Source organism: Cibotium barometz, chromosome 65 (assembly GCF_041138505.1).
Source record: "Cibotium barometz isolate CiBa-2024 chromosome 65, ASM4113850v1, whole genome shotgun sequence".
Classification (NCBI taxonomy): domain Eukaryota; kingdom Viridiplantae; phylum Streptophyta; class Polypodiopsida; order Cyatheales; family Cibotiaceae; genus Cibotium; species Cibotium barometz.
In genome coordinates this window covers 10,517,027-10,589,115 of record NC_141110.1, presented here as the reverse complement: position 1 = coordinate 10,589,115, position 72,089 = coordinate 10,517,027, and the positions used below count along the sequence as shown (strand labels likewise).

General features: G+C 40.9%; 2 protein-coding genes across 2 annotated transcripts; both read right to left on the bottom strand.

Moving 5' to 3' along the window:
- Positions 1–37,317: 37,317 nt before the first annotated feature.
- On the bottom strand, positions 37,318–38,532 carry LOC147602908 (brassinosteroid-responsive RING protein 1-like). The gene has a single exon (XM_086797327.1). The coding sequence runs from the start codon at positions 38,183–38,185 to the stop codon at positions 37,559–37,561; it is 627 nt and encodes a 208-aa protein (XP_086653453.1). The 5' UTR covers positions 38,186–38,532; the 3' UTR covers positions 37,318–37,558.
- Positions 38,533–41,809: 3,277 nt separating this feature from the next.
- Positions 41,810–42,968, bottom strand: LOC147602907 (brassinosteroid-responsive RING protein 1-like). Its single transcript, XM_086797213.1, has one exon. It carries the CDS (start codon positions 42,656–42,658, stop codon positions 42,080–42,082), a length of 579 nt encoding a protein of 192 aa, XP_086653339.1. The 5' UTR covers positions 42,659–42,968; the 3' UTR covers positions 41,810–42,079.
- Positions 42,969–72,089: the final 29,121 nt, after the last annotated feature.

The following is a 72,089-nucleotide window of genomic DNA, read 5'->3' as shown; positions in this document are numbered from 1 at the left end:
CTTTCTTTGTTTTTATCTACACTAACACTCTCTTTACTTCAGTATGATATAAACCTAGCGAAGATATAGGCCTAGGAGAATTAACATTAATCAAACAAAATACTGAAAAAGGTGCTGACCCATAGTCATGGGCATTTTGAGGGGTGACCTTGTATTAACTAACCCAACGGACATCTTCTTCTACTCCTTACATCCTATAGTGCTAAACCTTTGTAGTTGGTGTCGCGTGCTCCAAAATTCAAAAATACTGTGGACAACAATATCAAAAACCTTGACCTGTTTGTTCCAGATGGCATACGAGAGACGCCAGCCAACTATGAGGTGGTAGCAACAAATACTTACCAATGGGTTATCAGTCATGGGTGGTTGGAGGTGTATAACACTCACCAACATTTGGATCTATGTGAGTCTACATTATATCACCCTGTTGGCATACTTAAACTCTGTACTAATATCCACCAACATTTAGAAGCCATGCCAACCAATGTATGATATAATTTTGATGCCACTCAAATAAACTACCCTGTATATCAATGATGAAGAAATTCTCGAAATACAAACCTTTTTTAAAGCCCATAAGCCTAGCCACCCACCCCCTAGCACAGGTCAAGGTCAAGAAGAAAGTTCTTCTTCACGTTCAAAATCCACATACCCCCCGTATATTCTAATATAGCCAGTAAGCTTCTTAGCCCATATTCTAACAGCCACCTACTAACTCCTCCCAAGCTGATTGTATTTTCTCCTCTTTCTCTCCTCCCGAGATAGATTTTCCCACTAACACTCTCACCCCCGACGAGGAGGTACTGGTACCTCACTCATCCCCAGCATGGCAACCTGAGGAGGTACGCAATCTCTTTGACAGGCAGCTGCAGAGTACGATGAATTCATTCGAGCAGCCAACCCTCTTTTAAAGCCAAAGCTGATGTTCAAAGCTCTCATGCAAATTACTCCATTTGATCCCGCCCGCCAAATCATGCCAGAGGCATACTCAGTAGTCACACCAACAAGGTAGCACAATGAACCATACCCTCTGCGTGCCCCACAACCTGACTTAGAAGAATTACTTCCATTGGTTGGAGAGGGTACATTGTGGGCGAATGTCGCAAAACACACAAGGCTCGCAAATCCTCAGTTGGTTGACTTGCTCGAAATTCGCATTGTAACGTTCATGATCACCTACTATTTTAGGAGATGGAGAAGGACACATCCTGTACCTCGGGGGGGTCACTCGTATAAATATGTAAGTATCACGTGGGTTCAACAGAAGGACATTTTAAATATTTAAAACTTACAGAAATATATTTACAGAGGGGATTTATTTATTGTATTTAAAAAAAATTACAGATTTGAATAGGAAAGGATACATTATATTCACTAAAAAATTCACAGATAAGGGACTTTTTAAATAGGCCTTGAACGCACGTGATATAGAGGATTTACATATAGTGACCCCCCTGAGTCCTGTACACACTAGAGGTGGCTACGCCACTATCATCACTAATGAAGAAAACCCACAATTGACGGATTTTGGAATAATCTAACCCGACTGGAGGAAGGAGTACCTATCAGTTCCAGAATACAGCCAAGTATACATGAACACGCCACCAACAATGCGGGTAGATCCATTGTACATGCCCATCAAGAGAAGGTGGGGACACCGCTGGAATTCCAAGAGGCCAAAAACTGGGACTCACAGGTGTGTTACAACTTCCCTATCTTCACACCAGTAACTTTTGGCCACATTCAAGAACAAAGACATCAGATTCTGACATGGACCAGGGCATGGCAAAAAATACCAGATCTCGCCATTGTAGCAAGTGTCAAATTTATGAAATTGTAGGTGGTGCTGATGATAGATCAACCAAAAGAAGCCTACGATGGCTTTGAGGTAGAGAACCTGAAGTTTGACATGAATCAAGGGTCGTTTGCTGTACTACCACCGACTACTATGTCTTCCAACATACATGCATGTTACATTTAAAGACATGGTGGACACTGGATTTTGGAATCACACTTAGCATTCCACCACACTTAGCATTCCACCACACACTTCAGAAGCTCCAATCCATGAAAAATTTCTACCAACATGAGTTCGGTGACTAGGTCTTCCGACCTAGGTAACAGGTTCTGAGAGGACAGAACCTACATCAGGAAGGGGGGAAGATGTTAATCCCATTTTGGATTCACAACATGATCCTCAATTGAGGACATTGATAAGTGTCATGAAAAGGCACTATAAAGGTTCTACATTATGAGATATTGGCCACCCAAGGCCTAGTATGTAAGTTTGGGTGCCCAAGTATGAATAAGGGCCAAACGTATATAAGGCATTTTCTCATAATGTAAAGACACAATCCCCTTTGTGTTGTTGAGAGCTCTCCCCTTGTGACTTGTGTTGAAATTAGGGCATTGTGATGAGCTACGGTGGATCAAACACTAGAATCAACATCATTAACAAAGTGATTAGCAAATAATTAAGACGTAATTAGTAGGTAATTAACAAATAGATTAATGTAGGCATGGATACTAAAAAACCAGCAAATTCTCATTAGGGCAATGCCTCAATTTATAGAGCTTACATACAAGCATCAAATCCCACTGATTTCTCCATGATTCACTCCACCTCTTTTCCCTGATTCTCTCCACCTCTTCTCTTTTCCCAGAATATCTCCCAGAATATCTCCACACTTCCTAAATCTTCTCATGCTACCCTTTATTCTCTCCCAGTAGATTCTTCTCACCTTTTCACAGGTTCTTTCACATTTACTGTTAACCTATGACGGACATTGAGACGTACTATGTTTTACGTCATGTAATTAGTTTAATTATTCTGAGTCATGGGCCGGGCTTGTCGGCACCATATGCAAAGGATAAAGGGATTGGGTGATCGCCGATGAGAGGCGCACCTTGAATATCAGTAGGATAAGGGTTAGGATCGGCCGGCCATGTATGGGCGCCCAAGTGTGAACGGCCAAGTCACCTATAAGAGTCAAATGTAACCCTAAAATCCTCATTCTCATGTGTTGTGAATACAAGAGTGCTCTTGCCTTATCTCCTTGGTTTCCTTCTCCTGCGTGTGAGAGAGAGAGAGAGAGAGTGAGAGAGTGATCGAGCATTGTGTAGCGGCACGGTGGCGGAGAGGCGGTAGAGCGGCGACGGCGGTTCCTTCTTCACTGCGATGCGGGAATCCTTCAAGGCGGCGGTTGAGCGGTGAGTGACACACCCTTTGCATTCTATTTGAGCTTCCTTCCCTGGTTGTATGCTTGTAGCCATTCGTGGCTCGCATACGGTGTCTGGCAAGTCCCCAGCTACTACGACCTGTGCGACAAAAGCGCATATTTTTGGCGCCGCTGCCGGGGAGTTGCCTGCACCAAGCTCTAGTTTGCAGCTCAGGCTGCTGCGTGAAGTTTAATTTACACTGTAGGAAAGCGACTGTGTGTTTGTTGTTGAGGTGTTTCTGTGTTTTGCAATCTGTCTCTGTAATTTGTCTTCTGCATTTCTGTTATTTTTTCGCTCCGCGTGTGGGTGTGTGTACTGTTATCTGGTTTTCTGCGCGAGAGGGGGATTTCTGAATCCCCAGACCTGTGCTGTGTGCGAACGGCGTCGCGGCCAAGGCTGAACCCTAGAAAGAAACCCTAGAAAACTTTTCTCAAAAAAAAAGAAAAAAAAGAAAAAATAATTTCAAAAAATAAAAAAATAAAAATAAAAAATTAAATTTTATTTCTAAAGAAAAAACCAAACGTGTGGAGAGGAAAGATTTTTTAATTAAAGAAAAAAATTTTGAAAAGAAAAAACCCCAATTGACCCACGACCCCGGCCCCTCGGTCTCGGTCTTTTGATATATATATATAGGAGAGTGAGCCTCCATAGCTTTCTTTCAAGTGAGAGCTTATGGGAAGTTGTGCCCTATATGTAGCCCACTCCCCAAGGAGTAAAGTGAGCATGTGGGATAAAGCCCTCACCCTTTCCTCCACAAGCAAATAGGCTTTTGCCCCTTCCCCCATAGAGAAACGGACTGTTTTGAGGACCACAGGAGCTCTGCATAGGCGAACACGGTGCTGTAAAGCACGCTAGGACCCTTTAAACGATACGCTCGTTTCGAGCTATCACACGCTCTAGTCCAAGTTCGACTGTAAGTAAGGGGGTCAAAAACGAGTTAAAAACAATCTAAAAACAAGTAAAAACGGGGTGCGAAACACCTAAGAAACCACTTGTGTGAGTTTCAAGGGTAGTTACCAACGCACGTAGGGTACCCACGTCACATGCATCTACGTTCTGGTCGGGTGCTAGAGCCTGAGCCACTAGAAAGCGTTTCAGTTTACGCAGGCTCACACCATCCCTCCACGTTAGCATCTTGGCCTTCGGCTGGAACCCAAGGGAGTGCAACCCAAGATCCACGAATAGTGGATAGTGACTCGTCCTCTGACTCAGAAGCCATGGAAGGGCACCCTACCAAGAACCCTGAGGAGACAAGCCAAAACATGCCAGTGTGGGCCCCATAACCCGGATCTAGCATGTTTAGTCGTCTAATAGAGACCTTTAGTAGAGCTACACGCTCTGAACATGCGACAAGCGAAGTAAATGAAGAAGGAGGGGTAGTGGATTCGCCATTCACATCTCATGTAGACCCTACCCTCCCAAAGAGTGTCCATGTGGATATTCTACCCACTTCGTTTAATGAGGGCCCTACTGAGCTACCACATTCCGATGCTCTTCCTAAAGTAGAGGTCCCTAGAAGCCAATCCATAAGAAGTGACATTGCGTCCACTTCAAGAGAACCGTTTGGCACACCAAGTCTAGATGGGATATTTCTCAATGAAAATTGGGAATATGATCTACACACAGAGACTCTAACTGACCTATACATAGGTTACACATACCATGTAGGTTGGTTAGAAGTCCTACGATCTACATCTAGTGCCACTAATCTAGAGGAGCAACAACACATGATATGTGAGGTTATTCATAGAATTATCCAATTTGAGAGGCAAAATAGGGGAGTGAACCTAGTTTCCACTGGCCCTATGAGATTTTTGGATATGGGCAAGGCCAAACAACCAACCCTATCGCAATTGGAGACTCCCTCGGTGAGTCCCATAGACCCTTCGTATGTTGTTTCGCCTGGAGTCTCAATGCAGGTTGAGCCCACGAGCAGTAACTTTAGCTTTCCAACCTTGGCTCAACTTTCCATTAAGGAATCCACAATGCATACCCCAATGATGAGCATGACAGAAAGCGCACCTGTTACCACTGTAGTTAGTACGACACCGCTACCTAGTGGAACAATACCTACAACAGTGCGTGCCAGTACCTATCGACCCTATGTACCTATCGCTACTCATGCTCATGTAGCTTCTACGCCTCTTAGTATGCCAATGGCGTATGCTCCACGACCGCCTTATCACAACCCTTATCCAAGAGGAGCTAGGCCTACTCACATATCATATCCTACGTCATTTGCCAACATACTCAGACCAACGCCAACTCCTATCAGCCAGGCTATCCCAAAAGTGCCTCCACCAGCTATGCCTGCTCACCTAGGTGATCTCGCAGCGTTTGCTCAAACGATCGGACGATCTATTGCGGAAAACATGCAGGGTATGCCTGAGAGAGAACCTAGAAGCAAGGCAGTACAAGTAGCTAAGCTCACTCAAAACTTCAGTGGTAACGAGGATGTTAGAAAGCACATTGAAGTCTTTGAACACGTGTGTGATTCCTTGGAAGAGCACAATGAGCTGCATAAGTGTAAAGCCTTAGGCTTAACCTTGAGTGGGAAGGCCGGAGATTGGTATCGAACCTTAAGGGTTGAAGAGCGCACTCACTACCCCACTCTCAAGAGATTGTTCTTGAAAGAATACATACGTGAGGGTGTGCTTTGGGGGGTAGCATCTCAACTCCAAAAAGCTGAACGCGAGAAAGGGGAGTCAGTGAGAGACTTTATAAGTCGATTGAAGCATCTAAATTCTCGCTGCACTCCCGATGAACGCTTCAATAACAACCAACTCCTCGATAGATTCATCCGAGGATTGCGCCACAAAGACATTTACAATGGCCTAGTCATTAGAGGTCTTACAACGTGGGAAGCAGTCACTGCCAATGCAATCCAGTTAGAAGACAACTTGATGATTGCAGGTAAAAAGGTGTCTTCAGAAACAAAATCCGTTAGTTCGCAAGTATCTGGGCACGAGTGAATGACGGTAAAACCTATTGCCAAGGAGCCCAAGATATCCAAAATGTCTGTGACCGACCTTACTAAGGCTCTCCAAGAATACTTTAGGGGTAATCGAGCTCCTCAAAATAGCCATATGTACCCAAGAAGAGAGCAACAATGGTGTTCGGTTTGCTTAGGACCACATAGCACGAGTGAATGTCCTACATTCAGAGTCAAATTCAATGGGAATTGCAATGCATGTGGTAAGTATGGCCATCAATCTAAAGATTGCCTAGTACTTAAGCGAATGTTGGCAAATCAGGCACCACTGGCTTGGCCAAACACACCTCAAGTACCCGCGCTAATGCCTGCACAACCTGTCGAGCAACCGTCACAGCACATAGTTCCAAGGAATCCGAATGTAGTCCAGTCTGTGTCGTTACCACCGCCAGTGCTAGGACCACAACCTCCACATTCAAGGATTACCCCAATAAACCAGATGGATTGTGAGTCACATAGTGCGTGTGGGGATTATGAAGAGGAGATAGACCCCACTACTCCATATGGGATTGATACGTTTGAAATGATTCCCCAGTACTACATGGAGGATCATTTCGGGCAAGTCAAGCCTGTTTATCAAGCGGCTGCTCTCACCACAAGAGGGCAAAACCTTAATACTTTGGCGAGGAGACCACCTCTTCAATGCTACGAGTGTGGTGGACCGTATCGTGTAGCGGAGTGCCCTAATAGGCTACAGAAGATCGCTACTCAAATGCAACCAAATCAAGGGAGCACATCGGGAATGCCGGTACTTACATGTAATCGTTGTGGCATAGATCATTTGATCGCTCAATGTCCACATAATCCTAATGCACCCAAGATTATGCCATTGAATTTGGTTGAGGTCACCAACCAAGCACGAGGAACCACACCCATTATACCCGTGAATGTAGTTACACGGTCAATGCTTCAAAATCAAAACTACATTCTTGAAGAGAGGGATACTGCATCAATCGATCAGGCAAAGAAAAAGAAAACACGGCGGAAGAGATCGCTTAATGCCACGAGCTCCAAGCCCAGTTCAAAGACTAACATAGGGACAGGAGACGACCCCGTGTATATGAATGATCCTGAAGATGATTCTGATGCAATAGGAACCATGGGGACCAAAGCCACTACCTTAAGGGAGGAACCCACTCGGGAGCTCAATGAAGGAGAATCAAGCGAGTACATAAATAAGGGGAAACAGAAGGAAACTTCCTCGGCCCCACAACCAAGTCAGTTAATGCCCTCTCGACCACCCAAACTGACTGAGACTCCCCAAGACAAGCCACGTGGGCCAAAAACCCTCAAGAAAAAGATTGGAACTTACCCAAACCCAGTTGAGGAGATTGAACAAGTGCAACACTTAAGGGGTTTGGTGGAAGAAACACAAAGAGAACTGGAGCCAAACCCGAGAAAAATCAAAATTCCAGACACAGTGTTTCCTACGCAAGTTCAGCCTCACAGGAACCATAAACCGTTAGCTATACCTAGTATCATTCGAGAAGAAAGTGAGGATAGGACATCAAGAAGTGGGCAAACACCCTTTTTGCTTGAAAGAATGTTTAGTGAGGGAATGCCTGACCCCATCGAAGAGGAAGTGATTCCATCTTCACCAATCCCTAGTCAAGGGGCGATGTCTCGAAAAGTACCGTTGAATGTGTCTAAGCTAATGGATTTCATGTCCTCTGAAATCAGAACCACGATCATATCCAAATTATACGGAGATCCTGAGCTATTCTTAGCTCTTCGGGCATTTCTCAATGGAGAACTAAAGACGGGGCTACCACAATTTGCAAATATGGATAGACCTGACATGCTTCAAGATGAAGGGGAGCATTGGGATCTACAACCCAACTTAGATGAAGATTCGGTCGTTGAAATACCTGTTAAAACAAGTTGGGACAGTACTTTGAAGGTGACGAATCTAATGCAACCCTCCCCATTACTACCAAGGGATTAACTCTAAAGGGAATCCTTGATGGTGGTGCTGGAGTGAGCATTGTGACTAAAAACTGTTGGGAATCTATCGGGAGACCTCACCTTGAAGTCACAAACATAGTGGTTAAGATGGCAAACGGAACTATTTCTAAACCTATTGGAATGTTAAGGGACCTTAAGATCAAGGTTCTGGGATACAAGGTATGACATACCTTCATTGTAATGGATTTCTCCAAGCATCCTATGTCATATCAAATGATCTTAGGACGTCCTTTCATGAGGGAAGCACAAATGGTGCATGACTGGTCGAAAAACCATGTCTATCTACAATTCCAGGATTCTGTCATTCGAGTTGATCTCGAGAATGGTCGTGCACATCCTTTAGGAAGCAAGGTTATCATTGATAATCGATCAGATACCACTATTCACTCCGCCCCATTAAGGTATTGCTATACATGCAAAAAAGAGACTGATGATAGGAAAGATTCTCCTCATATGGATGTTCTACCGGGTATGACTGAGTCGGATAACGTGGATTGGGTACACCTAGCGGCAACCATAGACACGTGGGGAAATAGAGGCACAAGTTGGGTAACACCTGAGGGGCAAGATATGCCACCGTTAGTGCCAATAAACATGATAGGTGTTATGCACTTGACTCCTGATGGCAAGAAAGTGGCAAACTCAACTGACAGTAGCGAAGACTCTGACCAATGCAACTCTGAGTATGAATCTCAAGAAGAAACTGACCGTGAACCTAATGGGAGGGATGAATCAAATATTCACCCAAACGTGGAAGCAAGGTGCTCAAGGCCTAGGATAGTGACCTCCTGCAGTTCATCCGAAAGTGAGGGGGACACAAGTGAAGATCGACCAAATGAGTTCGAATCTGACAAAAACAAAAATCAAAAACTTGGTAAGAAGAAAACGAGACATAAGCGCCAACGCTATCGAGCTAATGTACGCACTGCAATAAACAAGGAAAGATCCACTGCAGAATGGCTTAGTTATGTAGGAGCCATTGATGCTCATCGGAAGTTAGCGGATAATTGGGGACAATACCTCCAAAGTGTCATGTGGTGTATTCCGCAACCTCATGACGTCGCCCAATTAGAAATCGAAGAGAAGTCGAAACTAAGTTGTACTGCAAGAAGGCGGCAAAACCAAGAGTTGGCTCAGCAACAAAAGGAAGCGGAATTGAAAGAAAAAAGCCTGGCACAACAAGAACCAGTAGACTTACACCCCGCACCCGAGCATTTCAAATCATTTACCACAGGGGAACGTAAAGTGGTCTACACAAAAGCCCAACGAATGCCTACCAATGGAAGTAGCGGTGTCTACGATGGCCCTGCGGTAGTTAAGGAGATAGACTTAGCAGATCCGGGTGAGGAGTCTAAACCAGTTTTTATTGCTCAAGACCTCACCAAGGCGGAAGAAGCTGCACTTACGAAGCTTCTTAAAGAATTCAAGGACATATTTGCTTGGACATATCATGATATGAAGGGTGTTCCACCCTCGGTGGTGCAACACACGATTCCAATGATTAGCACTGCTAAACCAGTCCAGCAACGTCCCTACCCAATGAATCCTAAGTATGCAAAGATTGTACAAGAGGAAATTGAAAAGCTTGTAAAATGTGGATTCATATACCCTATTGAGCACTCAGAATGGGTTTCTCCGATAGTCATCGTACCAAAGAAGAATGGGAAACTCAGAGTCTGCGTTGACCTCAAAAAGGTTAATGCAGCCACCAGAAGGGATCATTACCCCTTGCCATATTCTGAACATGTGCTTGAAAGAGTGGCAGGCAAGGAGGCATATAGCTTTTTAGATGGGTACTCGGGTTACAATCAGATCACAATTGCAGTCGAGGACCAAGCTAAAACAGCATTTATCACGGAGTTTGGAGTGTTTGCCTTTCGCGTCATGGCTTTTGGCTTGACCAATGCAACTGCAACATTCCAACGATTGATAAACACGGCCTTTAAGGAATATCTAAGGGACTTCTGTGAAGCTTTCTTAGATGATCTTTGTGTTCATTCCTCTTGGGATGAGCACTTGATGTGTTTACGAAAAATATTTGAAAGGTGTAGATTATATCGCATCTCCTTGAATCCTTTCAAATGCCAATTCTGGGTTAAACACGGAGTTATCTTAGGGCATATAGTGTCCAAAAATGGGATTTCCACTGACTTGCCGAGATAGTTCGACCATTGTATAAGCTTCTCATCGAGTTTATTTGGACCGAAGAATGTGACCGTGCCTATGAGCTATTAAAAAAGGCCTTAGCAAGTGCTCCAATCTTGCGAATGCCTAACTAGGATTTACTCTTCCATGTGCATATTGATGCATCAAACTTTGCTACTGGGTGTGTGTTAACTCAACCTGGAGAACACAAGCTAGACTACCCCATTAGCTTTGCCAGTCGCCAGTTGAACGATGCTGAGATGAACTACACCACTACGGAGCGAGAAGGGTTGGCAATGATATATGCAGTAAGGAAATTTCGTTATTACCTCCTTGCCACCAAGTTTGTTTTCTATGTGGATCATCAAGCATTGTTGTATCTGGTAAACAAACCATGCTCCACAGGAAGAATCACACGATGGCTATTGATTCTTCTTGAGTTTGATTTCACTGTTGTTGTGAGACCTGGCAAGAAACATGTTATGGCTGATCATTTGTCTCGCATACCTAATGGTGAGGCTCCTACAGGGGTTGATGATGACTTACCTGACACTTCCCTGTTCATGGTGGAGACAATGCCTGAATGGAGTGAGAAGATTGTTAACTTTTTTGGTTAATGGCTTTCCACCCAAGGAGCTTCGTAAAGATCTAGCTCGAAAGCTGATCAAAGAATGCGAACCCTATTGCCTGATAGCCGGGACTCTTTATAAAAGAGGAAAGGATGACGTTCTTAGGCGTTGTGCCCGAGATGATGAGTATCTATACATTTTGCAAGAGGCACATATGGGTGTAGCCGGTGGTCACTTCTCAGGAGACTTAACTGCGCGAAAGATCTTACAATCAGGGTATTGGTGGCCCACTATGTTCCAAGATGCATCACTCTTTGTGAAGGGTTGCGATGAATGCCAACGATACAAGAAACCCCAGAGGAAAGATCAGATGCCCCTACATCCAATCAAAGTAAACCAACCATTTGAAAAGTGGGGTTTAGACTTTGTAGGTCCAATTAGCCCAGCGGCCCGAAACACACAATCTCGCTATATTATTGTGGCCACTGACTATATGACCAAATGGACTGAAGCGAAAGCAACACGTAAGGCAGATGCAAGGACAACAGCCAAGTTCCTCTTTGAAAAAATAATCACACGCTTCGGTTGTCCTTTTGAACTTGTGAGCGACAATGGTACACATTTTATAAATGAAGTGATTAAGGAGCTCACAACAAATTTCATGATATCCCATCATAAATCTACTCCTTACTATCCGCAAGCGAATGGCCAAGCCGAGAGTACCAACAAGACTTTAATCTCTGTTTTGACAAAGACAGTTGAAGCTCATCGCACGGATTGGGATCTAAAGCTTACGACAGCTTTATGGGCCTATCGTACTGCGTACAAAGTGGCTATTAATTGCACACCATTCAAAATGGTATATGGCCAAGAAGCAGTCATGCCGTGGGAATTTGTCATTCCTAGTCTTCGTGTTGCTACTCAAGAGGGTTGGGATGGTAATCCCTTAGCAGAGCGTCTATATATCCTTGAGCGGCTAAACGAAGAAAGACAATTGGCTGTGTACAATGCCCTTGTGGAGAAGGATAGAAGGAAAAAATGGTTTGATCGCCACCTAAAGGACAAGGACATCAAGGTTGGGGATAAAGTCCTAATGTATGGAGTGCGAAACGAAAAGAAGAAGCTCAAATATGCTGGTAAGGGACCGTATAGAGTATGTGAAATTACCCCGCAAGGTACCATCAGAGTGGAGACTCTCGACGGAGTTGAAACCATTGGATTCCTTAATGGAAGTAAATTCAAAAGATACTATGAACCCCTAAGCCAAGAGGAGTTATATGCAATCCATCAAAAGAAGGCAGCTAAAGAACAAGCTGAGCTTAAGAAAATACAAGCGAGAGTCTAAGCCAAAGAACGTCAACAGCGTGCTAGGCGCCAACGAGAAGCCAACTTGGGAATTACGCAAGTATTTTTCGAGGAGACAGAGGAGGATTCACTGGAATCTGACCCGCCTCTAAGATACCCAATTGAGTTACAGAGTCCTTACGGGGAGGTGCTGTATAATGCATTATTGGATACAGGAGCTCAACACAATTTGTTATCATATGGCGTATGGTGTCAACTTGGAAAACCACCTTTATCCAAGAGTGCTATCCAAGTTCAAGGTATCAACAAGAAGAAAACCCCTGTCTCAGGAATTCTGCACACTCCGGTTGCCTATGACAAGGGGACCGTAATTCAAAGCTTTTTGGTTATGCCTGCTGGTACCATGGAAGGCACTATAAACTTAGGGCGCAAATGGATGTTGGCCACCAAGTGCAATATCAATTGGGCAACTAGACGAGTCACAATGCAAGAACCAACACTCAGTATGACCGCTCAAAATCCCGCTCCTAAGCCATCGACTGTGGAAAAAATGCTGGATAACGAAAAATCACAAAGTCTAGTGGCAAAACCATCTTTGATTGTTTGCCACCCCTCTAACGCTTCAACGCCAAGAGTGGAAACAGGCAAGGTGGTCTCTAAGGTTCCGCTTACTATGCCAAAGAGTATATACAAATGGGTCCCAAAAGCTTCGTTAACAGCTACTTCCCCTGCTCAATCTCGTTCAGACAAGAAGCCTCGTAGGAAGAAAGCAGCTACCCACTTGAGAAAGGGCAATGTAACATCGCGATGGATCCCTAAAAAATTATTAGTGGCCTAAGGGTACTACGAGGGGAATGACCAGATTTGGGTCCCTAAACATAAGCTGAATTCCTCTACATCACCTGTAAAACCTTGCAAACCAATTGTTGCCACCCCAACGACAATTCAAGACCGTGGTAAGGAAAAGGTAACAGAGTGCTCCGCACCACTTCTTCCAGAGCTAGTTTGGATTCCCAAACGATATCGATCAATACCACCTAGCTCAGGAAGGGGGGAGTCACATGAAGCTTCTAGCTCTTCATGCCAAACACACATTGATATAGAAGTTTCTTCATGCTCTACACCTACTCTTGTCAACACCCAACAAGAGACCAATGAGTCTATGTCTCCCTTTGTAAAAGTATCATCGGAAACCATTTCCTCCATTCGTCAATGGGAGCGTACACTACCATCTCTGCAATTGGATGTGGCTACAAGGGTCATAAAAAGCTATCTGCCCACATCACAACCTATGACCCGCTGGACAAATTGGTTCCAAGAAGCTGCAACATCATTGCAGAAATATGATCTACAAAGGAAAGAGGGAGCATGTACTCACGCTCAACATTCTATTGCTTCCTCCCTAACCTTCTCCCCTGACCATGTAATTGCCAAATTCAGGGGGATGTATATATATAGCTTCATACATTTTATTAAAAAAAAAACAAAACAAAGAAAAGAAAAACAAAAAATAGTAAAAAGAGCAAGAGCACAAAAAGAGGAGAAATATCCGTATACAATCAAGAACTAGATTGACCTGTCATAAACCTACTGACGCTATATCTGTGTTTGCAGATATGGCAAATGCAAGGGCATCACACACTTCATCCACCTTTGGTGAGAGGTATCATCTATACCTTTCTCAGATATTTCACATGTGCTATCCTGTAATTGAAACTGAATGGGATCATATAGATGTACTAGCCAGAGAGGAAAATGTTGAGGAATTAGAATGGCTAATTCGCCTATTGACCATGACTGACCCCTACTCCGTAGAGGACATATCCCCGATAGCCCAATGCTTTCCTTTTCCACAAGATGACTATCCTCGCATGGTTACATTCTTGATGAGTTTATGTGGATGGAAAAATGAAAAGGAAATATCTGACAATGATGAATGGACGGATGAAACTCATGGCACTACTGAGGTTGACTTTATTTGTTTGGATGATGCGGATAGAGGCTTAGCCTTAGGGCTAGAGCCAGGACTCTACAACATCCTCTTACTGTATCCTCAGTAGTAGTGTGGTGACTGGTAGGTAGGTTAGTGTTTTCAAGTTTTTTCTAGTTTAGATTCCTTAAACGAGTCTTGAAATTTTCACACTGATGTGCCTCTCGAGGTATAGTACTTGTTAGTTGATTGTACAGGTTAAAAAGTTTGAGGTGGGTTCGCTTCCAAGTCCTGAGACTGCCGCAACGTTCATCAAAATATATCTACATCAAATTGCAAGCTGTCTCGTCAAATCAAGGAGATCTCCAATTTCAGGTGTAATTCTTCCATGCCCACTCTCTTTAATTTTTTACTGTTCAATTAATTGCATGAACTATAATGCATGACCACATGGAAATTGTCAATGTACTACTTAGTTTTTGAAGTTGCCTGACGTGCTAGTGTGAATCATTAATGAGTTTAACCTTATTGGATATATTCTTGAAAATGCATGCAGTCTTTAGTTAACCTTGGAATACGATTGTCTTAGGTCTAGGATCAAACCATCTTAATGTTTGACACCTGGCTGTGTGTGTGTTGACCTCTAGGACATAGCTTTTACCCCTTGTCGAAAGGATGTAAGAACACATTTTAGTTCAGGAGCAAAGATCAAAAGAAATTTATTTATTTTTTAAAAAAAAGCCTACAATAAATGGCAATGCAAGTCTATGATGTGCTTCAATGTTGGCCTATCGCCTTATTGATACTTGGTAGGCGAGGAGTATTCTACTCCAGACCGATGCCTTGGTTGGTAGGGGGTAGCCTTGCCTAAGGTGAACTAATAGATTCCTGGATAATGCCTTGTGTTAAACATGGTACCAGGATCGATGTTAGTTTTGCCTTAGGAAGGTCGCCATTGTGTGTAAAAATTGTCACGTGCATTAAAAAAATAAATAAAAAATAAAGGCAAAAGGCTCCTGTAACTCTAATGTTTCTTGTGTCCCTAGACTCGTGGTATTAACTTGTTCTTAGAGTAGACACAGTGTGGTCATCTGTTTATTTATTAAGCTTGGTTATTTTCCTTGACTTAGGCCAGTTATAAACCTTGATTAACCTTTGACACCTTGCTAACTCTTGATTTACTTTCAATAATTTTAAACTCCTGTTAATTTGCTACACTAGCTCATTCATGTGACCCCTTAAACTAAGTTCTCATAGCAACATCCATTGTGGTCTAACATGCTTGAATTTATACACTTTATATCTTTTGAATTCCAGCATACTTTCACTCTACTTCCCTGTTTTGCAGATGGTCTACCACAACAACCCTATCGAGCTTACCATACCATAGCTTTCGAGGACGGAATCTACATCAGGAAGGGGGGCATGTTTGACGGACATTGAGACGTACTATGTTTTACGTCATGTAATTAGTTTAATTATTCTGAGTCGTCATGGGCCGAGCTTGTCGATACCATATGCAAAGGATAAAGGGATTGGGTGATCGCCGATGAGAGGCGCACCTTGAATATCATTAGGATAAGGGTTAGGATCGGCCGGCCATGTATGGGTGCCCAAGTGTGAACGGCCAAGTCACCTATAAGAGTCAAATGTAACCCTAAAATCCTCATTCTCATGTGTTGTGAATACAAGAGTGCTCTTGCCTTATCTCCTTGGTTTCCTTCTCCTGCGTGTGAGAGAGAGAGAGAGAGAGAGTGAGAGAGCGATCGAGCATTGTGTAGCGGCACGGTGGCGGAGAGGTGCTAGAGCGGCGAGACGGCGGTTCCTTCTTCACTACGACGCGGGAATCCTTCAAGGCGGTGGTTGAGCGGTGAGTGACACACCCTTTGCATTCTGTTTGAGCTTCCTTCCCTGGTTGTATGCTTGCAGCCATTCGTGGCTCGCATACGGTGTCTGGCAAGTCCCCAGCTACGACCTGTGCGGCAAAAGCGCACATTTACTCATTCTCTTTTACAGCCTCTAACCAAGGGCTTGTTCCCGCACACACCCTATTCACTTGTATTTTCAACACCTCCCCTCAAGTGAATACTCCTAGTACACCTAGACCCTATACCAAGTTTGCCTCCCCTTACTTGATAGTCCGCGACTAGTGTCTACACCTCCCCTCAAGTTAACTTAGCACACCTGGACCACCCTGTACCAAGTTTCTCTCTTACTTGATAGCCCGCGACCAGTGCCTCAAGTCCCTAAACTCCATAGTCCTTGACACTCTCTCTCTCTATGTGTCCAAGGCTACTATAAGTGCCCGCAACCTTGACTAAAGTGCTCACACATACATCTACCACGTGGCCTACATCATCGGTGGCTCAGAGGTGGTTTTACTTTGTTGGGGCAGGTTACATTGGGTTGTGGGGTCTCTCTCTCTCTCTCTCTCTCCCTCTCTCTCTCTCTCTCTCTCTCTCTCTCTCTCTCTCTCTCTCTCTCAGATTTTCACATGGCTCCTCACTCTTTGGAGCCTCACATCTCTTTTCTTCAGTCTTCTTGTCGTGGCAGTATCTCTCCACGCGTCTGTCTCTTCTTTCAGTCTTCTTGTGGCAGCTTCTCTTCTCGTGTCCATGTCTTCCTTCAATGCTTCCTCTAGATCTTCTTGGTGTGGATCTTCTTCTCGGAAAGAGATATTCTTCTTCTTTCATGGCTGGGGCCATGAGCTTGTCCGTTAGGTCTTTTTGCTCCATGTGTGAGCAACATGTTTAAACATTTTGTTGACAGTTCTTTTGGGCTTTTTCTATTTATCTTGTGTCATTATGCAATGCAAACCCAAATCTATGCGGGAGGTCTTACCTCTTGCCTTATTCTGGACAAGGGCAGTGTCTGATCCCATATTTACACTGATGCAATGTGCCCAATACATAATGCGTATAGCATTCATTCTTATGCACATTCCCAAATGCAACTCTGGCTATGAATAATCTTGATTTTGAGTGAGATTTACAGGCATTAACCAAGGGTTAAATGCAAAATGATGATTATCACAATTTTATCAGCACAATTTTACCAGAAATTACATTAAATCAAGGGTAACCAATTTGTACGGAATGGTTGGAGTATCAAACCAACTCGGAATTGCAATCTGAAGGTATAGGGTTTTGTATCAGATACCTAATGGTTAATTTGAACCCTCAATTGCATCAAAATACAGTGATTAGTATTGATTAATCACTGATTAGCATTGATTAATCATTGATTAGCAAATTAATCCACTATTTTGTGTGCAAAAAACAGAGTATGTGGGGAGTCCAGATCTAGTGCCTTAGACTTCAAAACGAGCTCAAATGCTTTCAAAGGCATCAATAGCAATGAGTCTAGTAGAGGATTAAGCCAATAAACACAAGATTAGCATTTTGTAGAGAATGGGTTCATAAATTCATAGGAGTAGAATAGGAAACCCCCTACTCATGTGGCTCAAGAAGCAGGGAGAAAGAGGATAGCTTCTGAGTGGAAAAGAGAGTGGAGAGGATGCCCAATGGGTAGCCGCTAACTTTGGCAGGCCACCATGGGATGCTTCATAATTTTATATAAATATTTTTCATAAATTCTTGTTGTAGAAAGTGTGTAGAATGTTTTGTTAGGACATCTAACATGTTTTGACAAAATTTTGTGTTGCAGGAATTTTTTTGTTTTGGTCATTTTCAAGTAGTTACCATAGAACAACTTTGCTCAAGTGAAATCTTTGTGATTCACATTATTTCACATCCGTTTGGTAACTCCAAAGTGGGTTTTGTGCTAAAAATGTGCCATAGTCAATCATGCATATGATGATGCATCGCTTACCTTATACCTTCTGTTATCACCACCATGAAAACCAAGGGTTCACTTGGGTACTTTTGGGCAATTGCTGATGCAGTCGTTCTAGCTCTATGTGGGAGCTCTTTATTGTTCCTTCTACCCAAGTGAACAATTTGGTTACTGTGTCTGGTTGTGGATGGCTTCCATTTGGAACTCCTTTGCTTATATCTTCATATTTCTTGTTCAATTCTGTAGGCAGAGTGGGTGTTGTTGTTGCCTTGGTCATTCTTAATTCAGTTGGCTGATTTCTCTTTCTCCTCCACACAAGAGTAGGTATGGTGCTGGCTTGATCTCGAGAAGTTGATGTTGTAAGCCATCACATCTCTTTGGTTGGTTATTCGTACCGTTTTTGGTTTTGGCCATGGAATTGGGTTTGGGTACCCATATTGCTGCATTGCCTTGATAGTAGCCTTGTGCTTGTAGTAGGTCCTTTCGGACCCATTGTTTACGAAATTCATGAGGCCCTTCGAATGCTTGGAGATCTGCCACTTGGTAGGTGTTGGCAATGTTAGACTTTTGAATTGTGTTTTCTCCTCAATCCTTACATTACTCATTGTGTCCTTCCGATCTGGTTGATCCTTAAGTTGATTCTTGAGCACCCATTTATGTGTACCCTTGTATGTTGGGTATTGTGTAGGCAAGCTCTGCAAAGTGGGTACGGGTTTTGTTTTTTGGGTGTTGTCTCTGCATTGATTTGCTTCCCTTGGTTTGCCGAGTCCCATAATAGTACAGAAATGACCTTCTCACCTATGCTCAACGATTCTGTTCTTTCTTCCCATTGGATATTGCATTTGTTGGCACAGATCCAGGATCGTCCTAAGATCATCTCTTCCTCCATTGTACCTACTGCAGGCATCACAAACACCTTTTTGACCAATGAATTATTACTGATGGAAATATTAACATTTGAATACCCCTCGACCTTTGTGGTTGTCAGGTGCACACTACAAACTTGCGCATCCGTGGGTTTAAGGTTTGGTTTTTCTAAGGCTACCCATGTATTATATGAGATCAAGTTATGACTTGACCCTGTATCTATTAATGCAATACTTGTTGCAATGCCCTTAGCTATTGTGAGTCTAAGGCTACCCATGTATCATATGAGATCAAGTTATGACTTGACCCTGTATCTATTAATGCAATACTTGTTGGAATGCCCTTAGCTATTGTGAGTCCCAACTTAACTCGTGCTAGCTCAATGTTTAGATCCCCTTCGTCCACAAGGGTTATGGAAGCCATGTTGACATGTATCAGGCCTTTTGCATTTTAGCTTTGACTTGCCTAGCCTTAGCTTCTTCTCACGCTTGCTGGATTTTTTCTTTTGTAAGTTGTTTCTGTTGTTTTAAGAGATGTTCTTGCAAGAGAATGTCTTGGGCCAATGGTCCAAAATATTTTTTTAGTTTACTCGCATTGACATAACCCTTCATTTGGATACCATCAATTGTTTCTATTTGTACAGACCCTTGTGGTGTGATTTCTGATTGGCTCTTTGCATACCAGTTGTAACAATAGTCGGGATCCCAAACTCGTCACTATTTCCATTAACAAAGAAGTGACCTATTGTAACACATGCATTATAAAAGACCAATCCACCTTTTCTTTTCCCTTGCGTGATACATGTGAACTTGTTAAATTTTGAGCACTTGTAATACTATCACATGACACATCACAAAGCCTAACATTCTTCCTCAACTTGCTTTACCAAGGTCTCTCAATAGACCCAATGTGCTCAAGGACTCTCTAGTAATGTATCTTTTATGATAAGTAGCATATCATACATGCTAGTTAGCATATTTTTCACTCTGAGTAACATATCTTTCATGCTAATTAGCATATCTTGCATGTTAGTTAGCATATCTTTCCTGCTTTCGGTCATGCTAAGTAACATATCTATCATGCTGTTAGCATATCTTTCAACCCAAGTAGCACATCTTTCATGCTAAGTAATGTCTCTTTTTGGTTTTTTTTTTTTTTCTAGGTTAAGTTGTTTCGTAGATTCAAAGCTTATCATCCATAATGCAAAATTCAATTGCATTCATTTAAGTATTTGAAGCCTTTCTTTGTTCATCGAGTGAAGGATAGATATACAAATATTGAAAGCTTAATCTCTGTTTTACCAAGGTCACCTGCAGATTTGATGAAGAGCTTGGATCTCATTGTAGACTTGATGAAATTGAATTCTGTCTTCACCAGCTTGTAGAGCATGCTTGAAAACCCCCGGGGCTAAGAGGAATTAGAGTAATTTGATTTGATGAAGTGGAAATTACTGATTTGTTTTGCAGAAAAACGTAGCTTGATAAAAACACGATTTCTCTTCATCCGATTTTGGCGGTTTGCGCTTCTGATTTGACTGGCTGGAGTAGCAAGGAGTTGGCTATCTATGGCTAGAAGGGTTTGGGCTAATTTTATGTGTGCAAGGAGAGGGAGCTCCTCCACTGGCTGGGGGTACAGAGGTGAGTTGAAAAAAGAGGGAAAATTATAATTTTCTACTAATCCTAATTAGCAAAATAATTAGCAAGATAATGGTCTCACAAATTATCATGGCTCTGATACCATGTTGAAATTAGGGCATTGTGATGAGCTATGGTGGATCAAACACTAGAATCAACATCATTAACAAAGTGATTAGTAAATAATTAAGACGTAATTAGTGGGTAATTAACAAATAGATTAATGTAGGCATGGATATTCAAAAACCAGCAAATTCTCATTAGGGCAATGCCTCAATTTATAGAGCTTACATCCAAGCATCAAATCCCACTGATTTCTCCATGATTCACTCCACCTCTTTTCCCTGATTCTCTCCACCTCTTCTCTTTTCCCAGAATATCTCCACACTTCCTAAATCTTCTCATGCTACCCTTTATTCTCTCCCAGTAGATTCTTCTCACCTTTTCACAGGTTCTTTCACATTTACTCATTCTCTTTTACAGCCTCTAACCAAGGGCTTGTTCCCGCACACACCCTATTCACTTGTATTTTCAACAACTTGAGAGAGGTTGGAGGAGTGAGAGCATTCTAGCATTGTGCCTCTTTCATACTTGTGTACTTATGCTTGTGTGAGAGAGTGAGAGAGAGAGTGATTGGCTTGTGTGATGGTATGAGCGACTCCACGGTGATAGTGTAGAGGTGGAGCTTGGAGTTTGGAGCTTGACAAGCGAGCTTGGAGGCCTTAGGGGACTCAAGATCGAAGCATTGGTAAGTACCCTACAACGGTTGTGATGTATTGCTCATCCATTAGGTGAATGTGTAGAGTTTCCTCTAGGAGGTGTGGTAGCCCATAATATTCACATATATGAAAAGTAATATATATTTAATTTATAAATAATCCATGCATATGTAGGTAAAATACCATTATGATATTTAATTAAATAAATATAATCACTAAGAAAATATATTATTTCAACTATATGAAATTTCAAAAATTAGCTATATTCATTAATTTATCAAAATTTTTTTGTACACTTTTTAAAAAATTTAAATAATAAATTTTAAATTTTTAAAAAAATAAATAGTACATGTAAATTAAATAATTAATATATTACATAGACTTCTTCTTTTCTAATACAACTCTAATATATGTATTATTTTATAGTTAAAAAAATAAATTTTGTGTCTTCTTATTAAAAGAGATTTTCTTTATTTTTAGAATTTTTTAATATTTAAAAAAAATATTATATAAAAATCCTCTCCATTTTAAATTCTAACCAAAGATATCATGTAGATTTAATTAAAAATATATATCTATTAATCCATAATCATCCAATTGAAAAAGGAAAATCTTATCTTACGAATTAGAATATCTAATACAATGCAAGATAATAGAGTGTTGTTTCCTACAAAATGCACACATTTATATACTCATTTTATTCAATCATATCTTGGTGTCTAGTCTTCACAAAGGAGTGCAAAGGTTTATGGGCCATGTGGGGTATTATCGACGCTTCATAATTTTTTATGCTGATATAGCCAGACCCTTGTACAAACTTCTCATTTGTCTTTAAGTGGACTAAGGAGTGTAAAGAAGCATATGATTGTCTGAAGCAAGCATTCGCAAGCGTGCCTATTCTGCGACCCCCCAATTGGGATCTCATATTTCACGTGCACGTCAATGCATCAAATTTTGCTATTGGTTGTGTGCTAGCCCACTAGCCTGGTGAGTTCAAATTGGACTATCCAGTTTGCTTTGCTAGTCGTCAGTTGAATGATGCAGAGGTGAACTACACCACCACAGAGAGAGAAGGATTAGCCATGGTCTATGCCGTCAAGAAATATCAACATTTCTCTTGGCCAACAAATTCATATTTTTTGTAGACCATCAAGCCTTACTATACCTAGTAAATAAACCTTGCACCATGGGGAGAATCACCCGATGGCTACTATTGTTGTTGGAATTCAACTTTACTATCACAGTAAGGAAGGGAACACAACATGTGTTGGTCGACCACTTGTCTAGAATTCCAAATGGGGAACCAGCAAACTGGTGTCGATGATGACCTTCCTGATGCTTGTTTATTCAAGTTGGACGTGGTACCTGAGTAGAGAGAAGAAACTTCAGAGTATCTAGCGAAACAGCGGCTTATCAAGCTTGTGGCACCTTATCAATTGATTTTCGGGAGAACTATATAGGCTAGGAAAAGACAATGTGCTCAGACGGTGCGTAAGAGAGGATGAATTTGTAACCATATTATAAGAGTCTCATTCAGGGATAGCAGGCGGGCATTTTGTGGGAGAAATTACAACTTAAAAAGTGCTTTAAGCAAGCCTACGTTATTCAGGGACGCGGTTATGCCCATGGAATACCTAGTCCCAAGCTTAAGGATTGCCGTGGAGGAGCATCTAACTGAGAATGCATTAGCTGAAGCGCTAATTGACTTGGAAAAACTGGATGAGACCAGGTTGATAGCATCACATGGGCTCATGGTCAAAAATTTACGCAGGAAACATTGGTTTGATTAAAACCTTAAGTAAAAAGAACTACAAATGGGGCACCTTGTCCTCATGTATGGTGTAGGAAACGCCAGGATAAAGAAACTTAAATATCGAGGCCTGGGACCATTAGGTGGTGGCAGCTCCAAGATCAATTTGACCTTGCTATCATCAGTGGATATACCATTCCTTGAGACAATGTGCCCCAATATCACACCATGCTTAACCCGAAATTGGCACTTCAAGGGGTTTAGTGATATCCGATATAATCGACAACGCTTGAACACTTTCCTCAAGTAGGCCAGATGATCTTCCCATCGAGAATGCGCACATAGATCGTTAATGAGTACCTCCAACCACTTTTGCAAGTAGTCCTTGAAAGCTATGCACATCAACCATTTTGAAAGATTGCAGGGGCATTTGTGAGACTGAACGGCATAACCTTGTAAGAAAATGTCCCCCACATTGTGTTGAAGGATGTCTTATGTTGGTCTTTTGGTGCTATGGATTGTAACCGGAGAAACCATCCAAGAAGCTGTACGCTTCCCTCCCAGCCACTCTTTCCAAAATATGTTTGGTATAAGGTAATGGGTAATGGTCCTTCTGAGTGGCTGCATTTACTTTTTTAAGATCAACACATACTCTCAGTTTCCCATTCTTTTAAGGCACTATCACAATCGGTGACAATCAATTCGTATGTTTGATCTCATAGATAAAGTCCACAGCAATGAGCTTATCAATTTCCTCCTTTACAATTGCTGCGTACTTAGGATTCATCTGGTATGGTTTCTGCCTGGCTGGTATTGAACCTTCCATGATTGGAATCATATGTCATTAGGGGGCTTTCGAGCATAAAAAGGGCCCTATAAGAATCCCTAATTTTAAGAAATTAAGACTAATTTTATTTTTCATCAAGAGCTGCATCGAACACTATGCTTGGAATGCAGTCATCAGATAAAAGGTCCATGGCCTCTTCGTCTACAGACTCACTTTTTAAAACAAAAGGCTCTTGTGGAGCATTCTCACTCTGCAGTTTGTTTCTTGTCCAAATAAGCTTATCGCACCGTGGAAGGGAAACACCGTGAAGGAAAATTTTATCTCTACTCCACCCTTTTGAAAGTCACCTTCCACGGTGCGATAAGGAAGTTTCTTCTCTGTTCAAACAAGCTTATTGCACCGTGAAGGAAAATTTATGTGATTTGTGATTTTTATCTCTACTACCACCCACTTTATTTATTTTATGTTTTATCATTGTTGTTAATATAATCTCACATATATTTTTTATAGTTTTTATCATTATTTAGATTTTTTTTTCAAATGGCAGAGGGCACTGGAGTGGCTGCATTATTAATTTGGTGAAGTGCCTAATTCTATTCATGAATAGCATGGTTGGAATGCACGGAGAATGTAAATTGTAAGTACTACTTTGTATGATTTGTACCATACTACTTAAGTTCTTTTAATTTTGAACATTGAAATTTTGTTATAGGGCATCTAAGAGACCAGTTGCTACCATTGAAGCTATGTGTCCTCAGTTAAAAAAGGAGACATAGTATAAGTTTTTAAATCAACCCGTTCCTCTTCAAAAGGATTCACACTCCTGTGGTGGGTGGCATGTTATTGCCAATGTATGGAAATTCATTCTTTCCAAGTACATTGAAATTAATAATAGTGTAAGTTACGTTACTCGTTCTCCCATTTTTGTTGCTTTCACCTCTTTTTGCAATATTCAATTTTGAGCCATTTTTATTTTTAATGCAGTCTCTTGGTACGCCTGATTTTTGGTTGTGGAGCGTGTGGGCTAAGGGGATTAATATTATACTTAACAATGCAATTACACCGAAAGATCTTGACTCGCCATGTCCAACAGGTGAAGCCTCTACATCAAAGAAGAAAAGAATGCCTATGCATTCACCTTTTAAGCATTTAATCTTTAAGCAAGGAACCCCTAAGAAGGTTGGCCAAAAAGGGTACTTCGAAAGAAGAGGCTTCGGTTCGCACGCAAGAAGGCTTCTACAGAAGACACCTAGGCAAAGGATGTGGATGCAGGGCCAGAGACAGAGAATCCTGAGGGCATGGAGCCCCAGTTTTTTTAAATATCCAGAACTCTTATTGAACCCCTCATTATTTTAGCAATTTAAGACAGCTTTAAAAATAATTAACGAAAAGATTGAGAGAGAGAGAGAGAGAGAGAGAGAGAGAGAGAGAGAGAGAGAGAGAGAGAGAGTAAAGTATAATACGAGTACACAAATAAATTGAAATGTCGCAATATATTTTCCATTAAATTAACATTGAGATACAAATTGTTTTGAGCCCAAGTCCTCAATACAAAACATTCCTAAAATTCCTAATCATCTTGTTGAGAGTAGGCTTTTCTTTAATTGGCTTGTTTTGGGTCTTCTGAAGGATCATTTGGCTTCAGCTAATCAATTTTTCTACATCTTCAAGGTCTTTCTTTTTGTTTTCAGAGTACATGAAAAATTTATCATCTGTATCTCCAATAGAGGAATACACTGAGTCATCTTGTGAGACTAGAGGGGGCATAGCAACCTTGCCAGGAGCATCTTTATCGCAAGAAGAATTCGTATCCATGGGAAGCTGGCTTTTGTTATTATGAGCTATGAATAAGAAATAATGTCACAATTTTCATATGTAGGATGTCTTTATATACTGCTGAAAACCATGTTCTACAATCCTGTGTGCCATAAAACCACCCTAGTTTTGAACAACTGTCATCTCCAATCCTATGTGCCATAAAACCATTTTCCCAGCCTACAATGAATTGACCATTCATGTGTTATAAGAATTCGCATCCATGGGACAGCTTTCTACAATCCAAGAAAATATATTAAAATACACATTGCACTTGTGATTGTTGGTAAATCATAAAAGATTTTACAAAAATGATTTGAAAAGGAAGCTTGGAAGGTATTGTTCTAGAGAAGTTCATTAACTCATCGATATACCCTCAGCCTTCCAGTCGGTATCTACCAAGGCCATCGGCTCCATTCGCTTATGAATCTTCCTATTATTCACCTTGAATTATGCCTTGCTAATATCCTCACCTCCTACGATTTGAAGGTGCTCCCTAAAATTTAGGAGGCTCCAATGTCTACTTGCACTTACAACTTCCACCACACCACTTGGCAACCAAACACATATGTCAACAGGTAAAACAACTTGTTCATCTCCCTGCATTGGAACCCATTAACTGTTCTTTTTCATTCACCGCTCATAATAAAAGCATATGTATAACATGGAACGAGCTTTGAGATACCGAAATGAAACACTAGAGTCTACTATATTACACTTGAATGTGTCATTTTTATACACCCCCTCTATAATACTCCAGTGCTCTCCAAGCAAGAAGGCAACCATGTCATCACCTAGTACATTCTTGCACACAAACATGGTAGATGTTTGTGAGAAGGTAAATTGATTGAACATCTTCGCAAAAAGATGTATTGGGCATACCCAACTACTAAGACCCACAGATTGAGAGGGCTTTGCAAACTTTAAAGACCCTTGTATATCACAAAGCATCTTTGATTTCATGACCATTACAGTCCAAGTATCTGGGATTGGTCATTCAATAGAAGAGAGGGGGGGGAGATGTTATCATCTATAACTTACCAAAACCACCATCATGCCTTGGAACCACATAGGAGCTGTCGGTAAAAGAAAACTTTTTCTTTGAGAAGTTCTGCACTGTTTCTACAAGAAAGCTCCATCACAGCTCACCGTTGAACTCGATGGGAACCAATTGCAATAGGCTATAGATAAACCCAAGAACTCTTGGGAGATGCCTCTCCCACCCAAGCACCACTGTCGTCCTTCCTATTGTGCAGCGATATCTCCTCAATCTCATCTTTTGGTGTTCTTGGTGCGGCCATATCAACTTGAAGCTAAAGGTGAAGCTTGTTGTGTGAAAGGTTAGCATTGGGTGAATGTTCTAGAATGAGATCTGTAGATTAGGGTTTTGAGATTTTGGTCCATAATCAAGTTTGAGATGAGTTTTTGGGAGGAAAAGTGACTATTTTGGAATAATGAGCCACGAAAATTATGGGACCACACCTACCTACTCTAACCCCCTAATTTTTGTAGGAGACAAATGTAGTTATAAGCGACGAAAGCCTGATCCCCCTCCCTACTGCCTAGTCTCTCTCCCTATATACAAAGGAGACCAAATGTGCACACTTCTCTATTCTTATTGGTCCATTACTAATTACTTTCATTAGTAAAAGGCCCAAAATATGTTCAAATGCCCCCTAATGTTGTACCACCTCGGGTGGTACCCCCTTCATTTCCTTGTAATTCCAGGTGAAAAAATCCTTATATTCCTTGAGGAGAATAATGAGCTCCTCTTCCTCTACATAAGTCAAATCTTTAGCAATGTATACAGGCTGTGCTTCTTCCCTTGGTCCCGCAATATCAACCTCCTTGACATCTGCCGGGCTATTGTACAATGCAGACAGCCCCTCCTCCTTCACCCTAGTTGCTGTCAGCTGGACAACTCTCCATTCATCAACCGTATAGTTCTTGAAATAATTGGGTACTGAAACCAAGTCTGGCTTGTCTTCATTGTCACTTTTGGCTTTTGCCATGATCTTTTTGGCCTCACGCTCTACCTCGGCTAGGGCTTTGTTGCATTTTCAGCATCATACTTTTATAAGCTTGGGTGCGTCTAGCACTTGAAGGACGATCTTCTCTTTATGCCTCCCCTCCAATGATATCTTACTCAACTCCTTGCACCAATCCTTTGAGAATTCATCATGTACCTTAGTAGCCTTAAGGTATCTCAGCCCCACTGGGCGTCCGTAGGTCTGCTTCGTAGTAGGGCGTTTCGTTGGGCTATATACCGTTTCTGTCTCCACCATTGTCTGAGGCGTTGAGCAGTGGTACGGCTTTGTGCCATAGTACCTTCTATACTTGATGTCTCTCCTCCTGATTCCTAATCCATGGTCTGCCAACAATTAACCATGCAGATAGAGATTGTAGGGACGGTTCTAGATTCCAAATACTGGTTTCCCCAGGGTTGTATTACATTAATGGTAGCCAACACATGCATACAGTTAGTGACGTATACATTCTCGTTTCCTCCTCATCCTTGGATTCCCCCTCTGCAGGTTGGCATATTTGTATATGGATGTGGTTCGTTCCGTTGTAACCGAATCATTACCAAACAACTGCCCTTCCATGGGGTGTGCTTTCCATGCTCTTAGATTAATCTTCAAGATTTGTGAATCCTTGCATACATACACGTGATCCAAGGCCCAATCATGCACCAATTTGGATTCCCTCATGAAAGGTCTTCCCAATATTATGCCATATGTATCAGGTTGACGCAGAAAGTCCATGACCACAAACGTATGATGATAGCAAAAGGTAAAAAGTCTGAATTTAACATTTTCTAAGAGCCCAATGGGTCTTCAAGATGTTCCATCAACCATTTTAACAATTAAATCTGTTTTTTTAAGATCAGGTTTTCCCTAGTTTTCCCAGCAACGTTTGGTAATGATGGTAACCCCTGCCCCACCATCCAAGATAGCCAATGCCTGGTATCCATTATTATGAATCGGGATGGTAGCGTTCGTGTCGTCGCTTTTATAGTAGCATCCCAGTTGGTTAACTGGTATCTTAATTACTCGGGTCTCCCTTGTATGCTTCAAGGTTCTTTCTTCTAGGGGTGGCAGAGTTTCATTGATAGTCGTAGTTGGCCTTAGATCGCCCTCGACCCATTATTTTACATCTGTCCATAAGGTTGGTGAATTGCGTAACAGTTGCCCCAATGGCATCTGGAGGACAGTCATGGATAGCACAGTCTCCCGAGGCTTCCTATATCCCTAGGTTCTTTGGATATAGAGGGTTCTTCCCATGTAGGTGTCTCGTATTCTTCCATAGGGAAGGAATGGATGGACCCCCCCAACTCATTTTCCTCAAACATTCTAGACATTGTGTTTGTTTGGGAGTCCTCTTTTGTTCCTTGTGGAATCGAGGCTGGTATGTTCAATACCCTATTCCGGGTTGGCTTGTCTCAAGATAGATGGTATCCCTTACCCGGCTAGTCCTTAGCTTAGTTTCATGAAGTCGTTGGGTACTCTTCGAATAAGGCCTTGGACTCTTCGAGCTTTCTTATTTCTTCATCTCAGCATTGGGATATTCACCAACCCCCCTAGTAGTTGTTGGTTGTTCTCCTTGCTTTCCTTGGTCTAATCCTCCAAGATTTTACCCTTGTTGACCCACCTCTTCTTTTGATTGGGTGGATCCGGTATCAATTATATCTTCTTTAGATCCGTCTTGGATTGTAACCCGTGTGTCTGCCTTACCTACTTTCTTCACTCTTCTCCTGCGGCCAGATCTGGAAATAGTCGCATCCTCCCACTTTCATCCCTTTTCTCCTAGAGTTAAGCTTGAGCTTGAGCTCTTGTTAGGACATTGAGTGGTGTGATCTTCCCAGATTGCACACTAATGGTCCAGATGGTGGCCTGATTAGTAGAAGGCAGAGCTGCTTGCTCGATAGGGACAATCCTTGGTCAAGTGATCAACTCTACATTTTGTGCAGGTGAGCACTGGCATGTCATTGAGCGAGGCCTCCACTTGTTGTGGTTGATGTGTATGATTCATATTTTTGTTTGGGCACTCGGCTACTCGATGTGGCCCTCCCGCAGCCAAAGCATTATAAAGGTCCTCTTCTCAAATTTGAGTTTATGTCCTTTCCCTTCCATTGTACCATGGTTTGAAACACAGGTACCGGTGTGTTATTCTGTAGGACGTAGTATTCTGGCGTAACCTCAGTCGTGTCCTTGTAGGATTCCCCACTAAGTTCTATTTTCCGCATCATGTCAACATCTTCTGATGGCTCTTCAATCACTACTTGATTGATCTTCACATGTGGTGGTTGTGGCAGTAGAACTGGTGGTGGCAAGGGCGAAGCGTCTTGTACCCGGAACATTCCCCTAGGTAAGTAGGAAGAGTTGGGTTGTCCAGCAGTGGCGGTGATCTACATAGGTGATGCCGACAAAGCTCTAATTGCAGGTAGTTGTGCCACATTTTAAAACCTTGGATATCTACACATTAAAGTGTCATGATTTTCCAGTTTTACAGTGAGCACAATAGAGTAATGGCCTTGCCCTTAATTGTGGACATTCGATGGTGGTATGATTTAATCTGCACAACATAGAGCACCACACCAATTCCCTGCAGGGGTAAAGGTGGTTATGCCCATGCCCAGATGTTTCTCTTCCCTCCTGGACTTTTAATTTTTCTAATATGGCATTACTGAGGTCATCCACAGTCATGTTTCTGACTTGCTTACTTCGAGCTCCAATTTCTTGGTGACTCGAGACATGCAAAGTCGTGGTTGCTATAGATGTTTTAACATCTTTGAGTTGTGGCAATTCTAATATATTATCTTCATATTCGATTGCCAATTTGCAGCATGAATCAACAGTAGAGCTAGTCGCTAGTACCAGAGGTAATCATGCATTTTATGGTCTCTAAACCCCCTCCGGAAACAAGGCAACAATTGATCATCTATCAACCTTTCCCGAAGTTTGCACCTTGAATTTAAGTGCTTTAGGATGAGAGACATAGTCTCTCATCGATTCGTCTTCCTTTTGTTTGATGTTATGTAACTGTGCCACAGGGCTCCCTCTGTCACCACCCACTGCGGGCAAAACTGGGCACAAAAATATTCGTTAACCTTGTGAAGTTAACCTTATCCTCAGGCTTAAGGGTTCGGAACCACTGATGAGCTTTTCCCTCTAAGATCAGTGAGAAGGCATGTATCATTGTCACAGCACTGACCGGTCAGGTTTCACATGTGGACTCAAAAATCTCTACATGTTGGATAGGATCCCCGTCCCGAGAAAACTTTTGGACAAGTTTTGAAATGATATGGGGTTTCATCTGGGAAGGTCGAGGTTCTAAAGTAGAGCCTAGTTCCCTGACCATCCCTTGGCCCCCATCTCTGCTGCCATATTTAACAGGTCTGCCCTTGTAGCCACATTAAGGCACATGGTTGGGTCATTCCTAGGCCTTTGGGGAATTACTCCCCCCTTCCCAGACCTCATCCCCTGCCTGTATTGGCTCTTCTAGGTATCTCGGGTTCATGGAATGGTCCGGTACCCTGGTGGAATTTCCCATTAGTCGCCTCATTGCGTCTGTGTAATTAAGAGCTCCATGTCTTGTAGGAATGTAGGGTTATGTGATCATTAGCTCAATATCCTTTTTGGTATAGAGTCGGTCCTCTACTTCTACTATCATGTTAGCTAGGTTACCCTCTTCTTCCTTGGTTGTAAACCCTTCCTCCGTTCTGGATTCCTCGTTGATGGGTTCCAAGTTTAAAATTTCTCCCCCCCCCACTCCTACCTGTAACTATTTCAGGTTCCTTTACTCGTAGTTGGAGTGGGGAGTTGTCGTTCTACCTCACTTCGTTGGAGGTCTAATTCCACTTCATCGGTGGTAGGAAAGAAGATTTGAGCCGTCCTAGCGGCACTTTCTACATCTCGTCTAATTCAAGGGGTGCCAGTATTCGACAGCCTAGAATTCAACGTTTGGAATGGCACTTCTTGTGTTGGACCGAGTCTAGCGCTAGTTGAAAGACCCATGCCCGCAGATTGTGCTTCTTCATCATGACTGATTTGGAGACCGAAAAATCCTCGAGCGATATCAATGATCCCACTAGACTTGGTTGGGGAGTGTGGTCTATCCTCTTCCCCAAACCCAGCGTATCTCAGCCCTTCTTCCATGGATTCTTTGCTACTAGTTTCAGCAATGGTCAGGTTTCTCAAAACACTCAAGTGTGTGCTTGTGGAATGTCCTGATCCCCACTTCTTTGGTAGGAAGTTCCTGGGTGATTCGATGCACTATCATCAGGCATAAGATTGTCTCCAATGAGTTTTCTACATCTTAAGTGCATGTATATACGATTTGATAAGCTATTAATCAACCCAAATTGATTTCACTTCTTATTCTATCGCTCTGTTCAGGAGCTGTGAAACTGTACGAAAGGGTTCACGTCGTAAACGATTTTCTTGCACTTTCATGTGCTAAAAAATTTTCCACCTTAGGGTTAAATTCCTTCTTTTAGTCAAAGTCACTTTCCTTAGCCAACCCTCGCAGCCTTGGTATTGTCTATCCGTTGGTTTGGTCTTCCCGTGAATCTACTGGAATTTTTTGAAAAGGGAAGAAAACCATAACCAACCTGCTCCTTCATGTTGGTGTTTGTAGTGATGCAAAAATCAAAATTATCAAGAATAACTAGTGAATCCTTTCCTAAACTACTCCACCACAACATACACAGCATCATAAACCATATCTTTTTTCTACTACACATACCTTATCTCTTCATTTTCCACACAATGTAGTACCAGAATGCAAAGGCAATAATGAATCCTATGCAATGGGAGAGGAGCTGAAACTCAAAGAGGATGGAAGAAACAAAGGTGTTTCCCCGACACACACACAGCGGCGCCAAAAATGTTATGGGCTACCACACCTCCTAGAGGGAACTCTACACATTCACCTAATGGATGAGCAATAGATCACAACCGTCATATAGGGTACTTACCAATGCTTCGATCTCGAGTCCCTTGAGGCCTCCAAGCTTGCTTGTCAAGCTCCAAACTCTAAGCTCCACCTCCACACTGTCACCGTGGAGTCGCTCATATCATCACATAGGCCAATAACTCTCTCTCTCACTCTCTCACAGAAGCATAAGTACACGAGCATGAAAGAGGCACAATGCTAGAATGCTCTCACTCCTCCAACCTCTCTCAAGTCATAAGGGGAGAGCTCTCAAAAGCACAAAGAGGATGTAAAGACACAAAGAGGATTGTGTCTTTACATTATGAGAAAATCCCTTATATACATTTGGCCCTTATTCACACTTGGGCGCCCAAACTTACATACTAGGCCTTGGGTGGCCAATATCTCATAATGCACAACCTTTATATAGTGCCTTTTCATGACACTTATTAATGTCCTCAATTGAGTATCATGTTGTTAATCCAAAATGGGATTAACAGTAAAACCATGAATGGATGCACCCATACATTATCACATTATCACCTCCCATGTATGGGTGCATCCATTCATGGTTTTACTGTTAAAATTAACAGCATTCTAGAAGTCCAAATGACAGAAAGTGCCCATGGGATCGTGAGGCAACCTCGAACAATTGCAGTGAAAAAATCCCGATAGCCCTACGGATGCCCCCATGGGGCTTGCATTCGTGCGGTGGGCCCTGCCAAACACGACCCCTATCTAGCGTACAATGCCTGTGAACACCTCCCCCAAACACCCGGGAGCTCATTTCTCGCCAAATTATACACACACGTATCCATGAGTGAGCCACCAACACCTCGAATTCACGGGCACCATCGACCCACACCTCGCATAATGCCCGCCATATCCTCCTAGGTCATGCCTCCCTACATGTACCCCCTGCCACCTCCCTTTCCTGCACTTACACCCCCTTCTAGGCCCCTCTTGAATAGGTGGTGCATGTATTCCCCCCTTTGCCACCTCTGCCCCCCCAATTACACCCCTTCGAGACCCCTTCTTGGTGCATGTACCCCCCTTTTGCCACCTCTACCCCAACGTACACCCCTTTGAGAACCCTCTTAGATGAGTGGTGCTGCCCCCCCCCTTGATGCACCTAGCGCCCATGCACCTTGTCTAGATGGTGCCTCCACCGGACGCACTTGCCCCCTATTTGCACTCTCTCCATGCACAAGCACCCCTTCCCTGCACCTATATATAAACCCCCCTCCCCTCCTTCCTATAGGTACCCCTCACGTATAGGCCTCCTGTACACTAAGCTCTAGGTCTGGGACATGTTTTGCAACTCTTCTCTCTTCTGTGAAAGACTTAAAGCCACCTTCTTACTCTCTCCCAACCAAGGCTACCATTCCCAAGCCTCACCCCCTCCCCTCCCGTTGAGAGCCCTCTCGCTAATAAGGACAACCTTCTCACTAAGGAGGACAGCCTCGCAAAAGTCCCCCCCCCATATGAAGAAACTTAAAAGGTGACCATAGGGTTTATTCTTAGTGAAGCTTTAGGATTTTGAGTAACCTTTTGGTAGGCCAAACGATCTCCGTTTCCAAATCCGTTTGATCTACTAGAATCCCCTCTCTCTCCTAGTGATCCCTAGCATTTCACACCCACCTTCCTCTCTTTCTATTCACTGCAAATAAAGACACTTTTATGGCACCAAAACACTGTTGAAATGAAGAACCTCGTGACATTCAAGGTACAAATGAGAAGGCATGCGTCCATGCAAATAATTTTGCCCCTTTCGAAGTGAATCATCATCACCACACGTAAATGACAACCTGGTTGGCCAGATTTTTAATTCTTTTAAATATAAACAAATTCACCCTTTTGGGTCGTTAAGTTAAGATTCTTAGGATTATGTCCCTATTGGATAAGTATACAATGATTACGACTAACATCGTAGAAGTATCGTACCACCTCACTTATAAGTTGAGTAAGTTCTAAAAGATTAGGATTCTGATATATCGAGAATTGCTACTTTTTATCCCCATAGATTCCCTTAAGAGTCCTAAAGCAAGGCAAGTAAGTGAAACGATGAGCGAGTAATCTTGCTCCTAGAATTCTTTACGGTTCTCTTTTCATATTGATAAGAACTATTAGCTAAGAAGATCATTGTTGTCTAATGTTGCTTTCTATATTATCACTCAATGAATTGTTGGAAAAAGAATGTTAAAAAGAGAATGTTTTCCTGGTTTAACGGATATGTTTACTGGTTTCATTGCTAATCTACACAGGTACAGCTTCTCCCTCCTTTAGCTAATTCCACTCTTGCCTGTGTAGTTGGGTGGAGGCAATAGCAAGGCATAAGTCAACCTAGGGTAATCCCCCTTTATGCCACTCAGAATTGAATTTATGCCTCCGCGAGGGTGGACATGTGATTATGGATGTTGCCTAGCTCTGCGGGCCCAAGCTAGTGTGGTGAATTAGCCCACCTCATAAGTAGACGTCCCCCTTGAGAGGAGTGGGAGGATTGGGTATAAGCGGCAGCACCCACCTGAGGGGGCAATAGGCTAGCTTGGCCCTCGCTTGGGGTATGCCTAGCTGGTTGAGGCTAGAAGACCGATAATGGTGATTTAGTTTTGGTTTGGATATGCCTATGGACATGGATATGGAGGCCTATATTTGGTGTTGACATGGTTTTAAGATCTCTTTTGTGAATATTTTGTTGTAAGTAGTATTTTAATGTAAATATTATTTTGTGCACTAAAGGCTATTTTAAGAAACATTGTGGAACTTCTTTAATTAGGCAACCTATTTTTTGTGTTTACAGTGTGGTAGGACCAAATTAGGTAACACAAATGAATTGGGTAAGTGTGTGGATGGATGCCGGACGATGGCGCCATCCTATGGATGGGTGAACCTGATGAATCAGGTAACTTTTGAATAGATTTATTTATTATGATTCGTAGTAAAAGTACGGCCCTAAACAAGTTCCTTTTTGGGGGACTGAGCCAGTAGGTGTGCCTTGAGAATGAACAAGGAAAAAAATGTTGGCTTCTATGAATGAAGTGTGGGACTTATTCCATCCTCAATCACACACAATGAGTGCTATTCGATCTGAGGAATAGATTCCTTTTCGAATGACTACGTTTCCCCTAAAAGATAAAGTTAGGTCTCTCCATTTACTCGTATCCATGTATTTTTGAGAGATTGGGGTGTTGTCAATTGGAGACCACGGGACTTAGCCACTTATTAAAAGGATCCCCTTGGCCTAGCTAGGGTGGGTCCTTACACATGTTCACATTAATTTAAGCCCTTGGCCCTTACACTTGGCCTTGGCCCATACCAATATTCACGATCCTTTTCACATTTTTTGGCCCATAGTCCATGGCCCATTATATATCCTTCATATGTACATAATATATGTACTCGGGCTTCCCATATCATTACAAAGCACCATTAATGTCACCTCAAATTGTTATACCTACACATCCCAAGGGATTGGATGTTAGCTAGACAAGGGGTACTATTAACCCAATCAATGCTTTGATCAAGTCAATGAAAGTCAAAGTTTAATGGAAATCAATGCAAGTCAAAGGTCAACTAAGGAAGCAATGATCAATGGTTCCTAGGATGCACAAATCAGCTATAGAAGTAATGTGTGAGGAAGACAAGTTTTGGCCAATGCGATTGAGAATATACAAGTAGCCTCCAACTCATACTTGAACGCACAAGGTAGGTTCACATGGTTTGAAGCACAAATTCCAAGGTCAAATATGTTGATTAGAGATGGATTGATAGTCTTCATTGACCAAAGGCAGGTTTCCAACATCGAAACCCGAGAGTACGATGAGAAATTATTTTCAACTAGGAGTTTCGTGGCAGCAGGAATTGTACTGAAAGAGACCCATGATGACACTAGCATAAAAATGTGGTCATAGGTCTTAGGTGCTGAATTAGAAGCTTAGGGAATAAGGAGTAAGAGACTAGACTAGTGAATAAGTGAGTATGGTCACGACGCGGAAAAGTGTGACCACCCATAACTTCCATAACTTAAGTTGTTCTATGCCTGTGTATGTGTGCACTCTAGATGTAGGATGATTGTGGGTTAGCATCACGGGGATGTCACACATGGCATGTCCGTTACCATGAGACCATTGAGGGGTGAAAAAAATACTCAAAAGTTTGTTTGATCCACCTCATGCATAACCTCTATGAGTGTCTAGAGCAACTCTGTGCAAGATTGAAGCGGATCACATCTAGACCCTCATTTTTTGCTTGAAGGAAAAAAACAGAAACAACTCAGCACTCCCATTGAATGCCCCCTCTCTAAGCATTTACTGGTTCCAATGTTTATGTCACATGTACCTTACAAAGGCAACTATAGCCTTTGTTCTATTTTTCCTTCAGTCAAACGTTCCCTTGAATTTTGTCATATTAAAAGTTTTTGTGGAAGTGAGGTCCTTACTCATGTCTATACTCTCTTATTTCGTTTAAAGATTCAAAACCCACTAGTGCGTGCAGCACTAGGCCTTTAGGTATTAAGCAAGGTTCTCTTATTTCATCTTCGTGGTAGCCTTTACACGTCAAAGTGCAAGGCAACCTACGGTGTTTTGAAGTTTGGACTCTTGTTCCTAAGGCCAAGTCAAACATTATAGACCAAGTTGAATTTCAACGATGAATAGCTTCAAACTTTGAAGAAGTGGACACGGGACCTATTTAAAGAGGAAAGGTTTCACACAATGAAGAATTTTCAAAGCTTTTGAAAAAGTCTTTTATTGAGGCTCGTGCCGGCGGGACGAAAAGTCGAGGCTCCACACGTTTGCCAATTGGCATCCGACTGAGGATCTTTTTTTTGGAAATTAAATAAATAAAAATAAACAACTCGAACTAAAACGCTGCTTCTCAAGCCCAGCTTAATTAAGCATTCACAACAACAGTAATTAAAAAGAATAATGATGTGTTAAAATAAATGGTTGCCTACAGCAAAATTTACAAGAATTCTACAAGGTCTACCGATGGCTTCATATTACCATCCAATTCAGTATCTCAATTGGGTAATCCCCCGGCGCCAATGATGATGGAATAGGGTTTGATTGGAGTCGCTAGTATATATTCGAATGAAACCATGTATACCGTATCCATATAAATCAGCTCCACCTAATGTGTGGTGGTGTGTCCTAAACCTGGCATATGGAAGAAATAATCGTGGTACGCTCCTTGTTGTTCTTCGAGGGATGCGAACCAGGATGCTAATTCATCAGACAGCTCTTGTTCTCTCAGCTTTTCCTGCATGGCGATTTCTTCTGGGACTAGTGAGGTTCTGCAGATGGGGCAGGTTCTATGGTTGTGGTTCAGCCATCCATCAATGCAGTCTTTATGAAAAATATGGCAGCAGTGAGGGAGTCCCCGGATCTCTTGCCCATTCCCAAACTCGCAAAGGCAAACAGCGCAGTCTTGTTGTGAAGCTGCTGTTGCGTGATCTTGTAATGGCAGGCTTTCATACAAAACAGAAGGCAGTGAGGCTTGCACAGCTTTGGCGAAGCTACTGGGGATTGGTTGTATCCGTGGGGTATTGCTTGCGTAGGAATTATATTCAGCTTCATCGTACTGAGAATTAAAAGTGTACCATTGCTGCAGAGTAGAATCATTCAAATCTGGCTGCTCCCTGTGCAAGCCCACCAACGTTAGGACAGAGTTGCAGAGATCTCGTACGGCACCCATGGAGATTGCTGCGGCTAGGAGAAGCTTGGGCAGTTTAACAGCATAGCTGATGGGAAAGCCCATATAGACAGAAATTATGATAGTGGTACAGGAATTTGTGAATACAGAGGAGCAAGGGGGGAAGAAATTCTTCTTGCAGGTGGTGCAGGTGATCAAGGACCTACTATAACGACTGTATTAGAACTGTGTGTGTGTGTGTGAGAGAGAGAGGGAGAGAGAGAGAGAGCAGGTGGTGCAGGTGATCAAGGACCTACTAGAACGACTGTATTAGAACTTTGTGTGTGTGTGTGTGTGTGAGAGTGAGAGAGAGAGAGAGAGAGAGAGACTGTGGGGGAGAGCGTGTAGCGTGAGGAGATCCAGCTGAAGTTCGAAATCCCAAGGCCTTCTCCCTCTCTGTATGAGAGCGAGTAAGCAGCCTTAGGGTCCTTCTTATAACCCTACGCGTTGGGTCAGCCAATGCGGTATATTAGAGTCGGTCAGAAAGAACAACGCGTTTATTTAGGGCGGCCACACGAAGATTACCCTCGAGTCAGCTCTTCAAAGGGTCACACTATAAAAATCCATATAGCACGTCTACGGTTTCAAAATGCCCCTACATATTATTTTACGTAATTGTTCAACCCCCTTTTGTAAATAAACATGTTAGGATTTCGAATTACATTAAATAACTATTTGTTAAATCCTCTCTTACATGTATACTTCATTCAAGTCTCTCAATTTAACCCCCCCCCCCCATGCTTGTTCAACCCCCTTTTGGAAATAAACATGTTAGGATTTTGAATTGCATTAAATAACTATTTGTTAAATCCTCTCTTACATGTATACTTCATTCAAGTCTCTCAATTTCAACCCCCTCCCCCCCCCATGCTTGCACTAAGTTGTTTTGTTACATGTCTCTCACACTTGTATAAAGAAAGTGACTCCCTCAAGATTTGAATTGACACTTATAATTTCAATACCTTGTCTTGCAATTTAAAAAAAAGGAGACATTGTGATGCTCATTAAAGCACTCTATGTTTTGTAACTGCCTCCTCTAACTTCTTAATATAAGCTGCCTTTATTTGAAAAAAAAAAGACATACACTTTAATACCATCCAATCATATTCTTATCCACTAAGACATTACTCAAGGCACATGATCAATCTTTTTAATTCAAGATTATGGCACCTAATCAAGTGGTTACTCTTAACTTCCTCTACATATTTCTTTCGATTCTGTTAACTTTACACTGTAAACTACTACTCACAATTCAAATTTAACATGTGACACCTCCAACCACATTCTCTTTTCATGAATTGTTTTCTGAGAGATTAATGATCTTATAAATGCTAGGGTTCAATTATTCATAGGTGTTACTTATTTGTGATGGGTTAAAGGATTAATCAAGTTTTTCATCAAGTAACCCTCAAGCAAAAAGAAAAGTATATTAATTATTCGCACTCCTATTCAAAGCTCTCTCTCTCTCTCTCTCTCTCTCTCTCTCTCTCTCTCTCTCTCTCTCTCTCTCTCTTTCTCTCTCTCTCTGTCTGCCATTTGATTACTAACCCCTCTCTTTTTCTTTTTCCCTATATAGGTTAGAATCGCACTAAAAGCCCTTCATATATGCTATATATCTAACATGTTGGATTCACTTATTAGCTCTCTCTTCCTCTAGGGAAGCTCTCTAAATCTGCCGCCCTCGTTCTTTGTAGCCTTCCATAATATATCACAAAGCATGTAAGAGTGTATTTGACATTTTATTGGTTTACTTACAAAATAATCTCCTCTATTAAGTCAAGTCACTCGCATTGACACTAGTTAAAACTTAACATCCTCCCAAAAAGATTTATTGTGCATATTTGAAAGCCTAAGGGTGAACTCGTAGGCACTTTTAAGGTTATAACTTTTGAGTTTGAAGTTTTCAAAAGTATTCATCCTCTCGAGTGCCCTCCTCCCTCTAAGACTAGTGTTGTATGAGATGATTAAGTTATGTTTTTTACGGAGAGAGAGAGAGAGAGAGAGAGAGAGAGAGAGAGAGAGAGAGAGAGCGAGAGAGAGAGAGAGAGAGAGAGAGAGAGAGAGAGAGAGAAGAGGAGAGAGAGAGAGAGAGAGATCCTCATTCCTCTACACAACATGCTTATTAGCCATTAGGAGGTGCTCAACACAGGACATTGTTGGCCTATGAGAGAAGGAAACAAATGTTGCTAGATGAAATGATACACTCACACATGTTAGTCTGCACCCAAGTGCAGACACATGTTAGTCTGCACCCACTAGTTCTGGTAGTGGGAAGGTGGATTACTTCATTGGCTCAAAATCCTATCCCCATCCTGTAGCTCACTGGCATCGAAGGCGATCCTCTATTTCGAAAACAAAGGTTCACACAATAAGCTCATGTACCTTTAATACCTTTTACGCAAAATAGCATTCCAATATGAACTTTAGACTATTTAATATGGTCTTGCCGCCCCCCTAGGAAAAAGTATAGCCTCCTACTTATTTGGTATTCCCAATTTGCCAGCTATACTGAGCTCTAGAACTATGTCATAATTCTTCTGAGCTATCCATCTTTTTCTCAATGATTTTCTTACCCCATTCTCATGCAGGCATGCTTATTGTTCAATGTTGCACAAAATAGAAGATTACTACTTGGAATTTTAATGGAGGAAGTTTAAAAAAAAATATGTAGATAAATGACAATTTTTAAAAATAGTATCTAGATTAGCTAAATTTTCTTGATTGAGCCTTTTATTTCTCTAACAAAATGGAGACAATTGGAGAAAGAGAGGAACAAAGAAAAACAAGGCAACATTTGAGCAATTGGTGTGGGAATGCAACCAAAATCTATTTTTTGTAGCTAATGTCCTAGTTGGGAATATGGTGTTACAAGCTTTTCCCACAACATAATTATTTGTCCCAAAAAGATTCCAACCATGGTGTTTGCCAAGAATGGCAAAATGGGCACAGTTGGGACATTGGTCTCAAATTGTGTCTCTTAGGCTCTTAGGCAAGGTGCCTCTTAGGCACCTAGTACATTCATGGGAGTGCGCACCTTTCAGCTGTATTTAATGGAAAAAAAGCATCCTTGCCCAAGCAGCAACAAAGAAGATGGCCTTAGACGGTAACAAAGAAAAATATCCTAGAAATAGGTGATCAAGGTTGCTTTTTGATGGGTGTTGTGCCGTTCTTGGGCATTTTGGCCCTTAAAATATAGCCACTTATTTTGAGTTACTTGTTAAAAAAAATAATGTAAATAGTGAAAAAAACGGGAATTATTTCTATTGAACCAGTCATTGTAAAGGGTGACCCAGCCCAAGGTCGTCTATCAAGGTTAGACTATTTGATATTAGAGTGTTAGACCAAGTTATTGATATCAGAGTGTTAGTCATTGTAAAGGGTGACCCAGCCCAAGGTGATGGCCGTCTATCAAGGTTAGACTATTTGATATTAGAGTGTTAGACCAAGTTATTGATATCAGAGTGTTAGACCAAGTTCAAAGGCAGATAATTTGTGGTCCCACGCGTCATGCCGCATGGCTTAGGCTTCCGGCGGGATTACGTTCGTCAATAGTATTGTGCCATTTGGCATCCGTTTAAGAACGTTCCTACACGCAGGCTTTTGAGAGAAAAACAAAGCACACAACTCCAACTAAACGCGCTTCAATACCAACCAAGGTCCATACCCAATGACGCTCATTCACAACGACAGTAACGAAAAAGAATAATGGCGTGGTTAACTTAATCATGTGGTGTGGCCTACAGTAAATTAATTACAAGAGTTCTACAAGGCTAGCTATCAAACTGTGGCTGCAATTCATATCATTATCAAATAAGTTTTGATAATCTTCCCGCTGCCAATTAGATTCTAGAGTAGCTAAAATTCAGATGCAAGCATGGAAAACGTATCCATGTAAATTATGAGATCCTAATGCATGTACTTGGTGTGTCCTAAACCTGGCATATGGATGAAAATGAGCGTTTACCCACCTTCTTCTTCCCGGAGGCCTGTGAGCCAGGATGCTAGTTCATCAGACAGTTCCTGCTTTCTAAGCTTTTCGTGCATGGCAATCTCTTCTGTGACCAGGGAGGTTCTGCAGAGGGGGCACGTTCTATGATTGTGGTGGAGCCAGCCATCAATGCAGTCCTTATGAAAAATGTGGAAGCAGTAAGGAAGCGCCCGGACCTCTTGCCCATTCCCAAACTCGGAAAGGCAAACAGCACACTGCTCTTGTTGTTTTGATGCTGTTGCTGTGTGACCTAGCAATCGCAGGCTTTCATACAACACAGAAGGCAGTGAGGCTTGCACAGCTTTGGCAAAGCTACTGGTGCTTGCTTGAATGCATGGCGTGCGTCTTCTTGCGTAGAACTCAGCTTCGGAATCAATTTGTGCGTTGAAAGTGTACAGTTGCAGTGTAGGATCACTCACATCTGGGTCTCTGTACAAACCCACCGAGTTTAGAAGAGAGTTGCAGAGATCCCTTATGGCAGCCATGGAGATTGCTGCAGCTAGGAGAAGCTTGGGCAGCACACCAGCATAGGGAATTATGGGAAAGCCCATATTCAAAGAAATTAGGATAGTGTGAAAGGAAATTATGAACGCAGCAGAGCAGAGGGGAATTAGAAGCTCTAGCAGGTGGTGCAGAAGAACAACGACCTTCTTGTTTTGAAAGTAACTAGTACTATACCAGTACTCTTGGTGTTAAGACTCTGCGTGTGTGTGTGTGTGTGTGTGGAGGGAGGGATGAGGGAGAAGGCTGCAATTCCAAAGGGCTTGAGAGGGAGACATATAACACAGTGCACACCATGTACACACACACACTTTTTCTCGTCTGTCTCTCAATGGCTTTAGAAAAGTTGAAGAAGCCTATAGAGTAAATAATAATAATAATAATAATGACGTTTTTGCTATTTACGAGCACTGTGGAGAAAAGTTAGAGGTTTGCATTCCCAAGGCCTTGATTCTGTGTGTGCGTGTGGGGTGGTGGTATGTGAATGCACAGAGAAAGGGAAGGCCTGCCAATTCAATATGGGATCCGGTTGATAGAGTTAATAGCACGAAGATTAGTAATGTAATGATGCTTAAAACACGATGGTGATCACTCAACTCCTTCCGATCCACCTCTTCCACCATCCTCCATGTTCTGTGTATCGACACAAGCAACCCACCATTTCATCAATCTCTCAATCTTGTTCTTCTTCCTTAATCCCAAGAATAGCTCATGTCTATTGCGAGGTCTCATAATTAATCCTCGTTGCATTATTGCCCCCTTTTCTACCAATCAACTACAGGCGTTATTCACTTTAATATCATCCCATCACCATCGGCCTTTGATAATTTTGGACTCTCCCCTCTATTATCATTCCAACATATTCTTGTCCATTAAAATGAATATGTCAAATACTCAAGGCACATGATCAAAGTCTCATGTTCAATACCTAGGCGGTGCAAGCCTAAAAATGGCATTTCTTTAGTGCCCTCTCATGCATGCAATCCAATGTAAGCTTTAGAAAATAATAATCATACACACTTGAATCGTCAATGTGGACTCTTTGCATACTTCTTTGGATAATTGAAATGGTACAACCTGCTACTAATAATAAGGTAAATGGTACATGTTCTACTTGCCCTCATTCACTTTTGATGGAGTCTAATTCATTAGGTGTTGCATCTCTAGAGATGGATTAATCAATAAGTCAAGTTCTCCATCAAGTTTTCCTTTTGTTGGAGGCAATTTCCACTTAGTGGGAATACACATGCCTTAATGGGGGTGGTGCTGGGTGCCCTATAAAGTGCACGTGGGTTCTCTCTTCTTCCACCTCCCTGGATTCAAAGTTTTAGGAGGGTTGGCTTGGTCCTGCACCAATGATACCCTCACTTTCCCTATGGCAAGAGCCTCCTATGTGTGTATGTTGGCATCCTAGAAATGACCATGGTGGTCATGGATGGGTTGGCGTTGCTAGATTGTTTCAATCCTTTTGGTTTGTTTTGTTTTTCGAGTTGGGGTCAACTAAGCACAGATGTGCTTGTTAAATTCGAAAGATGTGCCCGTTAAATCTGAAAGGCCAAATTTTTTGTCACGTGTTTCGACAAATATACATCTGCTTCAATCCTTTTGGTTTGCCTCAAAACTAACTAGCACACTCTCTCCACCCTCCTCTCTCTCTCCAATAAAGGAAAGCTAAACTTAGTCCATCCTTTTATATCTTTGTTTTGCACATTTATTGTAGACTCACTTTCTCTATGAACTTTGAAACTTTGCATTCTAAACGGAGTGCAACTCTCTCTCCAACCAACGTAAGGTTAGCTATGCCAACTTTTAATTGCAATGGGAGCAACTCCTGGCTCGATGTCACCGCTTGTCTAATGCTAAGAGCACAAATATTCACCATCGATGCAAATTCAACTTGGCTCTATTTCACCGCTTTTGTAATGCTAGGAGCATTAGCTATGGTGGGTTTTTTTTTTGAAATATATATTATATTATATAAGGGCTATTACATCACGGCCATCCTTTTATCTCGCAAAAGTTACCCATATACATATGATGATTTCAAAACCAGACAGGCTACACAGTATTGAGCCATTTACATATTTTATCCCACTATGGTGAGTTTTTTCAAACTAGCCACTCAACACACTTCGTGTTATTGCACGATACACATATAGCCAATTTTTTTTTCTAATTATCTATCAGTATATTTCCCATCTCACCAGTCCCATAAAATAATATGCAAGTGGCCACAACAAAGTGCACGGCTCTCCGGCCTTCCACGGGCCTCCTCCCCCATTGTCAACAAAGGCTGCCACACTCGTAATATTTCATATGCACGCCTATGATAGTTTATCTCCACCACCCCCTTTCTCTTGTCTCTTAAGGGCGAGCACTCCCAAATAACTACTCTCATTCTCTTTTGATGAGTCCTTGCCTCGCTTTACCAAGCATTGTCCCCATCACATCCATTTATCATTTCAGTCCATAGCCATTTGTTTTGCACTATCTCCACCGATTCTTTCACCCCCTTGTCTACCCTTGCCCCTCACCTGTGCTTGGAACTTGCAAGACCCTTGTCGTGTAAGGAGATTGTCTTCAATTCTCAAATGCACAAATCTGTGACATGCCTCCTTTGCATTCGGCCGAAAGCTCTGCGCAAAGCTACTGTCCCCCCATCTTAGTCCTCATGTCCCAAGTAGAGCGCTCTCTCTCTCTCTCTCTCTCTCTCTCTCTCTCTCTCTCTCAATTGTTTTGATTGGTATACTTTTTCCATCACAATTTTTGATGCATATTCCGAGGGTTATGCCAACACCCATCAATTTTTTATTAAGAAAAGTATACTTGAAATATTTTTTATGAGTTGGTACACTTTCATCAAGGATCGTATTACAATATTGTGACTATGAGAACAATGAAAGCATAAAAATTAAATATACCAAGGAAAAGCTATACATAATTAGTAATTACAAAAGAAAAATACACATAACAAAGGAAAAATATGCATGTACATATAAAAATATGTTTTTTGATTAACACACACACACACACACACACACACACACACACTCACACACACACATATATATATATTGGTCCCAAAAAAAATTTAATGTATAAAATTGTTCATCTTGTGCAAGGTCGGGTAAAACATAGGTAACTAAGCTTTGAGGAGATAATGTTGGTAATGGTGATGAGTCTTCTTTCTCTTCTCTTAATTGGTTTTCATTGATATCAATTGAAACTACATGAGCATCCTTCTAAATCATTGGGATTAAGGTCTTCAACTTGTGAGATAGGAATTGTCTCTTCTTTAACATCTTTATACTAGAATGCACAGTCACAACCATCGAGTTTGGTGGTGTGTAATGTAGAATTTGCAATATATTGTTTCAACAAAATGGTTGTACATCTTTGTAATATGCAGATTCTAATAATGGGAACAAAGTGTGTTATATAACTAAAGAATGAAATTTGATTTGAGTACTTTGGTTTTGAGCATATAAGAGAATTAGAGAGACAAAATGAAAAAATATGCATGACATGTGGCAGCATTGAGAGGGCACTATTGCTTTTTTCCCTCATAGAAGCTTATGCAATATCGGATCACTTTTTTGCACAAGATTATGGGTCTAGATTGTAGTCCAACTACGTGTAATGCATAATTTTCCCATCATGTACTCAAATGGGTCTTACAATTATTTGCTTGTCCATTAGTTGTCATTCACCCACATTCAAGTGTAACATCAATAATCGAGTGCCTTCACATCATGGAGATTTGAGCTACACTATGGTACACATGATCGTGGAGCTTTGAGTTGCACATAAATCCCAAAAATGCTTCTTTTTCCCTCACAAATGATTTCCCATAATCCCGTGTAGCAAAAATCACTAGTTTCAACCTACACCCTTAATGTTCTTGTCCTCTTACTCTCTTTCATAGGAAGGATAGGAACTTTCAACATGCATTCTCTTGCACAACAAGCATAAACCCCTTCAACTTACACCCTTTACATTCTTGCCCTCTTGTATAATCTTCCTTGTAATTTTCTCTACTCTCTTCCATTGCTTTCGTGGTTTCTTGTTTCTCTAGTAGACACCCAATGGATTATATTTCAAAGCTTTGTGTATATAATGTTAAAGATGCACATGGTCAATAGGTCACTCAATCTTTGAAGAAATATTTTTATGTCTATATACAACAACCAAGTGCGACCACTCTATGTATAGTTGATGATAGAGGCAATATTAACCGCTGCTAGAAAGGAAGATTCCTTGGATTCAAGCAATTAAGGGAGCATGATCTTCAAGCATTGGTGCAACATATTTACATAATATAATAGCAAATGTAACTTGATCCAAAATGAGGCTGTGATAAGGTTTCCTATCAATTGTGTAAGCCTAAAAAGTCTTCGACATGTTTGAATACAACACTAGCATAGCACCGAGATTTAACAACAATGAAAAAGGTGGGTGGGTTAGGATTGCACTTTTGGTCACACTTTATAGCTAGTTTCGTTGTTATATACATTGCTATTTACTAAAATAGTATCCACAATTAGCATCACAACTAGTAAACGAACTAGGAACAATTCCACAATTTCTAGAGAGCATTCCACAAGAAATTTTAGAGACAATTTTGCAAAGTGACCATCTTGTTGGGTTGCCTAGTTTAAGGTACGGTGTTAGGTATGATAAAATTAAAGATGCATAAGGAGAATGCCATTAAACATATGAGAAAACACAAGTGCTAGATCCATTTTGATATTCGAATCAAAAAGTCTTATGTGGTGAGACACGTTTTTAATCAATCCCATCTTATAACAAATCCATTTAGCTTTCTCTATCCATTTCTAAATCTAGTATATCAGTGAAAGGCTGTGTATTTTACTATTATACTATCACTACTCTCATCATCATCACCAATTAATGGGTGCTCATTTCTTCCAATAATAAAAATCTCATCATGCTCTTCTATACTAAAGATTCTCCTCATGCTTCGGGTTGTTTCTTCATTATTTTGCACATGATCAATTGATGATGTAGATCAGGATCCACTTGTACCTCATCCATTATCTCCTCATCTTGATTTTGAAAGATACATTTTGATCGAGGGGATACTATAACATACCACCGTTTTGAATCCTTTGGATTAGGATGAAACACAACCTAGTAAAAAACAAAGATGCTAGTAAATTTATAATTTGGTTAAGGGTGTAATTGGTTTAAAAGCTCATCTATTCATAATGTTGTGGTAGTACAAAGGTTTATCTTTTGGATCATTCCAAAGTTCTATGGAGTCAATTGCAAAAAACCCACTTGGATACTTCTTGACAATTGGTTAAGCTCTACATACCTAGAACCACTTTGAAATCAAAGATGATCAAGTTGAAGGTTCTAAACCCAACCTTAAATATATCTTAAATAGTTCCACATAATTAATTTTGTCTACCATAACAATGGTATCATGTCTACTATGTTGGAGTGGAGATAAAGGTAGTAACATAGACACAAATGTAGCAAGTAATCATAGATAGAGAGAAGCATACACTCAAAGTAGATCAATGAGAAGTGTAAGTGAAGTAACATAATAAGGGCCTCTTACAAACCCACTCATAAGTTTGTGTATACACACTCGAGAGAAACCTCGTAAAATACCCCAGCCCATTATTAGCCTACGTACACACATCACTACTATATATAAAAGGCTATAAATCCCCCCTATAGCATGATGATGTGAAACATGTATAGGGATCCTGTGAATGACCAAAATAAGTCCAAGATTTACGAAAAGATTCAAACTTCTCTCATGAGAGAGACTTCATCAACATATATGCCACATTTTCATGTGTAGAGACATAACCCATGCTAAACTCTCGAGCCTCTCCATAAAATAATGATAATGTACCTCAATGTGCCTTGTGAAAGCATGAACTCATCATGAAACACTAGGTTTCTTGGCAACGACAGATGCACTTTGGTTTTTAATGAAGATGGAGGTGAAGGATTGTTATTATCCAACACTAAGCTCTACAAAAAGGCGTCTAAACCATACACACTCCATAGTAATTGTAAAAGCTGCCTTGTACTCAGCTTCATAGCTCGAAGTGACCATCATTATTGGCTTCTTTGCTGAGAGCCATGATATACATGAATCACCAAGATGAAAGCAAAAGAAAGCCAGTGGACACGCGTGTGTTATAACAACATACAACCCAATTGGAATCACTAAAAGCATGTTGCTAAAGATCATTCCCCTAAGCACAGAATAGCCCAAGGGATTGAGTGCCATCGAAATAGTCACTTGGTAGCCTACCGATGCTTACTTTTTGGACTATGCATAAATTTGCTCAAGTGGGAGACCTCAAACTGATGTTTGGCCATGAATTAAATAGATAGATGAAGCACCCAACAACCTGTTGATAATGTGATACATTAAATGATTCACCTGCATCCTTGGGGGGTTCATCCAAAAATATGTAAGCGTACCATGTGAGATCAAATGAAGGGGTTTTTAATTCAAAAATTTAAGGTAAATTTACAAAAAATAAGGGTTTTTTTAATACCCCTTGAACACATATTATACATAGGGTTTCTTAGTAGTGCACCCCTTGAGCCTGCATCTTAGAGACTAAGCCTAACACTTGCCTTTACTAGTGTAGCAACATGCTTATAGTCTTGAAGACATACTTCTAGGACTGTGTATAAATTTGCTCAACTGGGAGACCCCAAACTAAATGTCTGGTTGTGAGTATACGAGGCATGGGAAACAACCTGGTAATAAAGTGATGCATCAAATGGTCCACCTATCACCTAGAGATTGAGCCTCACACCTGCCTTTACTAGTGTAGCAACATGCTTACATTCTTCAGGACCAAATCATGTAAGTAGTCTTTGTATGTACTTTCACTAAAACATCATAATGCCATCATCACATTATATAAATTGTTTGCTTAAATGATAATGCCAAGGCTTATAAGAATTATGTTGCCAATGTATAGAACGATGACAAATAAACAATCTTTACTTCTCTTTACATAGAGGAGTAGGGTACTCTCAATTGTTGGACTATTGCAAAAATCATTTGCAACCAAGTATATACATTTATCTTCTCACGCCATGCTTTGGGAACCTACTTAAGGCCATATAAAGATTTTATTAATCTACATACTTTAGAATCTTGTCTCTTCTAAACAAAACTACAACGTTGAGATACATAAACCTCCTCATATAAATCATCATTCAAAAGAAGGCAATATTGATATCTAGCTAATGTACATTCCATCCATGATTGATGTGTTGCCCCAATGCAATAATACACTAGATTATAGTCATACGAGATATGAGAGAAAAGGTCTCATCATAATCTATACCCTTCTCCCAAGCATAACCATTTGCAAACAAACCTTTCTTGCAATGGTCACAACACTACCATCAACTTTATGATTGAACCTTACCTAGTAGTAGTCACATCATCTTTACGTTTAAGCTTATAAACCCATTCCTAACAATGGCCTTTTTTCCATAAGGCAAATTTACCAAATACCAAGTGCCATTTTTAAGGATTTCGTTGTACTGATCATGTATGACCTACATCCAATGATCATTTTCGTAAGCTTTCTCAAAGAAAATAAGCTTCTCTGCATTGCATATATTTGCAATGAGATCATGATCCATAAATGAATAAGATGCATGATGATGAGAACCTATAATAAGTGTCTAGCTAAGGAATATCTAATTTCTATCCTACCATGTCTACGCTAGCCATTTTAGCATACTCTGGACGCGATATGCAAGTAGGCAAGTTGTTGCACCGAGTGGCGCAGTGATGATAGAATGCTCTGTTGAACCACTTTCCACTCCTTGAGAACCACCTCGGTACTGCACGTGTGAAGGTGGCAGGCTCTGTAACCACCAAAGTAGCAGTTGCCAAGATCAATAAGTCTAAGCTTAAAATTATGGTTGGTCACTACTGCAAGGTTAGCAAGATGCACGAGTTTGAAGGTTGCATGCTGCAATTAGCTCACAGCTAGTAGTTGATAGCCAATGATGTGAAGCCTAACATAGTCATAGTTCTTAGGAAGTCATAGCCTTATGTCGATGAGTAGTTGCTCTGTAGTGATCCTGTACTGATTTTGGAAGTAATATAGTAAACAAAGAGAAATGTTACCATTCATTATATCTTTGTGTACTCTGTTCTATGTGTTGAATAAGAGTGTTGTGTCTCTATTTGAATAAACATGCTATGCACGTGAAAGAGAGTGAGAGAGTTACGCACAGCAGAGTGATAGTGTGTGAAGTTCTAAAGCAGAGCGATGTTCTATGTGTCCCCATGACCAATCTAGAGTTGGTGTTCGAATCCAGAAGCTCTAACGGGTGGCTACACGCCTCCCACTATGTATCTATTTGAATAAACATGATGTGCACGTGAAAGAGTGAGAGAGTTACATAGCGGAGTGAGAGCAGAGTGAGAGTGTGTGAAGTTCTAAAGCAGAGCAGTGTTCTATGTGTCCCCATGACCACTCTTCTAGAGTTGGTGTTCGAATCTAGAACATCTAGCAGGTGGCTATATGCCTCTCACGACATTGCCTGACTGGTTTGTTACATTAGACCATTGTCTTGCCATTTGGCGAGAGGGAAATCGGTGAGAAACACCTAGAGATCCTGCTAGGGAAAGTCTATTACAACTCCATTGAAAAACTTCCTATTGGAAAAAACACTACCACCCACTAAAAAAACTTTCTTCTGGGAAAAACTGTACTGTAACTCCACAAGAAAAACTTCCAACTAAGGGAAACCTCTACTGAAACTAAGATGGAAATATTTTTTGAGAAATTGCACGGCGGAGCAGAAAGTCACCCCACTGAGTAGCATTTTGCACCTTCAAGCAAAGGAAACTTTGAGAGAGAGAGTTCTAGTTTCACACAAGAAAGATAATCAGGCTAGAATTAGATTGCTGAAACAAGTCTCCGGGGAGGAGCCATAGCATGGAGGGGATTTTCTAGGCAGGTCAGTGCGGAGAACCTTCCACCACACAACCCATCCCCTTGAAGATTGTACCCCATGATGAAGCCACCACAACCTCTACATCGGAAATTGTATCCACATAGGATTCACCATGGGAGATGCATGTTCATCCTCACATAGCCTCGCCATCGATTATTATATTTGATACAAGTTTTGCTACACACTTAAATTATTTTTCTCTTCCTTCTGAGCCATCTTATGAGGTGGAAAAATCCATTCATGTATATGTTGAGGATCTCTAAGACTTGTCATATTTTGGGATAGAGCCTCCATACACTCCACCATCTTCCCTGAGTGTAGATGGTTATGGATACCACTCATCACTAACATTTGCTCGAGTTGCAGTTTGGAGCACCTTCATTTGGAAACCAGGGTTAGGCTACATCGACACTGCATGGGCTTTAATGATCTTATCCTCTCATCATCGACTTATGTACGCACCTTTGTAGATCCTTTTGATAAGGACACCTTTTCCTTGATGGCCACATCTGTTGCCAAAGCATCCCTCTACTCCATAGTCCATTCATTACCCATATCGATTTCACTTGGAAGCAGTACATTGGCATTGGCTAGGGCACCCCATTTGTCTTCATTCATTTATTACTCTAGCTTACAATATCACGCAGAATACTCGGAGTTTTTCATTTTTGTTTGGAATTCAGGTGGTGGTCCTATCACTTTGACATCCCTCTTCATTGGCATGGATTCATCAACATTGTACTCTACAACTCCCATTTTTATTTGGGATCTAAGCAGGTGATTATCGTGACATTCCGCCATGTCCTTGTGCACTTTTTTCCCACAGGGTTTTTTCCCCTTGGACAACCATCTCTCCATTGTACATATCTATATTGTATTCCCCTTTGGCTTATGCTTCATCTAGACACCCCTCCGTCTGGACTTGATCGACACACTTTAGGTCCCATCCCCTTTCACATCCAAGGGACTGGATGTGCTTTAGAGCTGGGAGGATGTTAACCATTACACTTATCCCTCACCTCAAATTTAATCTATACTTATCCATGTGGTCTTCATTGACACACTTTAGGTCCCATCCCCTTTCACATCCAAGGGACTGGTGGATGTGCTTTAGAGGTGGGAGGATGTTAACCCCTATACTTATCTCTCTCTCTCTCTTATCCCTCACCTTACATTTATCTTCTTGTATTCATCTAAGGGCACTTTTTCCCATGAGGTTTTTCCCCTTGGATATCCCACATTGCACTCATTTGTGTGCACACATTGCACAAAATTTGTATTACTTTATGCACATATTTTAAATGGTTTGAGGGGTGATGGGTATGGCCACACCCTATTGGTTGTAATATGTGGGATCACTCTATGCTTGCCATGTGGAAAAGATATGAGCCTCATTTTCCTATATAAAGAAGCATAGGGGAAGAGAGGCAAGGCATTCCTTCTCTAGCCCAAGTTGGAATCCACCATTGGTGTCACTTTTGGGTAGCCTCTCTAGTCTATCTGCTTTGGGTGATCTCTGGCCATTTGAGCTCTTGTGAGGGTGAGAGACTTGCTAGGTTCTTATGGTAGATGATCTATTTTGTTGAGTTGTGTGATAAGAGTGGCAGGAGAAGACTCCCTACTAGTGCCAAGGGTGCCTAACTACATGTGGGTTGAGACTTATTCTTTCTTCTTAGCACTAGTGCATGGAGGGTGCGTTTACTCCACTACATCCATTAGTTAGGGTGAGATAATTGTGAGTGTGTACTTCTATTTTTATTCATTTCCTTATCTATTTTGATGTTCTGTTCATTCCTTTTATCATTCCTTCATTGTTATTTCCATTTGTTACCCTCACCCCTCTCTCTCTCTCTCTCTCTCTCTCTCTCTCTCTCTCTCTCTCTCTCTCTCTCTCTCTCTCTCCATCTATTTCACCCCCAAGTACGGAGTGACAATGGTCGTTGGGCTTGGTTTCTTTCTATCTTCCATTGATGCGTGGACCCCCAAAGTGCTAGTCAGCTAGGCCTTAACAATGGTCTTGGATGATGTTGGCCAATGAGATGAAGTCTGCGAATTATGCCATATAGCCTTCCCCCCCCACGACCGCATGACTACATGGCATAAACTTGATAGCGCAAAGAAGGAATGAGATGTGAATCAAATCAAGAGTGAGTTTATGCCAGCACCAGGTAGTGAAGAGGTCCATCCTAGATTGATAAAAGATCACAGCTAGAATATTTAGTAAACATCGTAATGACTCTTTCATCTCGTCACTCACAGCCCACATAAATCATAAGAAATTCTACAACTCATGGAAGAATGTATGCGACTCGCTTGTATATCCGCATGCAATGCACACTTATTTGAGGCATTATTGTACATCTTCAAAACGAGACAAACCCAAAGACGAATAGTCAAAGATCTAGAGGCAAGATCATGAATCGCATTTTGTCATGATCCTCATTGTTGGAAACACTCACATCTTTCTTCCTAACATTTGATTTTGTTAACTCACATAACAACACAAAATCATTTGAGGCTATAGAATCGAAGACGATCCCACACTCACCTATGATAACTTTCTGACTCATTTAAATTATCTTCAGTCTCACTTTCCACCCGAAAAGATATTTGTTGCACTACATACACATATTTATAGAGGATTATAGACTAACAATATTCACATTTTATTTTATGGCACATATCATTCTAGCATCAAAATAATTCATAATACTTAGACATTCCTTTACTAAATATATATTCTTGTATTCTTAATCCTTTTTGTTAGCAATTTAAACAATAGCAATAATTTCATATTTACACGATCACGTAAAATTTTGTGTTAATATTAAGCATGAATAACATGTTAACGTATTCACCATGATCACTCATTTACAAATAGCTGGTCATTGCTTGGGGACTAACCTGCAAAAGCGTGTGCTGAGGTTTTACAGAATCTTGATAGGATCCTATCGGGCTTTTTACATTTATTGGTGTGCCGAGCGGGTTATTATGAAAGCTCAACAGGCTCAATGGGGATGATCGAAATCCCTACGGGTTATAATTTGTTATATATATTGGTCCCCTAGGGCTCGGTGGGGTGTATGTGTGCTGATAGATAGTATCATTTTGATAGTGACACCTTTTCCTCTCCTCTCCTTGAAGGAATGTTTGGGAATTTGGTCTTATTATTCATCCGGATGATATTCTTTCATCTAGCCATGAATGAGAGATGTTAGATTCAATTGATACTTGGTTGTACTATTCGATCCAATAGTGTCATTTGATAGTTTTTGCATGTGTCTACTATGCAACACCTAGTCGTATTCCTTAGCCATCTAGTGTCATTTTTTTTAACTTGTTAAGTTGTTTGACACTTGGTTGTATTACTTAGCCATGTGTGTTGAACAATATTATTTGTTGTCAATTTTTGTACATGCAATCATATACACATAGTCCAACCAATACACATAAGACACTACATGAGTTCTCTCTCTCTTTTTGTCACTTGATTTCAATCGGTTCTCTCTCTCTCTCTCTCTCTCTCTCTCTCTCTCTCTCTCTCACACACACACACACACACACACACACACACACACACACACAGACACGCACACACACACACACGCACACACACACACACGCACACACACACACATACACATTGTCTACAACAACACACACACACACACGTATATCACTTATCCATTGTGCTACTTTCTTCCTCTGTTAAAGTGAAGACCACACTCGGGGGGTACACGTGAGTTTATCATCAAGGGCTTCTTTATTCCAAAAATTTTGGTAAATTTACAAAAATATATTTATAAGGAAAGTTTGTACTACACTTTCTTGACCTGCTCAAGCAAGCATATGAGTGTTGGAGAGCAATGAGAATTAGGGTTTGCAGAGCAGCCTGCAGAGCGGCCGTACTTCCAAAATGGTGGCCCTACGAAGAGAGGATGTGATAGGGGGGATAGGCACCCTATGATCCTACATAGGCCATTCTCCTACTTTCTTCCTCTTTAGTGAAGACCACACTCGGGGGGTACACGTGAATTTATCAATCAAGGGGTTCTTTATTCCAAACATTTTGGTAAATTTATAAAAATATATTTACAAGGAAAGTTTGTACTACACTTTCTTGACTTGCTTAAGTAAGCGTATGAGTGCTGGAAAGAAGAGTGGTGAAAATTAGGATTTGCATACCGGTCATACTTCCAAGCTGGTGGCCCTACAAAGAGAGGATGTGACAAGGGGGATAGGCACCCTACGACCCTGCATAGGCCCTTGGTGTGGCCAAGCGTCGGGTTCTGAGCAAGGAGCTGGTATAGATGATAAGGAATCCCATTGAAGGTCTGGCCTCTTCAATGCATGGGGACAAGGGAATCCAGGCCTCAAGCACTTTTCACCGGGTCTGTAGCTTTTTTTGAGAGGTTCTCAATAAATTCTTGCCCCCCAGCCTTCTCCCCTTCTAGGGGGTGGAAAAGAGGCCTCTATCCCTGGTACTGAAAAAAGTTTTTGAAGGTCCTCCTATGGACGAAGAGACATCTCAACATGTAAGTGGAAGAGTAATAAGCCAAGATCAAGCTATAGTATCACAAGGGCATAGATCTCAAGGTAACTCCCTCTTTGTTAACCTCCCAAAAAAGTTAGTAAGGGATCTCCAAAAAAGTTAGTAAGGGATCTGGAGAGTGATTACCAGGCTTGAGCACTAATAGGGAAGGTGTTTTCCCCCCGCCCCCATGTAAAAATATGAAAAACGTGGATTCATAGAGAACCTATCATCTCCCAACCCAAATCCGTCTCACTCTTAGGGAGGTATCCACTTAAAGCCTTCTTAGAGCCAGAACCAAGGAAAGAACCTATAAGTAAGGAAAGAACCCCTCACCAAGGAAAGAACCTATCATCTCCCAACTCAAATCCGTCTCGCTCTTAGGGAGGTAGCCTCTTACCATGACTCCTGGCAACCCAGGAAAAAAGAAGAGTAAAGGTCTCCTATGAAGATTGTTTCCCTTAATGTCAAAGGGATCACTAACCCCCATAGGTCAGCTATAATTAGAAACTAGCTGTATGATTCTAAGTGCTCCCTGGATTTCATCTATCTCCACCTAGGAACTTAAAGTGTCGGGACCATACCTTACCTCCGGACTTGCTAAGGTGTCGGAGGAGGTGTCGAGTCAACGTGCCTTGTAGAGTACAACCCATTAGTCTGGTAGTGTGGTGAATGTACTCTTGGCATTCATAAGAAATAGGCCCCATTAGTCAGTAGTATTAACTGGAGTCCCTGCTGCAACAACAGATGGGTAGAGGTCTCCTTAGGTGGCAACTTCCCTATGACGGTGGTCTCCTTATATGCCTCGGGCCCTGTTGCCTCAGCACTCTGGAATTCACTTCAAGATTTGCAAATTCCCCTCATAATTGTAGGTGACTTTAACATGGTGGAATCCCCCTCTGATAGATTTAATGGCCTTGGGATTTGTATCTAGGGGGGTGCATCTAGGGAGCACATCTAGGGAGCGAGCACAAGTGAGAGAGTAGCGAGCATCATTTTATTTTGGGTGTGGTCTATGAGGAGAAAAAATGTACTTACTGCCTGGTTGATGATAGTGTGACACAAAGTTGGGGTTTTGACTTTGGTCACTTCTTAGAATCAAAACACACTTGTATAAAACCTCACCGCCTCCTCAACTCCCTTTCTCTCCCTAGGTTAAGATAAAGATATACACATCAAAGGTGAGATCATAATTCAATGAAGGAAAGATGAAAGGTTCCGGAGAAGCAAGAATTTCTGCCAGTCTTGCAGCTCCAAACAAGAGGGCAATTCTTTGTTGGAAGAAAATCTTTCGACTCAGAATTATGTGAACAGAAACATATGGGGAATGTTGGTAAGGTTTATCCGTTCGAACAGAAACATACGGGGAATGTTAGTAAGGTTCATCCGTTCGAATTGGGTGATTTGGATAGAACATATTAAGATAAAAGAATATAGAAATCACTTGCAAGAGGATAAGACACATGGGATTTGCCTTTTGGTAAGAGATTAGGAGGAATTAATCATTATTAAGAAGAAATAATGGCCAAAAGTCTATAAAAATAGAGAAACACAGAGAATTGCAATTTTAAATCCATATAGACTATGTAAAAGAGGATTACATATGTGCGTAGAGCTTGAAGAGAGCTTCGCGCCCATATAAAAACTTTCAAAAACGGGAAACCAAGCGAAAAGTTATGAGCATTTTACTACAAGACTATAAAACTGCCAAAATTCGCCTAAAAGTTAGCAACTTTGGGAGAAATTCTGATCATCAATGAAGTAAAGGATTAAGAAATTAGTTACATGATTGGAAAGAGCATATAAAGAGCTTCCTAAACATATGGTCAATTTTAGAAACCAACACTCGAGTGATGAGTAATTATCGATTGAAATTTGGGTATTGGGCCACAAAAACTGCACTTCCCTCTCTTTGCATGAAACCTCAATTTTCACATAGCCTCTTGCCTCTCATCTCCTTCATGATTCAAGCTAGAGGGTAAGGGTTAACATTGCTCAGCGGACAATCGTAAAGATTTACCTATATCTCATTTTTTTAGTAATCTCTCATAATTTTTAACTAATAAATCTTGTACTCAGTCAACTCTTCATCTCATTTTTTTAGTAATATCTCATAATTTTTAACTAATAAATCTTGTACTGAGTCAACTCTTCATCTTATGTGAGAATTTATTCATTTTTGGATAATTTCTTTTATTCTTTTGGATTTATCTCATCCCAACACTTGGATTAATCTAGTTGGCTCATTGGAACCTTAATTGGTCCATAATCTAAAAATTTCTAAAAATGTAGACCCTTAGGCTAAGGTCCCTTATACCATTTTCAATTAATTCTTAATGCACATTGGAAAGTTCATTTTGAACTTCTATTTTAGGGGAATCCATTTTAGTCACTAAGAGGATTTTTATATCCAAAGATATTTCAATTTTGGATTATCTCTCTAGATATTTTCTCTCTCTAGGCCAAAACAGGGTAAAACAAGATCTTTCTTCTATTTCAGAGAGGGAAATAATTACAAGAACAGAAGGGGAGTTTCTTACACCTTTACACCTCAAAAGCTGGAGGGTGGAATCTTACATCGTACCCCACTTAAAAAACGCGAGATGTCGTCATCTCGCAAGTGGAGTATAATCTCTTTCACCTTCTTCTTCTTTAATCACTTCCAGCGTTACTGCCTTGGAAGTGGACAGCCGATTTGGGAACATCTCTCTTTGACTTCCCCTATTCTGAGGTGGAGGTCTTGCATTACTTTGGATTGAAACTGAGGGTTGGTTAGGGGTCTACTTCTCTAGGATTTCCCTGATTTTGACGGAAAGGAACCTGATTACTCTGGAAGGAAGGAGATGGAGTCTGGAATCTTGGTCCTTGACTTCCCTGCCTTGAAAACCTTGATCCAAAAGGAATTGGGCAATCCATACTATGATGTCCAAATCCTTGACAGTTATAGCATTTCACTTCTTTGTTCAAGGGTGGTACTTCTGAAGTTGAATTCCAAGGGATTGAGTTTCGGGAACAGGACCTTTCTTCCATTTTGGACTTCCCATATCCTGAGATTGACATGGTTGTCTCTTAGGCAGTGGAAAGTTGGAATCACCTTCCGGAGCTAGAAATCTTTTGAAAGATGAAGGTGCTGGCTTCGGCGGCACCTTGACATCAAAGGCCTTCGCGAAATCCTTCACCATCCGCACTACTTCAGCCATGGAAATTGGCTTGACATTCTTCACTAGGATATTCAAAGGTTCATTCAGTCTCCCTGAATGAACCTAGCCATCAGCTATTCTTCATCCAGCTGTGGCGAGTACTTGAGGAGGAGAGCGAATGCCTGATGATATTATTCAATAGTTCTACTCCCCTGGGTTAATTCTAAGAATTCGTTCATCTTGGTTTCCAAAAAGCCAAGAGGACATAATCTCTTCCTTAGGTAAATCTTGAGATCATTCCATGTCTGGGTGTTCTATCTTCAGCCTTGCAAGAGCCATTTTACTCTTCTCATTATACCGGGTGACATCGAAGTATTCTTCCATTGCTTCGATCCACTTCTCCACAGTCTCGCCCAAGTTTTTCCCTTCACCTTGAAAGGTCCAGGCTGCGATCTATGAAGAGTTTTATGAACATCTGGGTCAATCTCTTCCTCATCGAGTTGGGGGTTAACATTCCTACCACGACGACCTCGATCCATGATCCTATCAATACGAAAATTCTTGTTAAGTCCCTTTTTCCCAAATTAACCAAGACACTCAGGTGAAAAGACCACTTTATTTATAATTCAAATCCAACTTTAGATCCAACTGATTCTGGGGTTCTTTAGATTGGTTAGCCCCCCATAGAATCTTGGGATAAAGATCCCTTCTAAAAGAAGAACATACAAAACTCATTACCAGAGAATAATTCATTCATATTCTTAACACAGTAATGGTCCATCAGATCGAAAATTTCATCTGAACATTCCTCCACAGAATTTCTGTTATGTAGGTTTTCAATTTGCATCTCTTAATTAGATCCATTGGGTCAAAGGTCAAACATTAGCAATCTGTTAACACAATCCACTAATCTCATAGTGATTTGCTGAAGTCATAATTGTCTTCCAGTTACTAACATCATCACTGGGATTCGTCCCATTCATCCTCATTGTGGCTTTGTTCAACTTATCTTCTTTCAACCAGAATTCAGAAAATGTCATCTTTCAATCAGAATCTAAATTAATTCATCAATTTTCAACCAGAATTCAAAAATCATATCAACCAGCATTCAAATTCATCCTCTGGATAACATTTTTGCTTATAACTTCAAGGTCTTAGATTTACTCGTATATATTGCCAGTAAAGAGCTATAGTTATATCCACAGTATATACGGATAATCACGATCCTTGGAACTATAAGGTAAATACCATCATATCTAGGCCTCAAGCAAGTCAAGGATTCCATATAATTACGGTACTTCCATTTGAAGACCCGATTTCCAATTTATGAATCTCATTCTGAATATCAATTTGTATGAATTTCATCACACAATTACAATCTTTTACTGGTACGTCATAAATTTTTAACATTTCTTGCTTCTCGATTGATCCACTGTAGCCGATTCGCTCTGATACTACCAGAGCTGAAAGATCCCTGCCCCCTCCATGCAATGAATTTTGGGGTGCTAGCAGCGGAAGTAGCACTTCTTGTGCAGGGCAGACTCTCTCACTCAGGGTCTCACCCACATATATCCGGACAAGAGACTAATCCCTCGGTTCTTCCAAAACCGAACCTAGAAAAACTTCCCTCACCCAGAAAACACGGGCAATTACTCTCAGATTATTTTATTCTAACTTAGTCAAAAGCCTTATCTAGCATAACTAATCCGACCGAGCCTGTAAGTCTCATGCTCAGATCATGGAAGATACTTGCACTTGGATCATAGAGTCCAATGCATTTTTCCTCATCAAGAGACATAGCCGTTGATTCCTTTCCATAGAACAAGGACGATTCGGGATTTACTTCAACTATCATAACTTAACAGAATTGAGTCTCATTTTAGGAATCCATCAGTCCAGCCTACCCATCCAATCCCATGGGTTAGCCAACCGCCCAACCTTTGTAGTGATAGGATCCATTTAGGAATTTGGTTATGTTTTGCCTCGGGTACCAGGGAAAAGAGTTCCCAAGACCCCTAGCCGATGCTTCAAGTAAACTTCAAGATAATCACACCACTTACACACCCAATATGAAATTGCCTGTTTCACAGATTTAGCTGTCTTTAAAACAATCTTTCAATGAAACCATAGTATCACTGATCATAATCCTCCAAAATATCTAGCTTGAGTTCTAATTTCCAATCATTCCTTGATCGGTGTACCTATGGCATCATTGGTAACCAGAACGCTCACCACCTGTTCACTCAGGGGCCTTTTCAATAGTTCCTAGCTCATAGTACCCGGAAATATATTTACTTAGGAAAATCCAGATGGACTCTTCATTGAAGATCAGCAAGATCAACCAACAGATCCATATAAAAGAGCCATGGACTCATCCATTGAGGACTAGCAAGGCCAATCAACTAGATCCATGCCTGAGTTCAGAAAAACACTCTAACACCTTGTTCCATTTTCTTCCTCGACGCACGTGTGGGTATCTTCGGTGACCCAGAGCCCGAGCACCGTATGGTCAGCAGCACCCTTTAGGCTCCTTTGCAGGTCACCTAGCACTTCACTCATAGGACGCTTCCCTGGTCCCTCATCCATCGTATCGGAAGCTCACCATTTAAATTGAACCGAGGCTGGTCAAGACCTTAGCCGACCTTGCTACTGCGAGACATCCTCTATTGACTCTCCATCAACTGTTACAACTTTATCACTTAGATCTCTACAATCTCATTCACAAGATGGTCAAAATGCTTCCCCAGCATTCTTGACATAAAATAGTCATTTAAAAATAGGTCATAAATATAGTTTCTAAACGAACTCTCATCTTTCCACATTGTCCCACATCATTTCTCGTTATTCCACATTCTTCTAAATTAATTCACTTTGCTTATTCCACATCCAGTCATATCTATTCCCATCATCCTTCATCCATTCTCATCCAATCACATCATATTACATCTCATCACATCTATCCACATCACCTCACATTCATCCACATCACATCTCATCACACCATGTCACATCCATCCTCATCACATCTCATCCATTCATATCTACCCATATCAACATCACATCCATTCACATCACATCTCATCCATTCACATCTACCCCGATCCACATCACATCACATCACATCCATTCACATCCCACATTCATTCACATGCATATCTATCACATCACATCACATCTCATTCTCATCCATTTACATCACATCACATCCTTTCACATATCATCACATCTCATTCTCATCCATTTACATCACATCACATCCTTTCACATATCATTATATCTCATATCACATTCACATCCTTTCACATATCATTCTCATCCATTTACATCACATTCACATCCTTTCACATATCATTCTCATCCATTTATATCACATCACATCCTTTCACATATCATTACATCTCATCACATTCACATCCACATCCATTTACATCACATTACATCTCATCCACATCTCATCACATCCACATCCATTTACATCACAGCACATCTCATCCACATCTCATCACATCCACATCCACATCCATTTACATCACATCACATCTCATCCACATCTCATCACATACACATCCATTTACATCACATCACATCTTATCCACATCTCATCACATCCACATCCACATCCACATCCATTTAACATCCAGATCCACATCCATTTACATCACATCACATCTCATCCACATCTCATCACATTCACATCCACATCCATTTACATCACATCACATCTTATCATATCCACTCACCTCTCCTGACATTACATTCACATCTTATCACATCCACTCACATCTCCTCACATCACATTCACATCTTATCACATCACATCACATTCACATCTCCTCTTATCATATTCACATCTCATCTAATCACATTGCATCCATTTACATCCCATCACATTCATTTTCATATTGTATTTTCAAAGCTTCATTAATGAGAACTAATTCTAAACTTCCATTTATTCATTGGATCCTCGATCCTTTGAGGGATTCTAGATTCTCTTTTCTTGAATAAGAATTATCCAAGTTTTCTCGATGGATATTTTCATATTTTTTTTAAAATTTCTCAATTAAAATATATTCAATATTCTTCTTTTCGAGTAAGAGATTCATGGGATTTACAAAAATCAATTCTACCCATATTTCTCAATAAAAATAATAATACTCAAAATTCCACTTTTAATAAATACTCATATGATGTGGAAAATAAAAATAGGCCTTCATGCTCACATGGATTTTTATTGTATTATTAATATGGTATTCACCATAAGGCTACAAGTTGGGGAGTGTGGAAGGCATGTGGAGGAGTGTGTGTAGGTGCATAATTGGGAAAGATTCTTCTCGAATGCCTAAATGGAAGAGGAGAATTTCGCCATGTGTAAGTGGGATCTCCACCTACATGCCACTTAGACTTGGCTATTATCTCATCACACTTTCAAAGTCAAAAAGTCTTCAATTTAATAATCAATAGAAGACTTAGCCTAAGAGGAGTCAGGACAATTGATGGTGGTGACATCTACCCTTATGTCACTGAAGGGTTGTAGATTTTTATGTTGTAATTTGTAACAATGGAAGAGAGGGTGATTCTCCACCTATAAAAGGAGCCCTCGTCTCCCTTTCAAATCAAGGAATGAGCCTCCTCAATTGAGCATTTTGTGTCATTGCCATTCTCTTATCTTCAAACCCTTATTTCAAACACTCTCTTTACATGTGAATGTCTCAATTAGCATTAGCTCCTCATGCTCAGCCCAATTTTGGACCTCTTTGATGATTCACGATAAGTCGGATAAGGAGTTATTATCTTGGCGGGCATGTGACTTCTCAAGGTAGCCCTTGCCTTATTGCTGCCCTCCTTTGGAGTTACCAATGGTTTTAGCGGTAATGAGCATGTGGAAAGACTTTGGGGACCATAGGTAAATCTTTACGATTGTCCGCCGCGGCTGAGCAATGTTAACCCTTACTCTCTAGCTTGAATCATGAAGGAGATGAGAGGCAAGAGGCTATGTGAAAATTGAGGTTTCATGCAAAGAGAGGGAAGTGCAGTTTTTGTGGTCCAATACCCAAATTTCAACCGGTAATTACTCATCACTCGGGTGTTGGTTTTTAAAATTGATCATATGTCTAGGAAGCTCTTTATATGCTCTTTCCAATCATGTAACTAATTTCTTAATCCTTTACTTCATTGATGATCAGAATTTCTCCCAAAGTTGCTAACTTTTAGGCGAATTTTGGCAATTTTATAGTCTTGTAGTAAAATGCTCATAACTTTTCGCTCGGTTGCCCGTTTTTGAAAGTTTTTATATAGACGTGAAGCTCTCTTCAAGCTCTACGCACATATGTAATCCTCTTTTACATAGTCTATATGGATTTAAAAATGCAATTCTCTATGTATCTCTGTTTTTATAGACTTTTAGCCATTATTTCTTCTTAATAATGATTAATTCCTCCTAATTCCTTATCAAAAGGTAAATCCCATGTGTCTTATCCTCTTGCAAGTGATTGCTATATTCTTTTATCTTAATATATTCCATCCAAATCATCCAATTCGAACGGATGAACCTTACCAACATTCCCTGTATGTTTTCGTTCACATAATTCTGAGTCGGAAGATTTTCTTCCAACAAAGAATTGCCCTCTTGTTTGGAGCTACAAGACTGGCAGAAATTCTTGCTTCTTCGGAACCTTTCATCTTTCCTTCCATGAATTATGATCTCACCTTTGATGTGTATATCTTTATCTTAACCTAGGAAGAGAAAGGGAGGTAAGGAGGTTGTGAGGTTTCATAAAAGTGTGTTTTGATTCTAAGAAGTGACCGAAATCAAAACTCCAACTTTGTGTCATGTCTTTTGGTGGAGATGACGGTCAGGTTTTACTTAGAATTATTCTATTTTAACCTCAAGGTCCCGCATGATTAAAGAAAATTTATTTTGAAAAAAGTAAATTTTCCTTGTTGCTACTCATCTTTTGGTGCAAGATGTTCAACATTCTGGTGTTCCAAGGATCGGAAGGAGAAGACCCGGGGAGTTATCTCCAAGAGTTTAACCGAGCATGCCGCTTAACGGGTTGGTCTATGAAGGAGAGGGCAGAAATACTTCCAGATTTCTCGGAAGGTGTGGCCTTAACTTGGCATAAGGCTTTGCCAGAGGAGTCCAAGAATGATTGGGAAAGGTTGACCAAAGCAATGAAGGAGAGATTTGGGACAGTGGAGTCACTAAATGCTTTACTATTGCAATTGGATCAAATTTTCCAAAAGGAAGGAGAGTTAGTTTCTGCCTTTTCAATGAGGTATGAAGCCTTATTCATCAAATATCAACAAGCTGCTTTACATGTTGTTGCTTCTTCTTCACCTTCTATGGAAGATTGAAAGAGTTCTTTAACAATGGAGCACCTTAAGATGAGCAAGTTTTTGGATCCCCGCTTGCATGGAAAAGTTCTTAGCAAAGATCCCACTAATTTTAAAGAGGCTCTTCGTATTGCTTTGAAGAAGGAGGCCACTCTTCATATTGAGTCCACATTCCAATCTTCTTCGAGTGTGCCGACCCCACCACGAGTAGAGATAGCCTCAACATCTCAAGTACAAGCTCTATCCTTGGATCATAACATTGCACAACTTATGGCAGAATTTGCTGATTTGAAGTTACACTTAGTCAATGCAAGGCCACCTAGGGTTCCACGAGCTGAGGATAAACCTAGGGATAGAAGTAGTGTCATATACTATGAATGTCAAGAGAAGGGGCACTATCGCAAGGAGTGTCCAAAATTGAGAAAAAGAGAGGATAAAAGTTTAGCACTTTTAGAGGAAACATGCTCAGAAGAAGAAGAGGAAACATTGATGCCATTAATGGCAAAAAGGGGTCGTAAAACTAGGAGTCAGGAAGAAGAAGTACAAGAAGATAAATTTGAAGAAGAGGAGCAAAATAAGAAGAAGAAGAAGTCATCTAGGAGAAAAATTGGACAATCTGACTTTCCTCTTGGACAAGGATCTCTTAGTTATGACCTCTTAATAGATCTTAGGGAGAAAACAGCACAAATCACATTTGGGCAGCTTTTGGCACTCTCTCCAAAGCTCATAAGGGAATGGGGTAAGCTGGCTAGCACAAGGGAATCTAAGAAAAAGAAGAAGAGGGATAATGGGACTCCTATGGCCCAAAAAGTGGATATTGATGTAGGAGATAATGTGCCTGTAATTGATGTCATCATTGAGGGGTAAACAATTTTTAATGCATACATTGATGGAGGTGCGTCAATCAATGTCATGAGTGAAAAAATAATGAAAGAGGCTGATTTAAAGTTGTCTTCTACCAACTCTCCCTATCGCATCAAACTTGCTGATAACACTAGAGTGAAAACCTTAGGAATTGTCAGGAATTTTGGGAGTGGATGTATGTGGTATTTTTGTGCCTACAACTTTTCAGGTCATTCCTACAAAGCCTGATGCTAGGGCTTACCCATTGATATTGGGTAGGCCATGCCTTCGCCAAGTGAAGGCGATTCAAAAGTCGGAGACAAGGGATCTTATTCTACAAGGTGAGAATAAGAAGGTCCACTACAACATCAAGAGTCATCGGCAAGAAAGTGGTAAGAGGTGAATCTTCAACTTTCGAAAGTTCAGAGTCAGAGTCATCCGATGAAGAAGAGACAAGTGGTAGCTCCGAGGATTCCATCTTAGAAGGAGAGGTGGAGGGAGTTGCATTTGGTCTTTCCCTTGGAAGGGATCGAGGGGATGCTGAAGACAATGGAGCCTTGGAAGGGGAAGCTTCTTCAACCATGTGCGAGAAAGGAGATGTGGACCTCACTAGTCTTCACCAACAGAATGAACTTCTTCTTGATGAGTCCATAGCAGGTACTGAAAGGCAGAATTACTTAAAAATGTTGGATGGATTTCCTAGCCTTTTTGGCAAACAGCTACTCACAAGTACGCCAAGTTACCCTAGTAGAGCACAAGATTGATGTCAAGCCCCAAAGTAAGCCAGTGGTACAACGGCTAAGGCGTTTGGGAGTAGTGCAAGCAGAGGTGCTTAAGAAGGAGGTAACTAATTTGCTTGAAGCTGGATTTATTTTTCCAGTAGAGAATTCAGAGTGGATCTCCCTAGTTGTAGTCACTCCCAAAAAGGGTGGAAAATGGCATGTGTGTGTGGAATTTCACCCTTTGAATACACGCACAAAGAGGGATTATTATCCTCTACCCTTTTAGGATGAGATTTTGGATCAAGTTGCAGGTCATGAGTTGTATTCAGTGTGTGATGGATACTCTGGATACTTTCAAATCTGGATTTGTGAAGAAGATCAAAGGAAAACCTCATTTATCACCCCTTGGGGAGTGTATGCCTATAGGGTGATGCCATTTGGCTTGACCAATGCACCAGTAACTTTTCAATGCTTCATAAGTCAGGTATTTTCAACTTACTTGGGAAAGTTTATAAGGGTCTTTCTGGATGATTTTTGCATTTATTCAAGCCGCCACATGGATCACTTGGAAAAGTTGAGGTTGGCCTTGCAAAGTATTGATGGTGCAAAAGGGTGTCTTAATCCTAGAAAATGTCGCTTGGCATGAAGGAAGGTGGTTCTCTTGGGACATGTTATCTCAGAAGAAGGCATAGAGATGGATCCTGAGAAGGTGTAGGCAATTGTGGCCCTCCCACCACCTACCAATGTAAGGGAGGTAAGGAGGATTTTGGGTAAAACAAAGTATTACCAACGCTTTGTTGACATGTTCTCTGAGAAGATGTATCCTATAAATCTGTTAACAAAGAAGAATGTTTCTTTCCAATGGGAGCCCGATCAAATTCAAACTTTTTGTTTACTCAAGGAATGCATGAGTCGAAGTCCAATTGTGCAACCTCCTAGTGGGGGGGGGGGGACTTTTATGTGAACCCAAGTGTCTCATCACATTCAGTGGGTGCTATACTCTTGCAAAAGGGAGAGCAAGGGCGTATGCAACCAGTGTATTATGCAAAGCCGACAACTGACTGATGCCGAGGAGAGGTATGGTGAAATGGAGAAAGGTGGTTTGTCTCTTGTTTTTGCAGTAAAGAAGTTCAGGTCATACTTGTTACCTCGCCCTTTTTTCTTCCTCACATCTCAACCTTCTTTACAATTCTTGGTCCGCAAACCCAATCCTATGGGAGAGAAGTTTGCAAAGTGGATTTGTGAGCTTCAAGAATTCTCTTTCACTTTTATTATAGAAAACACCACTACGGCCTCTCTTGCAGATTTGCTTACAAGGAAGGAAGAGGAAGAAGGAACAGGAACAAAGGAAGAAGTATATAAAGATTTGGAGACACCACCAACTGCTTTCACTATGCATTTTGATAGAGCCTTTAGCCCTTCCAGGCAATGTGGGACTGGGGGGATAGTTTTATTTGATCCAGGAGGAAAAGAGGTATGATGGCCGTGTAGAGAAACAGCTAGATAAGAAGCCTCTTCGATGCTGGGAAGCCCCTTCATCAGGATAAAGCAAAAGTTCAAAAATAACACCTATCTTCTAGAGGATGCAAGTGGCCAGCAGGTTCTTGGATGTGCCAATGAGTACCGGCTAAAGAATATTTAACCCTCGAGCACCATGGCCAGCAGACCCCCAAGACAAGCATTGAGGATCTGCTGGGGGGGAAAGATATGACATGAAAAATTGATATCTTTCATTTTCAGTTTTGTGCATATTTTGATGGTTTCTCAATGGTTGTCCCAAGAAGATTGCGACGCCCACAATGGAATAACGGCATGGTGATGCGGTGGCTTGGCGGCTACCTGATAACAACATTCAATCTTCAAATATAATGGTTTTACTTGATTTAGGGTGCACACATTGTAGATGCCACAAGTATGCTTGATAAATACTTTGGTATGGTAGATAGGCTAGTGAAGTGGAAAATAAAAGTGGGCCTTCATGCTCACATGGATTTTTATTGTATTATTAATATGGTATTCACCATAAGGCTACAAGTTGGGGAGTGTGGAAGGCATGTGGAGGAGTGTGTGGAAGGCATGTGTCAATGGCACTTTTTGGCATCAAATCAGAGGCACTGCTATGGGGAGTAATTTTGCTGTTGTCTATGCCTGCCTTTTTCTATGTTATTTAGAAAACCTTCAAGAACAGGTACATCCCACAACAGAGCTACTCTACTACAAAAGATACATTGATGACGCTTTAGGTTTTTGGCATGGGTCTCACACCACTTTGCTTCAACATCTTAGCAACTATGCAATGGATCTTCAGGAGCCTCAAGTTTAAGATTAAGCTTAAGATCAAGATCTCCTTTAGATTTCATTGTTTACAAGTAAGATTTACAAATTCAAGAATTATATACCTATTCAAAGATTCTAATTTTTGAATTTAGTTAGACAATTACAAGATTAAGATTAAGATCAAAAACCAATCTCGAGAATTCATCAAGGATCAAAAAACAAATCCCAAGAATTTAGTTAGACAATTACAAGATTAACATCAAAAACCAATCTCGAGAATTCATTAAGATTAAGATCAAAAACAAATCCCGAGAATTTAGTTAGACAATTACAAGATTAAGATTAAGATCAAAAACCAATTTCGAGAATTCATCAAGATTAAGATCAAAAAACAAATCCCAAGAATTTAGTTAGACAATTACAAGATGTAAAGAATCAAGCAAACCAAGGGAAAGCATAAACAATGAAGTTTATGCTCTCTTTTTGTTGTTAATCTTTTTCCCAACCTCCCTCATGCTTGGGAAGCATTTTATTTTATGGGTTTCCTCTTAAAATCATGATTTTCTTGATTTATGATGAATTAATGTTTATGTTTAAGCTTAGGTTTATGTATAAACTAATCTTTATATTAAAAGTGAAATTTTAACCATTCTTAATTCATGGAAAATTAAGGGAAGTTAAGGTTGAAACTGACAGCAAGATCTTTTTAATGCCTAGTACATATAATTTCGAAAGAGTAAATGCGCCCTCATTTGTAGCAGTGAGCACAACTCTACCAACTCCTTTGACAGGATATGAGGAACCATTTGCACATGTGATGGTTCCTACACTTGGGATAGATTTCAGAGACGAGAACAAACCTTTTTGTGAAGTAATGTGCTTACTAGCACCACTGTGTAGTACCAAGTATCTGATTCTACCACTGACATGCATACATCATGAACAAAAGGGTCATAACTGCAATGTACAGTCCATGCCCAAGCATCTTGAGCCAAACTTGCAAATTCCTTCTTCTCTACACTTGGTGGTGCAGATACATCAGACACAACCATGCCTAATTCTTTCTTTTTCTTCTTCTCCAACCTTTTCTTGCACTCATGTATGTAGTGCCCTGGTTTCCTGCAATAGTGACACTTGTCCTTATTTTAGGTTTATCACCTTTTCTTTGCATCCTTACCTAAGGATTCTGATTTTGGCTTACAGCCACCATGAGAAGAAGCTTTACCTTTGCCTTTCTGATTGGCAACAAAAGCTTGGTCATCACCAACTCGCATATTAGATTTGTTTTGCCTAGACTACTCTTTATTTTGCAAGAGTACTGAATCCAGCTCATCAAATGTAAGGGCATTTGGATTTCCCTTCATCTCATAAGTCTAAGGGTAGAGGCAAAAATTTGATAAGAATCCAGCAATGCATTGAGAATTGTGGGCACCAATGTACTATCAGGATATATCTCATCCACACTAGCAAGCTGCTCCTTAAAATCTTTGATCTTGGTCAAGAAGTTGTCCATTAAGTCTCCCTTAGTCATGTGCTCGGACTCCAACTATTTACGCAGGTATGCAACACGTGCATCATTGCGCACCTAGTATAATGCAGAAAGTGCATCCCATGCCTGTTTTAAAGTCTTACATGACCGAAAATGAGAAATAATGCTTCGTTTCACAGAAAGTGCAAGCAATGCATGTGCATGTGCATATCTTCCATCCCATCTCATTTGAGCAGCAATGGGAGGTACTAGTGGTGCATGCAGAGGAGACACATTTGCATCAGATTCTACTCTAGATGTACATGCAACACTTGGTTGCACTGGTAGTTATGAAACAGAACGAGTTTCACTACCATCATTGACCACATTCCAAAGGCCTTTAGCAACCAATACATGCCTCATCATATAGGACCACAGTGGGTAGTTAGTCCCATCAAGTTTGTCCTCAGCATACAGCATGTTGAATACATCACTACTGCTAGCCATGACTTTCTACCAAATGCAAAATCTTTCAACACACTGCAAGTACTGAAATATTCACTGAATGCAACCTTGGATGGTTGCCAACTGACTAAATCACTTATAAAGTGTATGAAAATTAACACAGAGTAGAGAATAGAGTGTTATTGGAAAAATTATGATGGTCGATGTTGTTGAAGACAGTATAGATGCTGCTGCACACCAAATATTTACCGCTACACAGTCCAAACACCCAAAATCGAGCAGAACCAATCCAAAATAATGTCTCTCCACAAACCTTGCAGTGCCTAAAACGTGCCTGAATCGTGTAGTGGACCCCAAAAACTCTGTATACAGCACACTACAGTATACACTTTCTTCTCTTAAGAGAGTATCTCAATCGGAGATAGAAAAATAGGGTCGTGAGAAGGGAGACAGACTACTAGATTAAGTGTCAAGGAAGCTAGCTTTGATACCAATTGTTAGAATTAGGGTTAGGGTTGCAACAATGCACACACACAAGATAGAGAAGCTTGAGAGCACACAAACTCACTAGATTAGAATGAACAAATGTGTGCCAGATACAAAAGATAAGTACACACACCAAAATAAGTAGATAAGAGGGTGTACATACGCACGAGTGAAAAAACCTCCTAGTGAGGGAAAAAGTGCCCCGATGGTCCTAAGTGTGTTCACACA

Coding starts and splice junctions, on each gene's coding strand:
- LOC147602908 (XM_086797327.1), bottom strand. CDS start 38,185: ATGGGCTTTCCCATCAGCTATGCTGTTAAACTGCCCAAGCTTCTCCTA.
- LOC147602907 (XM_086797213.1), bottom strand. CDS start 42,658: ATGGGCTTTCCCATAATTCCCTATGCTGGTGTGCTGCCCAAGCTTCTC.